General features: G+C 39.1%; 1 protein-coding gene across 1 annotated transcript; it reads left to right on the top strand.

Annotated features, from left to right (window-relative positions):
* Positions 1 to 41,744: 41,744 nt before the first annotated feature.
* LOC150082450 (adhesion G protein-coupled receptor L2-like) lies at positions 41,745 to 70,920 on the top strand. The gene is made up of 25 exons (XM_090377758.1): positions 41,745 to 42,180; positions 42,324 to 42,493; positions 42,626 to 42,858; positions 43,045 to 43,115; positions 43,404 to 43,468; positions 50,873 to 50,996; positions 51,260 to 51,618; positions 51,735 to 51,803; positions 54,350 to 54,461; positions 56,151 to 56,312; positions 56,501 to 56,573; positions 56,679 to 56,787; positions 56,877 to 56,927; positions 57,048 to 57,097; positions 57,273 to 57,399; positions 60,764 to 60,873; positions 60,982 to 61,084; positions 61,170 to 61,317; positions 62,037 to 62,100; positions 62,349 to 62,415; positions 62,704 to 62,786; positions 63,381 to 63,519; positions 70,062 to 70,136; positions 70,223 to 70,292; positions 70,380 to 70,920. Exons 1-25 carry the CDS (start codon positions 42,039 to 42,041, stop codon positions 70,391 to 70,393), a joined length of 2,790 nt encoding a protein of 929 aa, XP_090233884.1. The 5' UTR covers positions 41,745 to 42,038; the 3' UTR covers positions 70,394 to 70,920.
* Positions 70,921 to 72,089: the final 1,169 nt, after the last annotated feature.

Below are 72,089 nucleotides of genomic sequence, written 5' to 3'. Positions count from 1 at the left end.
TCAGGCGTAGATAGCAAGGTTTTTCCCCTCAGAAACAGGTTTTTTCGTACAGCAAAACAGGCAAATCGATCAGAGAACACACGCAATTTACAGACACGAATACGGGTTAATGTAATCATTTACGGGTAACCCTAATATAGTAATTTTTTTTTTTTTTTTTTTTGCAAAAAGGATCGGTGAACAAGACCAGGGTATGTGTGGCAGGGGCAAAGGTTGACGTTGTAGAGCGGATATCATCTTTTAAGGGCACAAAAGGTGATATAGTTGTATCACCTTTTGTGCCCAAGAGTAGGAGACCGGCGGAATTACTTAACAAGTACAAGTCACTGTTGAAAAAAGCCGTGAATTACGGTTGAATTTGAAAGTATCTGCAATTCTGCCCAGACACGATAGGAGGGAGTATATGATGAGAGCCTTGTCGATCAATTCGGCCCTGGAAAGATTGTGCAAGGCTCAAGGGGTAGAATTTTTTTCAGCCTGGTCTGTACTTGTTAACAGGAGAGACTGCTTCTACAGGGATGGGATACGCTTAAATAGAAAGGGTTCGAAAATATTTGCTGATGCTATCGAGGCAGTGTTAGGTGGGTCGGAAAACTGCTAGCTTGGGGGGATACAAGGACTAACAGATTAACAGTAGCCACTGGCAGAGGTGAAAGTGATTCTTGCACTGCTTCTATTGGAATGAGCAGCAGCCTGGAAAACAAGATGCAGGATATTTCAGAGACTGCGGGGAGTCACTGCGGTATAAGTAAAACACATGAGTTGTATTAAGAGCTAAGAATAGGAACAGGTGCATGTATACTTACGTGTACACCATTGCTAGGAGTTTGGTAAATAAATTTGATGAATTCGAGGTATTGCTCAAAACATCAAAGGCAGAAATTGTTGGGATATCAGAGACGTGGTGTCACACAGATATAAGCAATGCACAACTGGAATTTGAGGAGTATAATGTGTACAGAAATAGATAGGACAGGAAGGGAGGAGGGGTTATGCTGTTAGTTAAGAAACACATAAAATACAAGGAAGTGAAGCCAATCGACATCGCTGGACAGCAGTGTCGAGTCAGTTTGGTGTGACATAAGCATTGAGAGATCAAAATTGAGAGTAGGAGTGTGTTATAGGCCTAATGACTCTGATGAGTATAATAAGAAACTGTACAGAGAAATAGAATGGACCAGTAAATCAGAGAGTTTTATAATGGGGGATTTTAATTTCCCAGATATTGACTGGAACTTGTGGGTTGGTCACTCATACACTAGCAAGGCTTTTGGGGATTTATTGGATGATTGTTTTCTACATCAGCATGTTCGGGAGGCAACTAGAGGGAGTAATACTCTTGATCTGATTATCAGTAGTGATTCTTCATGCCTTAAAAATCTGCAGATAAAAGAACCACTAGGTGGCAGTGACACAGTGTGCTGAAGTGGGATTTACTCAAAGAGTTAACTACCATCAGGGGTAAAGGGAAGGGTTTTTGCTTTCGTAAAGGCGACTACGATGGTCTCAGAAAGTATTTAAATTCTATACAGTGGGACCAACTGATGATGCTACCAACAGCAAATTCAAAATGGGAAGCATTCAAACAACTTATCTTGAAACCTACTAGGCTTTACATACCAACTAAGAAATATTGTTCAAGGTTTAGGCCTAAATGGATGTCAGATGAACTAGTGAGACATATGGCAGAGAAGAGAAATGCATGGGATACATATAAATCAATGGGTGACATGGAAGTCTATGATAGATATAAGCTGGTCTGTAACCAAGTTACAAAGGAGATTAGGCAGGCAAAGGCAGATTATGAGAAATCCTTGGCAAAGGATGCAAAGAAAAACAGAAAAGAGTTCTTTACCTATGTAAACTCTAGAAGGAAAGGAATGAATCAGATTGGTCCACTGGATATTGATGGTTCAACAGTTGAGGATCCTGCTCAGGTGACAAACTAAACAAGTATTTTGCACCTACATTCACACATGAGGAGTTATTCAAGAAGGGGAATGTCAGAGATGAAGTAAACTCTGTGTACTTCACCTCTGGCAGTGAGCTAGATGATTTTGTAATAACTGAGAGGAAAGTGGAGGAGAAATTGTTGAGAATCAACATAAAAAAGGAACCCGGGGTGGATGTGATCTATCCAGTTATATTAAAGGAGGCAGCAATGGAAGTAAGCAAACTCTTAGCCATAATTACGAGAGCTTCTTTGGACTCAGGGGATGTACCCATAGACTGGAGTTGTGCAAATGTGACCCCAATTCACAAAGGAGGATCAAAGGCTGACACAGGTAATTATAGACCTGTGAGTTTAACTTCTGTTCCAGGAAAATTAATGAAGGCACTGGTTAAAGAAGCACTGCAAGATCATCTGGACAATATTTCAGTTATAGCTCGGACACAGCAAAGGTTTGTTAAGAGAAAGTCTTGCCTGACCAATTTGATTGGATACTATGATGCAGTCACAAAAGAACTGGATGCAGGGAATAACTTTGATATTATATATTTGGATCTTAGAACGGCTTTTGATTCTGATGCACATGGAAGACTGCTGCACAAATTGGAGCAGTGTGGCATTGGAGGAAAATTGCTGCTATGGATAAAGGGATGGCTGAGGGGGAGAAGACAGAGAGTGGTAATCAATGTACACTGCTCATCGTGAACTAATGTTATTATTGGAGTCCCTCAGGGTTCTGTGTTGGGTACATTTTTGTTTTCTGTATTTATAAATGATATTGATGATGGTATATCAAGCTTGATGTCCAAGTTTGCAGATGATACAAAGGTTGGCAGGGTTGTTAAGGAGACTAAATAATTTTTTTTCTGTTTATACTCCGACAACCAAGTCAGTAGAGTTTACAATAAATCGTCAATACAAATATTTATCTATTTAGTAGTCAGTGGCTTGAACCCCGGTCCACTCAAGGAACGCGTGCTATGTACCCTCGCTCCTGACCACAGGGCTACGTCAGGCCAACTGACGCTATGCTGCTGCAACAGGATCTGGAAAGGTTGAGCAGATGGGCTGAGAGGTGGCAAATGAAGTTTAACATTGACAAATGTAAAGTACTACATATGGGAAACAGTAACCCCAGAGCAACGTATAAACTCTGTGGTACTACACTGACAGTGGTAGAGAATGAAAAGGATCGGGGGGGGGGGGGGTAATTGTGAAAGCAGATATGAAGTTCTCTGAGCAGTGCAGATGGGCTGCAAGAATAGCTCATGGTGTCTTGTCAATGATATACAGGAATTTTTCTAGCAGGGAAAAGGAGGTGATTATTCCTTTGTAAAAAGCAATGGTCAGGCCACACCTTGAGTACTGCATACAAGTCTGGAGGCCTCATTTCAAGAAGGATGTAGAGCTGCTGGAACGAGTACAGAGAAGGGCAACAAGATTAGTGAATGGAACAAAGGGGTGCTCTTACGAAGAAAGGCTTAAGTTTTGGAAATTACAGTGTCTGAAAACTAGGCACCAGTGAGGTGATCTGATAGAGGTGTATAAAGTCTTGAATGGTTTGAACATGCTCAATGCGGATGGGATTCTTCGTTTTGCTCAGAATAATCGCCTGAGAGGGCATAAATGCAAATTCAGAAAAGACAGATGTAGGATAGACGTGCGGAAATTTGCCTTTAGCCAGCGGGTAGTTGGTTTGTGGAACAGACTTCCATCCCTTGTTGTGGAAGTTGATAGCCTAAATCAATTTAAGGCTCAGCTGGACAGTTATTTCGAACGAACGGAGGGGTGAAATGGGAGTTGTTTTTTTTTTTTTTGGCTGATGCTGCATAAGCTTGCTTTCTTGCATCACATGCCTCTACTAATGCTAATACTAATAATTGCCCATGTCACTATTTGATTCCCCAGTTATGAATTGGGGATACATTCGCATGTGTTCAGTGCTTTGAGACCTCCCCTGAATCCAAGGATGCCCTCATAATTATAGCGAAATGCCTGCTTTCTTTCTTGGCTGCATCTCTTAATATGATTGGACATCCCATCTCTTTCACTTTCCTTTCAGTTATTGCAAAGTCGTTTAGCTACCTACCCATTGGAGTTTTATAAACACCTGGCATTCCCTTCTACAAAGAATTCTTCCTGTGAATGTATATGCAAAATACCTATGCAATTTGTCAGCAACCTGACCATTGACGTCAAGTGACCCAGTGTGATTTAACCCCTTCCTTATAAATATAGGGTCATCGAAAAGTTGTCAGTGGTTTCCCTTTTAATTATCTTCGGAAATATTTGATCGATTGCTGTGATCGTAGCAGCAAACAGTGTGGTAACTCTGTTTTATTTGACACCTCAACAATAACTTTGACTGTGCCGTGAGTGTGCGCAGAATGACTCCTAGGTGAACCGCCTCAGTCAGTGTCAGTTAGAGGGCTGTGCAACAGAAAGCACAGTGTGTGCTGAGGTACGCTGAATTTAAATCTGTCATAACAGCGCAACGTCAATATCGATGTACATTGGCACTGAAATTCAGCGTACAACAACACACACTGAGCTTTCTGTTGCACGGCCATCTCATTGACACTGACTGAACCGGTGCGCGTAGGAGTCATTCTGCGCAGCCAAGGTCAAATAAAAGTTGATCTTGGCTGCGGTGTCAAATAAAACTTAGTGAGTTAACACTGTTTGCTAATACGATCACAGCAATGGTTCAAATATTTCCAATGATAATGAAAAGGGAAATCACGGACACCTTTTTCGATGACTCTGTATAAGCATAGAAGTCTTATACTCCTTTGTGACTAGATTACCAACTAATTTATATCTACCATAGGCTTCTGCGTCACTTGATATGCATCTCATGCACTTTTCTTCTCTGTCATATGTCTCAATAGTTCATGTGACATTCATTTAGGTCTAAACCTTTTAAACAGTATTTCTTCGTTCGTGTGAAAAGCCCATGATTATTTGGATTAATAGCTTCTTTGATTACTTTAGTGAATACCTCTCCTTTTGAATTTGCTGTTGGTAGCATCATCAGTTGGCCCCACTGAATTTAAAAACTGTCTGAGACAAATGCAGTCATCTTTACCCTCGACAGTAGTTATGTAGGATTAAAAATTTGAAAAAACAAATACACTGATTGCTGCCACCCAGCGGGTATTTTACCTGAAGATTCTTAATACATGTAGAATCATTGCTGATAATAAGATCAAGAGTATTGCTTCCTCTTGTTGCCTCTCTAATGTGCTGCTATATAAAACAGTTTTTTTTTTTTTTTGTTTTTTTTTGCCCTCGCCTTTTCCCAATATATGTGGGGTCAGCGTTTTTTTATTGTTTTGGCATGCAATTTTTACGGCCGGATGCCCTTCCTGACGCCAACCCTCACCCTTTATCCGAGCTGGGGATATGCGGTGGTCATTCTCTGAGCTTCCGCATCCTCAGTATTTGGTGGTGACGGGCTCGAACCCCGGTCTAATCAAGAAACGTGTGCTACGCACTACTGCTCCTGCCCACCTGGCTATGGAGACGCCGCTGCTGCATAAAACAGTAATCCAATAAATCCAAAAAGGTCTTGCTAGTATGAGGATGACCAAACCACAAATTCCAGTCAACATCTAAAAAGTTAAAATCTCCAATTACCAGACATTCTGATTTGCTGGCCCACTCTATTTCAGTGTATAGTTCTTTGCTAATACTCATCACAGTCAGGCCTATAGCACGCTCCTACTCTCAATTTTGTTTTATGACAAAACTGACTCAACATTGCACTGGTCACCCGCGTCGACTGGCTGCACTGCCTTAGGTTTAACATACTTCTTAACTTAGAGCATAACCCGTAAACAGCCCCTCCCTCCTGTCTTGCCTCTCTTTCCTGTGTATATTATATTCCCTATATTCAATGAACTTGAGTTTATGCCAGCTCATGTGTGTAATCTGAGCAGGAGGATGAATTCCATCAGCACTGAGCTTGCTGAAACCGTTCAAGGCCTTATAAACCCCAATCAGATCACCTAGTGATTTAGAGACTAGGTGCCTAGTCTCTAGATGCTGCAATTTGCAAAACTTAAACCTTTCTTGGTAAGAGCATCCCTTTGCTCCCCTCACCAAACTCGTGAATATTCCTGATATCGCAAAATTCCTGTATATCATTGAAAAAGTCCCATATGCTGACCTGGCAGCCTGTCTGCAGAGAACTTCATATCAAACTGCACAATTACCCCCCAGGGCTTTCTTATTATCCACTGCCCTGAGTGTAGTACCACAGAGTCGGTACAGTACTCTGGGGTTACTGCTTCCCATGCCGTCGTTATTGGATTTTAGGAGCATCGGCAACTAAGGGCACGTTACTCGTATATTGTTTGTAAATTGCGTGTGTTCTGAGATCGATTTTCTGTTTTGCTGCACGAAAAACCCAGTTTCCGCTAGACAAAATCATGCTGCCCTCGCCTGAGACCGACTAACTCAGCCACTTTGTGAAAAAGACCAATTGAAATTCCTCCCGTCATCGACGGGATTTGAACTCAGGTCTTTTCCACCCGATATGAGGAGGACGGCAATCCTACCAACTGTGCTACGAGGGCACTGCTTCCCATATACAGTATTTTGCCTTTGTCAATGTTAAACTTCAATTGACATTTCTCAGTCCATCTGCCTAATTTTTATAGTGACAGTAATAAAAGTAGTGCACCTTTTATTATTGTCATTAACCACCCTACCAATTAAACCTGATGTTCCTTCATCAATATAATTAATACATACAGAAAACAACTATGGGCCCAGCACCAAACTCTAGGGAACGCCTCTAATAACATTAGTCCATAAAGAGCAATGTTCATTCGATGGTTGAGTTGGTCTTTATCCCGACGCAACCATCCCTTTAACCATAGCAGCAACTAACCCTTAATGTCATACTGCTCCAATTTGTACAGCAATCTTTTATGTGCAACAGTATCAAAAGCTTTGAGAAATCCAATAATATCAAAATTATTTTTTGTACGCGGTTCGTTTATGACTGCATCATAATAACCAATGAAAATAGTCAAACAAGAATTCCTCTTTACAAACCCATGCTGTGTCGGAAATACACTGAGTGATCACTGAATTATGACCACCCCCTATGAAAACTGAATGCAACCAGTTGACCACGTGAGGTGCGAGAGTGCAGAGTTAGTCGACCTACGTAGCATAGATAAGGTATCAGTGGTTCAGTAGGTAGTAAAATTCCGAGTTTACTACCTATTGATGGGTAAAAGGAAGGATTTATCGGACTTTGATAAAGGATAGATTGTGGATGCTCTACGAGCTGCTGCCTCGATTTGCTAAACGGCTGAAGTGGTGGGGTATTCGAGAGCCGCCGTAGTTAAAGTGTACCAGGACTGGCGTCGAAATGTTCAAACAACGACCCTACGACAAAACTGCAAAGGTCAGCAAAAGGTTGATGTTAGAGGTGAGCTCCGGATCCGACGACTCGTACAGGCGAACAGGCGCAGCTCTGTTGAAGAGTTCACTACCCAATACAACATGGGCCGACCCAGAACAATATCTGGCATGACCATGGGTCGCACCTATGGGCTATACCGGCAGACGGCCCCTATGGCATCCTCTCCTAACCAAGGTCCATCGGCGTAAAAGAATCGCCTGGTGCAAAGAGCAAGCAAGTTGGACGTTTGAAGACTAGAATAAGGTCGGATAAGTCACGTTATTTACTCCACACCGTGGATGGTCGTGTACGGATTTGGCGTCAACAATATGAGGCTCTTGATCCATCATGCATGGTATCAAAAATGCAGGCCGGTGGAGGCGGTTGTATGGTGTGGGTCATGTTTCACTGGCAGGAACTTTGATCCCTGATGCATGTGGAACAACGTATCAGTGGACTCCGCTATCGTCAACAGCTTGCTGATTGTGTGCACCCCGCTATGTTACATTTTTTCCCGAATGGCGATGGTGTTTTCCAAGATGATAATGCGCTGAGTCATCGGACAATTGTTGTGCAGGAATGGTTTGAGGAACATTGAGGAACACAGTTCTTACTTCCAGCATATCGATTGGCCTCGGAACTCCACCGATATCAATCCCATAGAGCGCTTGTGGGACACTATGGAAAGGCATATCAAGCATCTGGATACACCAATCACCTACATACTTGTATTGCTGGCCGCATTACACACAGCTTGGTTGGCTATACCTCGCGAATGCTTTCGATATCTTGTTGAATCAATGCCACATCGAATGTGGCAATGATTCAACAAGAATCAATGATTCTTGTTGAATCATTGAGGGCAACAGGAGGACTTAAGAAGTATTAGGTAGGTGGTCATAATTCAATGATCGCTCAGTATAGAACTGCAGTTCTGTCCAGATAATCCTGAATTACTTCTTTAATTTTTCGTGGAACGAAAGTTAAGCTGACTGATCTGTAATTATTAGTGCCTTTGAGAATTAGGCATACATTCTCACATCTCCAGTCCGTGGGGAATTCTTCGTAATCCAAAGATGATTGCATAATTATGGCTAAGAGTTTTGCTACTTCCTTTGCTGCCTCTCTTAATATAATTGGACAAATCCCATCCACCACAGGTTTCTTTCTTACGTTTCTCTTCAACAATTTCTCTTCCACTTACTTCTCAGTTATTGCAAAATCATTTAGCTTCATGTTAGAGATTGATAAACTTCTGCCATCCACTTCCCTGAAGAATTTCTCATGTGCATGTGTCAATGTAGATGAAAAATACTCATTCAGTTTGTCAGTAACCTGAGCAGGACCACCATCCGTTGAGCCATCGATATGAAGTGGACAAACGTGATTCATCCGCTTCCTTCTAGACTGTACATAATGTGTTTGCTGGTTTTTTTTTTTTTTGCATAGATTTCCAGAGATTTCTCATAATCTGCTATGGCTGACTAACCTTCTTTGTGACTTGATTACAGAATTGGTTATATCTACCATTGGCTTCTGTATCTCCTGGTAATTTTTATGCATCCCATGCATTTTTCTTCTTTGCAAACATGTCTCATTAGTTCATCTGACATCCACTCGTCTTAGCCTTTAAAAGTATTTCTCAGTTGGTATGAAAAGCCTGGTAGCTTCTTTAATTCTGTTTGTGGGAACTCATCAGAAATATCCTATCCATTGTGGAGAGGTATCTATAGACCTTGTAGGAGAGACTTTTAACCCAGTGGACTATGACGGATGACCTTTACTTAGTCGTGAATCTAAACATGGTCTCTCTCTCTCTCTCTCTCTCTCTCTCTCTCTCTCTCTCTCTCTCTTTCTCTCTCTCTCTCTTTCTTGACTTCATCTAGTGAGAAACGAAGCTAGCAAAAATTTTTATTATAAAGTTCCTCTGAAATATCCTAATTCCTTCAGCAGGTCATAAATAAAAATCAATGAATTACCTTTTTTCGGAATCCTATTGGATATCAGATGTGGTGATAGTTATTTGGGCTTACTTTGAAGTCATCTTCCAGAAAACTAAGGACAGGACGTGAACTTTTGTGACCCGCCTCTTTGTGGCGTGGACGGGCACTGCAGAGCAGCTTTCCTGGGGATCACTGCTTCCTTTCTTTTTATGAAAGCTACAAATATGAAGGGTATTAGAACATATAGTACTTAGTAGGGATGGAAGGTTCAGAACACAGAAGAAGATACTTAATGACATTGCTTCCTGTGAGCAATATCAATAAGCATTGACATTGCTAAAAGGAAGCATACTCATTTTTAGCCACATTTCAGTGTCATTTATCACCACAATGTACCACGCGGAGTTTAACTTACGTTAGTTCAGGAACTGCAGTGCACAAGGCATAGTACAGTACATGCTCACACATGATCTACATTTTAAATTTTGCCTGCATGCGATTGTAATCTGTACAGTATTGTCAAAAAAATCGTTTCCTTTAAAAGTTTCGAATTACATTAGGAAGAATTTTCATATTTTTTCTCGTTATTTTTTTCTTTAAGAATTTTAGTAACCCTTTGCTGTGAAGCTGTGGCAATTTTTCCAAAGATTCTGTTTCCAAACTGAATTTTAAGATCAACCACGTCACAAGACAGGTTAATAGATCTGTCAATAATGACAATCGAACGTGATATTTAAACTGAAAGAGAAAAAAATTCTGTTTATGCTATGGATGGCCTAGGCCAGATGAGGGTAGAGTTTTCTGTCTGCTGAACGAAAAACACGAGTTTCCGGGAAAAAAGCCATGCTACCCTCGTCTCAAACCGACTAACTCAGCCACTTTGGGAAAAAAACCAATAAAAATTCCTCAGGCAATCGTTGAAACTCGAACTCAGGTCTTTTCCACCGGGTATGGGGAGAACTGCAATTCTACCAACTGTGCTACCCCACGAGGACAATATTTGCAGTATGTGATCCCTGTGCATCCAAGATATCTATTTTGCAGATATCGATTGAAGAAATGGAATCATCAAGACCATTCAATCCTATATCCAGGACATCGATTACAGATGACTGTTATCATTAAGATGTTCCATCTGAGAGGGGGCATTATTATGTAACAAATTATTACGTTGCTCATTAATATATGCCTGTTCCCTAACCACCCCAGCAAAATCCCACTCTGTTATCGTTTTGTTTGTTAGCAACCATTCATTTTACACTCCAGAGAAACTGCGTGCCTTGTTTTCGTGCACCAAGTTTTTTTTTACCTTTTGCAATCATTTGTTCCTACCAAACACGGTTTTAATTATGAATGTAAACATTTCGAACTACTTATTGCGGCACACCTGCAGTTTCCACTGCGCAATAAACTAACCACAGAAAACTTTGTGCAGATATGCACTGCGATCAAAATGTACGTCATGTATGACCGAACCCGAGACATTAATGCCTGTTTTAATAACACGTTTCTGAAGTAAATAGACCTTCGAAAATGGAAAATTAAGTGAGCGAACATAATTAGCAAATAGTTATTGAGGTGAAAAAAGAACACACGATCCAAGTCAAACTATAGCCGTTAGATATTTCGTGAAGTGAACAGTGATTAGTTCACTTTGGCAGCTGTAACTCTGTCAGCTATAATTAGAAGGGTTTATTTTAATCCAGCAGATAGCCGACAGAATTCCAATTACTTCCAGCATTTGCTGATTGCTTGATAGATTTATTTCATTAGATAACGCATTGTCACCTAATTAATATTACTTCAGATCTAAAAGAAGTAAAACACAGAATTACTGAGTAATTCTCAATATACCTTGTACCATGAGCCCCTTGGGAAGCACAGTTGGTAGAATCGCCATCCTCCCCACACCCGGTGTAAAAGACCTGAGTCCGAGTCCCGTCGATGACATGTGAGAAATTTTTATGGGCCTTTTTCACAACGTGGCCGAGTTAGTCGGTCTCAGGCGAGGGTAGCATGGTTTTTCTCCCGAGAACTCGGGTTTTTCGTCCAGCAACAGAAAATCGATCACAGAACACGCAATTGAGAGACAATATATATGAAGCATATGGCCTTAGGGGATGATGCTTCTAAAACACTAATACAACAACAGCAACTCTGTACTATGGGTAAAGGGGAATATTACAGGTAAGAATGTGTTAGGGCACCTTATATGCACTTGGTGGTCATTTAAATATATCTCCATAATGGAGCAGAACGAACAGTACCATCAACCTCTCTCTCTACCTAAAATAAGTTCATCAATTCACTAGCCAACAAATTAGAAACCTTTATTCAACATTTAGTACGTCTGAATTAGCCCCTTCTCGTAGTGACACGGATTTCATTATATGTCTAATGAGGTCCAGCTTCATATTGGACCATTCTTCTCTCAAGATATTTGTTAGCTGTTCTACTATGATCAGTAGAGACCTAAGAAGCCAAACTGCCCTTTCCAACCTATCCCAGATATTATCAATTGGATTGAGATCTGGATTCAGAATTAGGCAGCCAGGGTAGTTGTTGGAAATCTTGGGAAAGTTCGCCTCGAACTGTTCAGATACAATTTTTGCATGGTGGCTAGTTGTGTTCGTCTTTAAATTCAGACAGTTTTTAAATTCTATACAGTGGGACCATCTGATGACGTTACCAACAGAAAATTCTAAATGGGAAGTATTCAAGGAATTAATCATGGAGGCTACTGGGGTTTTCATGTCAACTAAGAAATACTGTTCAAGGCCTAAATGGATGTCAGGTGACCTAACGAGACATGTGGCAGAGAATAAAAATGCATGGGATGCATATAAGTTATCAGGTGACACAGAGTCTATGGTAGATATAAGATAGTCTGTAATCAAGTCATAAAGGAGATTAGGCAAGCGAAGGCAGATTACAAGAAATCTTTGGCAAAGGATGCAAAGAAAAACAGCAAAGACTTCTTTACCTATGTATATAAACTCTAGAAGGAAGGGGATGAATCAGATTGGTCCACTTGATAGCGATGGTTCGACTGTCAATGATTCTGCTGTTCATCCGGCCTCTTAGTGGGAGGGGATTAAAGTGATAAAGGGAGAGAGAGAAAAAGGGCAATGGTAAAGACGCCCAAACTAAATGAGCATTTTGCATCTACGTTCGCACATGAGGAATTCTTTAGGGAAGTGGAGGCCAGAAGTGTGTCAAACTCTAACAGGGAACTAAATGATTTTGTAATAACTGGGGGAGAAATTGTCGAAATTAAATATAAGAAAGGCACCAGGGGTGGAGAGGATCTATTTAGTCATATTAAAGGAGGAGGCAAAGGAAATAAGCAAACCCTTAGCCATAATTATGAGAACATTCTTGGATTCATATTGATCAATTTAAGTATTTCTAACCCTTAGTCTCTAGCCACTAAATTTTATTTATTAGATAGTACACTACATACCATTACATTCTCTCCTCTGGCTGGTGTGAGAATGAAGATGGATATGTAAAAAAAATAATAATAATAAGTGAAAAAAAATTGTATAACTTAACATAAAATGTAAGAAAACACTATAAAACAAGAATGAGAGCAGAGAGTGAATGAGGATTATGAGTTGATGAAACTGCCTGCCTTCCCTCATCCCCCTCGGATGGATGATGGGCATAGGGTCATAGTGGGATGCTGACACTGGCTTACTTCTTGGCCAGTGTGCGTTAGAGTCCCTATGGAGCACCTGTGTTGGAGCACCAACACAGGTGATCCAACATAGGGACTCTTTCTCTATGATCCTTCTTTCCTACCACCTGGGTTGGTAGGAATGAAGGATGAATTCCCACTGGTGTGGGAATTGCTTAAATTCCCACTCTCTCTACCACTTTAATCCCCTCCCACTAAGAGGCCAGATAAACAACACAACCGCACACTAATACTACATGAACAAATCTGGCCTTTGCAGTGTTTTCTATTCATCACATTGCCTGACGCGGAGTTGGGGGGAACCCCCAGAGCCTCATTACAATTAACACTATACACTCAGGGTAGTGGAGAGTTAGCCGGCTCAAACAGATTTCTGTTTCTTGCATCCAGTAAAATAGGCACATCATCAAATACAAGCAATTTACAGACACGACAAATTACATTCGCCTCATAGCCTTAGTTGCTTTAGCTCAAAGAGTAAACAATCAAACAACAATTTTTTAAGTGTTCTTATAAAGAAATATCTTTAAGACGATCTTATACTTGTAATTTCAAAAGCAACTGCTGGCATCCGATTTCGAAATAACACAGTCTGATATTTAATTATTATTATTATTTATAATAATTTATAATTATTTATTTATATTTAATTATTATTATTTATAATAATGTGCTTTTTTTGGTCGACAGAGGGCTCGTGAATATGGGAAGTGAAGACATTTGTACCTTTTCTACAACCGAACGAAGGTGCCACTGTTTTGAGACCTGGTTTCCATCTTGTGTCACCGATCCTTTTTTGTGTTCCTCCCATTACGTTGCTAGGAAACAAACAATATGTTGACCGCAAAAGTCCCACCTCTCACAGAGCGAATTTTGGAATTAATTTATCTTTTGCATGCGAGCCGCACCTTAAAACGAGATTGTCGAAATGAAACGAAGCAGTCGGAGGCGATCGCGGGGCTTGATTAAAATTCGAGTTATCGGGACAACATTCGGAAATGGCGGTGAAACGCGTCAAATATTTATACTCCGAACCTGGGAAAGGGGGAGGGGGACAGTTTTTAGAAGCGCATGAATTATTAAGCGGCTCGCTAAATGATTTCGGTGAATAAAAGATTACTACCTGTGACCAAACGAAGCACGCGTTCTGTCGTTTGGTTGCATTACAACAATCCACGTGACTCAACTCGCGAACGTGTCGATGAAACAACATTCGTTTTCGTGACGTTCTTTTGGTACCGGATAAATCTTCTCAACACATTATTTTAGAACATGCGCAGTTCACAGACGCGACCTTGCCATCTCTCATGGTCTGAGTTAACTGGGTGATAATTCGAGTCAGCTCCAACTTCGCCTCATCACATAAACAAATCTTTTGCGCTCAAAACGAAAATAACCATTTCCTACTCAATTGATCTCCTGCAACAATGATTCCTCCTAAAATTTCAAACATCAATTAGTTTTTTGCCAGCAAGAGATGTTTATCTGTTTGTTCGCACACCAATAGAGTTGTTAGACTGTGGTATGGTAGATTGGATGTAGTTCAAATAGAAGATTGAACTGCTTCTATTGGAACGTGCATCATCCTGGAAAGAAAGGTGTCGAAGATTTTAAAGCCTTCTGGGGGTTCTCATAGAACAAGCAAATACATTGGTTGTGGTAACTCGGCTCCTAAATGATGGATTTTCATGAAATTTTATATTTGGATCTTTTAAAAATATTTGTTGAGCCATTCCAAATTTAATTAAAATTTGACAAATATAAATTTGGAAATTTTAATGCAGAATTGTTCACTTTGGGCCATTTTCACAAAACAGAAGGAACTGGAAAGTTGCTGGAGATCCTGCAGTAGATTGAAAATGGCTGATGATGATTGTTCGCTTTAGATGATCCGTGCACCCTCCGCGTGTATTTTATTTAAGTCTCGTGAACATGGTGTCACTTGACAGATACATACATATGTAGAAAGAACAGATATTTAATAAAGTATATGGGAGCACAGTAATAAATATTATACCATATTACACCGTTCTTAAACTTTTCTGAAAAGATTAAGCGAAGGGGTCCAAAGGGAAGATGTTCGGTTCGGCGGTTACGCTTTTCTTTGTGTCTTCAACATTCTGAAGTTTCTTTCTTTTGACAGCAGTTTTCACTTTGGGAAAGAGGAAGAAGGCAGCTGGTGCTAGATGAGGAGAGTAGGGTGGATGGTTGATCTGTACAGTCCCATGTCTTCAGAAGTGAAGGATAGACGACTGCATTGTCAAGCAACAAGAACTAGTTGCCTTGACGATGCATGGTCAGCATCGTCTTGAACCTGAACTTCTGTAAACGAAACTTTTGGGCCTTGATGATGATTTTGAAGTCCTCTGCAAGTGCTGGAAGCCATCTGTGGGTCGTACTGAAACACCCAACGCTCATCTCCAGTGACAATACAGTCCAGGAAATTAGAATTGTCTCGACAAGTCTGGATGAAGCCTTCGTATGATGACACTCTTCATTACTTCTGCTCATCCCTGAGACTGTGCAGCATAGATTTTGCACAGACCTTTCTTTTCTCTAAATCATGCAGAATTTAACAAATCGTTTCCTTATTCATATCTAACTCATCAACTATCATTTTCTGAGGGGAAAACGATGATCTTTTGAAACTCTGTCCTCATTTCAAGATGTTGACATCACACGGCTGTCTTTGAACCGCTTATACCATTCAAACACAATGGTACGACTGAACGGTTCATCACCGGAAACAGTTTTTAACATTTCGTACGATTCTGTTGCAGATTTTCCCAGTTTAAAGCAAAATTTGCTAATCGTTCGTTGCCTCATTGCAAAATCCTGACAGGGAATGTTAATGCTGCTAACGGAACAGCTTGCAACATGTCAGATCACTGAACAATGTCTGTACCACCATCTGTTGCTGGAAGTTCGAAGTACACCATATAATTTCGATTTATTTTCAAACTGATGGAACATGATCACAACAGCACCAGTCCTGGAACTTTATTGCCACACCCCGTGTAGTTTTTAGTGGGCGCTCAGGAAATTAAGACCATGAGGCATTAGTATATTGTCCCTGAAAATTGCATCTGTTCCAATATCAGTTCTGAATTTTATTTCAGCAAAAATGTCCGGTCCTTACCTGTCCCTTGGGATTGTTGAATTTCGTTTGCGAAAGAAAGTAACTATTTAGGCATTTGCTATGTGTTATTTTGTAGATGAACCTCATTCCTTGAATGTATCTCCTTGTAAATAAAGATTTCATTTTATATTTAGCGAGGTCAGAATGATATTTATGGCTTGATTAGTTGAAATCCCATCTTGTCTTAGGAGGTATTTTAAAATACGAATTGCAGTTTTTTCAATTTTATGCGAGATTTGATAATCGAAATTTGATAATTTTCTTTGGACAAGACTATCATTAGCATTAGCATTAGCATTAACATTAGTAGAGGCACATGATGCAAAAAAGCAAGCTTATGCAGCATCAGCCAAAAAAAAAAAAAAAAAAAAACCACTTCCACTTCATCCCTCCGTTCGTTCGAAATACCTGTCCCGCTGAGCCTTAACTTTATTTATTTGACTACAAGGGATGGAAGTCTGTTCCACCAAACAACTACCCGCTGGCTAAAGGCAAATTTCCACACATCTATCCTACATCAGTCTTTCCTCAATTTGAATTTATGCCCTCTCAGGTGATTTTTCTGAGCTAGAGGAAGAATCTCATCAGCATTGAGCATGCTCAAACCATTCAAGCCTTTATACACTTCTATCAGATCACCTCGCTGGTGCCTACTCTCAAGGTTCTGCAATTTTCAAAACTTAAGCCTTTCTTCGAAAGAGCAACCCTTTGTTCCATTCACTAATCTTGTTGCCCTTCTCTGTACTCGTTCCAGCAGCTCTACATCCATCTTGAAAGGTGTGGCCTGACTATTATTATTGCCTTATACAAGAGAATAATCACCTCCTTATCCCTGCTAGAAAAATACCTGCAAGACGGCCTGCACTGCTCAGAAAACTTCATATCTGGCTGCACAATTACCCCCAGGTCCTTTTCGTTCTCTATCACTGTCAGTGTAGTACCACAGAGTTGATACGTTGCTCTGAGTTTGCTGTTTCCCATATGTAGTACTTTGTATTTGTCAATGTTAAACTTCATTTGCTACCTCTCAGCCCATCTGCTCAACCTTTCCAGATCCTGTTGCAGCAGCATAGTGTCAGTAGTGTTCTTGACAACGCTGCCACCCTTTGCATCGTCTGCAAACTTGGACATTAAGCTTGATATACCATCATCAATATTATTTATAAATACAGAAAACAATAATGGACCCAACACTGAATCCTGAGGGACTCCACTACTAACATTAGTCCACGATGAGCAGTGTCCATTGATTACCACTCTCTGTCTTCTCCCTCTCAACCACCCCTTTATCCATAGCAGCAATTTGCCTCCTCCACACTGCTCCAATTTGTGCAGCAGTCTTTAATGTGCAACAGTATTAAAAGCCTTTCTAAGATTCACGTATATAATATCAAAGTTATCCTGAAACAGACGTTAAACTAACAGGTCTATAATTACTTGTGTCGCCTTTTGATCCTCCTCTGTGAATTGGGGTCACATTTGCACATCTCCAGTCTATGGGTATATCCCCCGAGTCCAAGGAAGCTCTCATAATTATGGCTAAGGATTTGCTTACTTTCTTTGCTGCCTCCTTTAATATAACTGGATAGATCCCATCCACCCCAGGTGCCTTTCTTGTGTTTATCTTCAACAATTTCTTCTCCACTTTACTCTCAGTTATTACAAGATTCTCTAGCTTACTGCCAGAGTTGAACACACCTCTTGCATTCCCCTCGCTGAATAACTCCTCATGTGTGAATGTCGATGCAAAATATTCATTTAGTTTGTTAGCTGCCTGAGCAGGATCATCAACAGTTGACCCATCGATATCAAGTGGACCAATCTGATTCATGCCCTTCCTTCTAGAGTTTACTGCCACCTAGTGGTTCCGTTATCTGCAGATTCTTAATGCATGAAGAATCACTGCTGATAATCAAATCAAGAGTATTCCTCCCTCTAGTTGCCTCCCGAACATGCTGATGTAGAAAACAATCATCCAATAAATCCACAAAAGCCTTGCTAGTGTGTGATGACCAACCCACAAATACCAGTCAATATCTGGGAAATTAAAATCTCCCATTATAAGACTCTCTGATTTACTGGCCCACTCTATTTCCCTGTACAGTTCCTTATTATACTCATCAGAGTCATTAGGCCTATAGCACACTCCTACTCTCAATTTTGATCTCCCAATGCTTATGTCACACCAAATTGACTCAACACTGCACTGTTCAGCGATATCGACTGGCTTCACTTCTTTGTATTTTATGTGTTTCTTAACTAATAGCATAAACTCTCCTCCCTTCCTATCCTGTCTATCCTTTCTGTAGACGTTGTACTGTCCAAATTCCAGTTCTGCATTCCTTATATCTGTGTGACACCACGTCTCTGAAATCCCCACAATATCTGCCTTTGATGTTATGAGTAATACTTCAAATTCATCAAATTTATTTACTAAACTCCTAGCATTGGTGTACACGCAAGTATACATGCACCTGTTCCTATTCTTAGCTAGCCTAATGCAACCGAACATGTGTTTACTTCTGCCGCAATGACTCTCCCAGCAGTCTCTGAAATATCATGCATCTTGTTTTTCAGGCTTCTGCTCATTCTAATAGAAGCAGTGCAAGAATCACTTTCACCTCTGCCAGTGGCTACTGTTAATCTATTCGTCTTTGTCTCCCCCCAAGCTAGCAGTTTTCCGACCCACCTAACACTGCCTCGATAGCATCAGCAAATATTCTTGCACCCTTTCTATTTAAGTGTATCCCATCCCTGTAGAAGCAATCTCTCCTGTTAACAAGTACAAACCAGGCTGAAAAAAATTCTACCCCTTGAGCTTTGCACAATCTTTCCAGGGCCGAATTGATCGACAAGGCTCTTATCATATACTCCCTCCTATCGTCTCTGGGCAGAATTGCAGACACTTTCAAATTCAACCCTAATTCACGGCTTTTTTTCATCAGTGACCTGTACTTGTTAAGTAATTCTGCCGGTCTCCTACTCTTAATATCATTAGTGCCAACGTGTACAACTATATCACCTTTTGTGCCCTTAAAAGATGATATCCACTCTACAACCAACGTCATCAACTTTTGCCCCTGGCAGACATACCCTGGTCCTGTTCCACCTATCCTTTTTACAAAGCATGTTTCCCGTTTCCCTGACAATAGGGTCACCAACAACTGCTAGTTCCTGTGGGACCAGCGCATTCTGCCTAGGGGGCTGCCTCTGTGTTGCGTGATGAACAAGTGCACGGTCTGGCGCTGATGTGGGCAGCTGAGAGCTTGATGGGCCCCTTAATTTAGTTCCTTCGAGGGCATCCACCCTGTCCTTCAAGCTCTCATATAGGCCCATAACAACGCTGAGTTGTCGCCTGATTTCGTTACACTCCTTGCATCGCGCATACACAAAGACATCCCCCATGGCAATATCATGTCCCGTACCTGATTGATCCACAAACATGATGCAAACAGTGCATTTTAAAAGGCTGTGATTCAGAGGGTAACTCCCCCCCCTCAGTTCTCCTCTGAGCCACAGCACTCCCATTACCATGAGCCTTTTGCTTTGCTGCTCTGGTCTGAGTCATGATTTCGATTTAATTTCAATAAAATTTCAATTTCAGTACAAAATTATATCCCTAAACTTGTATCCCAACACAGTTATAACGGTATATATATTTTTCAGTGTCAAGTATTAATTATCTACGAGTTCCTTTATATAACTTCCGTATCAAGTTATGTATTAATTAATTATGTTACGTTTGTAATCTAATCGTTATATATATATTTAGTTAAAAGTACAATTTAATTGACAACGAAGTTTAACAAGTTTAATAGATTTTACTGATTAATTGACAATATTATACTATACTAACGCTATCTAGTTCGGGATATAACGTTGTGCCCTCAGGGAAGGTTATGTGGGTTAAATCGTTGACGTGAACATTATAAAGAAGTAGGCTCGAAGCAGAGCCTTGGGGAATACCGATTGGAAAAGAGTAATGCTTGGAAAGATAACCATTAAGTGATAGTTGATGAAGACGGTCTGAGACATGGGCCCACAGCCAATGAAGAATTGGATTAAAATATGTGTTATTAATAAGACATTAAAACACAGCTTTTCAAAGTTCTGGGACTAATTACCATTGAGTCCTTTGGCTTGTGTGCTGCAACGTTGCCATACAATCCATTGCCATGCAGATCCTTCCGTATCGTCTTAATATTAATATCAATTTCTGTTTTTACTGTTGAACTCCTGGTTGACAGCATTCAATGAGAACTATCGGACTCTTCTAAACGACCTGTGGTGTCTTTTATTCAATTTCTGTCATCTACCTTGTGATTGCATCAGTCCTCCGTTAATCGAGGGGGTTGCAATTTAATTACAATGACACTTTCAAGACTGATTGCTTATATGGCGACCTATGCCCATTGTCCAAATATTTAAAGACGTTTTGCAATTGGTGTCAACAAATAGTTAAACGTACAGTATGCAAATGTAAGTTGTCACATAGAAGGCGAATTATGCTTCAGGATTGAAGGTTTAGTGTATAGAAAGTGACTGAAATATTCAATTTAGGCAAAGAAAAACCTCTAATCGAATTGTGCAGTTGAAGAATGTGGAATTTTGTGGAGTTTTGCCTATGAGAATGACGCTTCTTGTTGTAAAAAATCGAAGGATGGAGTGGCGCCGCCAACAGCCAGATCGGACTATGGAACAGTGGAAAAAGATCGTGTGGTCTAACTAGCTGATTAGACCACACTGGGTCTAACTAGTGTGGTCTAACCAGCGATACCTCACACACACACACTAGTAATTAGTGTGTGTGTGAGGTATCGCTGGTGACTCCTAGGCATTTGCCCATCTCCACCTTGTTCATCTGTGGTGGTGCAAAACCTCTGCAGAACAGCTCCGAAAAAGTGTTGGTCCACTATTACCTGTAGTGCTGAAACACACAAAATTCGGCACCCACTGGAGATAGTGGGCGCCAGCAATCCCGCTCCCAGGTTGCCCAAACCAGGAGCCAGCAAAAAGAAAAAAAAATTTTTTTAAATTAACCAATAATTATTTTACTCGGAAATTTTGATATTTTACCTTACTTGAATTTAACTTTTAGATAATACAACGCAAGGGAACGAGTTTTGATTTACACTTTTTTGCATCAATGGTAGTGTGTGGCGTGAACCGTTGGAGCCATGCATCCAGACTATCTTTTTTTTTTCCCCATTGAACGGCTTGATGTGGAGATGGTGTCATGATATGGAGTTTCTTCTGCTGGTACGGACTGGATTCGCTCATATCGTTAGAAAACCGTGTTAACCCCCAATGAACACCTTTCTGTTGTATCGGATCAACTTCCCCTGCAATGATTCGTTTTTATCCGGATTTATGATGGATTCTTCCAAGACGACAACGCCACTATTGACAGTGCAAAAACTGTGTCTGGAATGGTTCGGTAAACTTTCTCAAGATTTCCGACATTTGCCTTGGCCGCCTAATTCTTCAGATCTGAATCCAATTGAGGATTGTTTGGGATAGGTTGGAAAGAGCAGTTCAGCTTTGCGATTTTCTATGGCGACAACAGAGTAGTTAAGAAATATTCTAATGGAAGAATTGTCAAATCTGTAGTTGGATTCCATTGAGGGAATCCAACTACAGATTTAAATTACAACTATGGCGTTCCCACACCTAATGGAGTGCATGCGATGGCGTTTATGAATTGTAATTCGGGAAAAAGGTGGCCGTACTAGTTTTTGAATAAACGTTCCTAAAGGATGTTTTGATGACCTCCTATTGGAAGTTGCTAAGCTCAATTTTCCTTGTTTTCTGTTTTGTTCAAGTGCAAATATAATTGTTCCTGACATGTGGATCATGGATGGGGTTCATTTTTCATAAATGAACCCCATCCATGGTCCACATCTATCACCTATCCGTCTACCACCTTTTGCAAAGCTGTATTGAAATGAGCGTAACTCTTTGTACGCTTTAAAGTTTTCTTGATTTCATACACGCATCAGATGCACACTCAGCTGAAAAGCGAGTAACATCTCGTACCAAAGACACGAAAGGATGTTCGGAATTCACTCGAACATAAACCTGTAAAATCCTCCGCGTTTGTTCGCAACCTTTCTGTCCTCTCGGCGACAGGGACCGGAAGAAAGACAACAGGTAACTCGTGTCCAGATGTTCGAGGTGCTCATTCAGCAGCTCCCACGTGACTGATGTAATTGTCCGGAGTGTTTCTGTGACTTCGTTACTCAACGCTGACTCGTGACGTGATCTCTTTCGTTACGCTGTTTGACTGGGGCATGTCGGAGCAGCGGTGGTGGCGAACATCGATCTGTTACGTCAAGGCACTGGTGCGAGAGAAGTGGAAAGGGTTGGTGTAGTTGAGCCAGAGTGGAGAAAATGAAGGCATAGCATCTACGGACGAACAGATGAGGTAAGCAATAGTTTAGGGCCCCTATTCGCAGAAGCCAACGCTGGTTTGTACAAACAATCCTGGGTGGGTAAGAAAGGGTCCATGCACTTGAAGTTGATCCACGAACAACTCGGGGCATGGTTTGACATGTAGCTTTATGGCAAATCACTGTAATTAGAAAAAATATAAAATGCGAGTTATCAGTACGTTAGAAAACAACCAGGAATGATTTAGTATTGTTTGATGCACGAGATCTCAGCGATGGCCTCTGTCCTTAATGCAACTTTTTAAATTTTCGATCATCAATTCAATTTTAAATTTGTGATTTGCATTTCCTTTTTAAGTTGGTGAACTGCGCTTCAGATTTATTACATATTTAAGGAAAAAAGAAGCCGACTGTCATGTTCATGTAGCTACATTAACTTCTAGAAATGTTATGCTTTCAGTTGGGTTGTTTAGAATGAGCGCTGAGGAAATTATTCTGTTACTTGTTTTGTGGGATGAAAGATGTACCATTCTGGAGAAATGAATCACGAAACCCTTTTCTAAAACCAACTAACTTGGTAGCGGTTCCGCTTGCCTAAACGTAAAGAGGAATGCTTCGGAATAACTTCGAATTTGTTTGATTCGCTTTTCTCAAGAAAATTTCAAATTTAAACTTAATCCGGGATGGGTAACTAAGCCTGAAAAATAAGAATGAAGCTTAATAACTAGGAAATGAAAGCGTATTATTCTGATGAATCCAATAGATCAGTATGCTTAAATGATAACTTGAAAGATATGCTTATCAAACTTTCCATCGCTATTATGGATGTTACACAGAAATATAATAATGAGGTTACACTAATAAACGTTGAGTGCCACTGAAGAAGATTTAGAACACTACGAAAACTTGATTCATTTTCAATAACTTTCTGAAACGTTGAGCATCATTCTAGTGTCCAGAATTGATATGAACTAGATTTGTGCTTAGTTTTCAATGCTTATCGTCAAAATACAGTAAAAGTCCACTATAACGAGAATTTATGCAATCAGAATAAATCTTATTGCAGATTCTAAACGTAATTGAACTCACAACATACTGGAAAAGAGAATGCACTACTGAAATTATGGCACAAAATATTATTTTGTATTTAATTTCATTATGGGAAAAATTTTCAAAAAATAAAACTTATTTAAAAACAACAGGTGGTTTGCGATATCATTCATCCCATTAAATTCATCCTTAATCTTTGTTGAGAAAGATTGAAGGATGCAAATGAACAAGGAATACAACTTCTGATTCAGAAATAAGCCAAAAATTATCTATTTGGAATATGAATGCTGGAACTGGAAAAGAATCAGACACGGGGGGAATGAATTGCAGACAGAACAGTGGATTGCCAAGTAAAGTGAATCCATCGCACAAATGCCTGCAATAGACCATTCGATACTGGAAGGTTAGTACTGGAATGCTGAAAGAGGCTTTGAAAATGTTGAAAAGAGAGCTTTGAAATGTTGAAAGAGAACTGGGATTCAACAAATCCCAGTTCCAGTTTTATCACGCAATTACACCGTTCTTGGTTCTATTTTCTTGGTGAAGATATTGCTGTTCAACGGGGTGGTAGTATTATTGGATAGAGGATGGTTTGTAAAAAGACACTGGAGTTCTTAATCTGTTTAACAATACTTGGACAGTCTAGTTTACCATCTTGTAATTCGGGTACACCCCATCGTAGTCACTGTCTATCCATTTTCCCATCCTAACTTATTCATGATCCTCTCAAAATTATTTGGACTCCTCCCTCCAGAGACAATTAAAAAAACAAGCTACGTGTATACAGGTAATTCATACGCCAGTCGCATATGTATGTAAATTGCGTGTGGTCTTTGATTAGTTTGTATATTTTCTGGAAATGAGTAAGTAGCCACATACCTATTTGTTATAATACCATCTTACCATGATTTTATTATTCTAGTTTGCTATTATAGCTTGTTTGTTTGTTTGTTGTAAATAATAATATTATAGTAATCAAGCAGCCATCCTAAACCATCCTAAATGTTAAAAGTATACACGGACTAATTATAAAATTCTCAATTATTTTTAACGATGTAACATATACTTACTCTCCAAAAAATTAACAGCCTTTGTTCAATTTCTATATTACCACCTTTTGCCCAAATTACAGCTAGCACACATCGTCAGATGGAATTCGATAGTTCTTAAAGGGAGTTTAATAATTTTACAGATTTTACCATTATTCCATCAAAACATTTGTGAGCTACTATATTGTGGTCCGCAGAGAACTTCGAAGCCGAATTACCGTTTCGAACGAATTCCAGATATTCTCAACTGGATTCAGAACTGGAGAATTAGGGGAGCCAGGATAGATACTGAAAGGATTCACCTTGAATTAATCTTGAATTTTTCTTGAAAGAATTCATCACAGTCCGTGTAAAAATGAAGTGCTGGATGAAGTTAGTGAAGTTTCATGACAAGTGTTCTATAATTTTCATGCCATGACACCACCTCCAGTTGCTTTGGTGAAGAACATAAAACAATCTGGATGTATGGCTTCTTGAGATTCAGTTATATTATCCGAGAGCAAGAAACTTCTGATGACACGATGCCACAAGTTACATCTGCACGCCCTACGTTGAATTATATGATCAGTTGCAAATGGCTTCTAATTATTTGAAGAGTGGGTGTAGAAATTAAAAATATTTATAGAAATATGAACTGAGATAAATGAAATGAATTTAAACAGTGAACATCAAAATGCAAGTCATGATTTAGCATAAAAATAATAGATAAGAAAATGAACTCTTGGTTTTAATAAATATTTGTAATGTTTAATACATGTTGTACATGAATAGAGTTTGTATTATCCAGTAGTGCAGCGTTTCCCAAATTTTTTTTTCATCTCACAATATATTTACTGAACACACGTTTAGCGGGAGCCAAAGAACTGTTTGTTAATATTTTATTACATACGACGCACTGTGCATCAGGAGCATCTTCATCCCATGTTTGATGATGATGTTCCCAGAGATGCACTTGCAACCATCTTAATCACAAGACAAGATCTTATATCTGCAATTAATCAATTGCCTGCAACTGGTACTTCAGGGACTGACAAAGTTCCACAATTTATCATTAAATGTTTGCCCATATCTAATTGATCCTCTCATAATGATTTTTAACACCATATTAAAAGGAGAATTTTTCCCTCCAACATGGAATATGTATTCTGTTAGGCCACTCTCAAAAGTTTGTCAGCCAACTGAAGCCAAGCACTTCAGACCCATCTCACCCTCCTCGTGCTTACCATGCACATCCTTCCTCACTGGCCTCAACAAATTCATTATGCTCTGCAGGATAGCTCAACGGTTAATAATCTAATTATGACTACCAATGCCATCCTTGAATCATTTGAGGAGAAAGAAGAAATTGCAATCACTTATCTAGATCTACAAGCTGCTTTCGATGGTGTTAACATCCCAGCCTTGCTTAAGCTCCTTCAAAATTATTATCACATCACAGGCAAAGGATGTGATCTTTGACCAAAAACTAAAATTCCATCTTCATATAGAAGAGCTCCATGCCAAATTCAACATTTTATTATATTTTATCAGAACAGAATTCTGATAAAAATTTATACCAGGACGATGATTTTAGAAGGCATACTGTATGGAGTAGAGTTGTGGGACTCGACTGCAAACACAACAATTAAACCATTAAAGGCCGCAGAATACTGGCTCCTGAAGTGGGCGACCTGGAAGTGTTGTCTCCCACTACAGCAGCACACAACACAACACCGATGGCCAAAGCACTGGATTTAACTAGATTTTCAGCCTTAATCCATGAAAGAAGACTAATCTGCACCATCAAAATGATCACTGGGAGACTCTCAGCGCCCAACATTTGGGACACCACGTATTGGCGGATCCCCCAACCAGCTCTCCGGTCCACTCCTAAGCTTATTGCTCTCTCTTCAAGACTACATCTTAAAGATCGTTTCCTCCCTTATCAGAACTCCATCTAGTTCAACTCCTGGCAGCCAGGAGTTGAACTAGATGGAGCTTCTGATAAGGGAGGAGACGATCTTTAAGATGTAATCACAAATTTGTGATTGCCTTCATGTGTAGATACAAGGAGGCTGCGAACCCCTGGCTTTATGGCCGTGACGGTCAATAAAGATTATCTCTCTCTCTCTCTCTCTCTCTCTCTCTCTCTCTCTCTCTCTCTCTCTCTCTCTCTCTCTCTCTCTCTCTCTCTCTCTCATACTTGTTTTTGTAATTAGATAAGTATATTTCCCTAATTGTCCTAGATCAAAGCACTAATCTGAATCCCAGAGACCACTTTCAGATGAGTTGGAATTCTGGATCAGAGTGAGGTGAATATAATCCACTTGCGTTGCTACAATAGCATTCCCACTGCTAGGGGGAGGCGGGCGTGTGCTTAGTACCATTAAAGCAATGCGACATCAACATTCCATGTATTTTGTAGTTGATTTTCCTGTTTGTTCGATGAAAAACCCAGTTTTCAGGGAGGGAAAACCATGCAATCATCGCATGAATGTGGTAATTTTTATGTGTTTTTTCACAAAATCCCATAAAAATTGCTCGTGTCACTGAGGGAATTACAATGTCACTGATGGAACCTTACAATTGCCTAATCCCACTGTATAAGGCAATTGTAAGACCAAATTTGTAATAGCGTGTTCAAGTATAGAGACCTCATCTGAAAGAAGACATTGAGCTTCTTGAAAGGGTTCAAAGACGGGCTACTCGAATGTTGAGATCGACAGAAGGACGACCGTATGCGGAAAGACTCTGATTATGTGGGCTGCAGAACTTGCTAACTAATTAGTATTAGTATTAGTATTAGTAACGGCCGTATGGTGCAAGAAAGCCTATGGCTTATGCTGCACCAGCCAAAAAAAAAAAAAAAAAAATCCGAACAAAACAATGATAAAAACAAAAATTAAATAAATAAATAAATAAATATTAATAATTAATAAATAAATAAAAATAATAAAATGAAATTAAAAATTAAATAAAAAGGAAATTAATCCTATCATCCTATGCGCTTCCCTTACCCGAAAGTACTATCCAGATGACCTTTGAATTTCCCCAAACTGTCGGCCTCTACCACCCATGAAGGCAACTTATTCCAGTAATTTATAACACGCTGGCTAAAATAAAACTTCCTGCAGCCCAATCTAAACATTTCCCCCCGTAACTTGAATTTATGTCCCCTAGTTCTAGCATAATTTATATATAAAATCTTGAAAATTTTGTCCTCATTCATTTTACTGATGCCTCTCTCTCAGAGCCTTAAACACCTCAATCAAATCTCCTCTAAGGTGTCTAGTTTCCAAACTCTGCAGCCCACATATTCGAAGTCTTTCTTCATAAGGACGCCCTTTTGCCGATCTCACCAGGCGAGTTACCCTTCTTTGCACCCTTTCAAGAAGCTCGATGTCTTTCTTTAGGTGCGGTCTCCATACTTGAACACAGTATTCCAAGTGTGGTCTAACATAGGCCTTATATAATGGGATTACAGGTGAAATTGGTAACAGGTGAACTGATTGAGGTTTACAAGGGTTTTAATAAAATGAATGAAGACAGAATTCTCGCTGTTCTGCAGAATTCCAGAACTAGGGGTCATAAATTCAAATTGCAGGGCTTGAGGTTTAGATTAGACTGCATATACTCTAAACCTCATGTCGTTGATTGCCAGAACAAGTTGTTCTCAGAGGTAGAGTCTGACAGTTTTAATAAATTTAAAAGTCAACTGGATAGCTTGTATTTTCTTATCTACTTTTTATTTTTATTTTTTTTTTTTATTTTTTTTTTTTTTTGCCAGTGCAGCAAAAGCCTGTAGCTTCCTCGCACTATAAGGCGAATACTATTACTACGCATTACTATTACTATTACTAATTCGAACACTGAGTAAGGAATGGCATCAAATTCTAGCTGATTGCTATCATGAATTGATTGCAAATCTTCTGCGAATAATCAACACTATCGGCGAAGCCAAAGCGTACTTTCTTCTTTATCGTGTCCAGGATTGAGAGACGGTAATCTAGAGTTGGAAATACTGGAGGAACATTACTGCCACCTTATGGAATCAGGCCATTACTGTCTGATTAGGCAGTGATTATTAATTTTTATGAGACTTTTACGCAGTGTGGCTGAGTTAGTCTGTCTACCCGAGAGTAGTGGTTATTTCTCCCGGAAACTCGGATTTTTTTGTCCACTGCCAGCAAATAGACAACAGAACAAACACAAATTCCAAACATAATATACCATAGGCTTCTGTGTCAGGCGACGCAGAAACCTATGGTAGATATAAGCTAGTCTGTAATGAAGTCACAAAGGAGGTTAGGCAAGAGAAGGGAGATTACGAGAAATCTTTGGCAAAGGATGCTAACCAAAACAGCAAGGACTTCTTTACTTATATAAACTCTAGAAGGAAGGGAATGAATCAGACTTATCTTGACTTATGAGAACATCCCTGGACTCAGGGGAAGTCCCCACGGACTGGAGGTATGCAAATGTATCCCCAATTCACAAAGTGGGATCAATGGGTGCCACGAGTATTTACATACCTGTTAGTTCATCTTCTGTTCCGGGGGAAATAATGGAATCACTGATTAAAGAAGCATTTCATGATCATCTAGACAAGACTGCAGTAATAGTTAAGACACAGCATCGGTTTGTTAAGGGAACGTCTTGTTTGACCAATTTGATTGGTTACTATGATGTGGTCACAAAGGAACTGGATGCAAAAAATAATTTTGATATCATATACTTGGATTTCAGGAAAGCTTTTGATATTATTGGGCATGGAAGACCATTCTACAATTTGGAGCAGTATGGTATTAAGGGCAAGTTGCTGCAATGGATAAAAGAGTGGTTGAGTGGGAAAGACAGAGAGTGGTAATCAACAGACGCTGCTCTTTGTGGACTAACGTTACTCAAGCAACTAGAGAGTTGCTTGAGTCCCCTAGGGTTCAATGTTCCGTCTGGTTGATCACCCTGCATCCCGTGGTGATGTGCTGAATTGTTTCTAGGAAGAGGTGGCATCGTCGATATGTGTAATCTATCATTCTGGATATGTGTGTAATCTATCATCCAAGACCAGGTAATTGTGTTAATTACTGGTCTTGGATGGCGAGCATGAATCCTTCAGTCTCGAAGAAGAGCTTCCCTCTCGTGAACAATGCGTTTCGAAGCCATCTCATATTTGTAATTTTGAAGAAGAACATTGTAGTGTCTGCCATGGAGTGCCTTCTTTGCCCGTCTTTCTGTCTTTGATTCTTCTGCCTGTGTTAATGTGAGAACTCCTTGTTGAGGTTGACTGTGTGTGTGTGTGCTGTTTGTCTCTCTTCCTTATGGTTTGGTAGATTGGCGTTGTGTTTTTCTAGAAGTAATCTCCGAGGTTCTTAATTGCCTTCTTCTCCTGTTCAATGAGGTCAAACCCCTATCGTCACTCTCTCAATGGCTGACTTCGGGTGGTTTTTGAGGCTCTTCTTCATGATTATCCTAATCGATCTCATAATATTCTCCAGCTCAGTTTTGGTCCAATTTATGATCCCGAAGGAGTATGTTAGTACTAGGGATGCGTAGGTGTTTATGGATGTGACCATGTTCCTGTCATTCAGCTTTGATTTTAGAAGGCTTCTCAGCCTCGGATGGTATTTCTTAGTCAGGGCGGGCCTTGATTTCCTTGTATTGTAACCGGTGGGCCTGCATCATCTCCAGATATTTGTATATCTCTCCCTCATGGCTTCAATCTCTCCTTCACAGATCTTCACCTGGTAGTTTCGTCCTACTGGACGTCCTTGATGCAATCAATGAGTCTTGCATATTTCTAGGCCAAATTGCATTCTGATGTCAGTGCCTAACTCTTCGGTGTTCCGGAGTAGCCGTTGGAGTTGATTCTTGGTTGCCGCATAGAGTTTTAGGTCGTCCATGTACACCAGGTGAGAGAAGGTGTACAGGTCCTTCCTCGCCTCTTTTAGGATATATCCGCCTTCGCTGTTATTGAGCACGGTGGACAGTGGGTTCAGTGCTACACAGAACCATAATGGGCTCAGTACATCTCCCTAGAAGATTCCTCTTTTGATAGGAAGTGTCTGGTTGTGATCTTTTCTCGACCTTAATATTTATCGATTTTTTTTAAAATCAACCTCCTCTATAGTTTCAGACTAGAGGGTGATGCACGCAGAATAGTTACGTGCTAATTAAACAGATTTCATTGACGTACACGAATAGTTTTCTTATTGAGATTGCGTGCACATCTTAATGTTTCGATGGAACCTAAGTGCGATTCAGGAAGTCGAAACATAATTCATCTCTTTTTTTTTTTTTCGTTTAGCACATGCATACACCCACACTCTCCGATCGACCCAAAGTGTCGTTTTGGGTAGAGGTACGCTTTTCTCTCTTTCAAGGACACAAAAAGCACCAGGGCGGAAGGGACATCTACACCTTTTATGGCTTCGTCATTTCATTTGCCACGATAAACTTGACAGCCAATAAACAGAGAATTAATTGCTCGGCTACATAATCGCTTCCTCGATGAAAGGTGATTATAGCTCTTCCACAAGAAGTTACATGCAAGCAGAAAGCAAATGAAATCACCAATACCCTGTACATGCCTTAAATATAATCTTTTTGTGTTTTCATTTTTCATCCAATTTCATTCAAAGATAAAAAATATTTCACTCTTTTAAGGAGAAGGCAGAGAACTAAATATTACGTGCAACCAACAGCAGAGAATGTAAACAACAGATGGACAGAAAGATTTAGATTGTCACGAAGTACTCAGTTTAATGAGGAAAACAAAGTACCTCTGGGACGATTTACTTACATGAGCGTCATTAAACTGAATCGTAAATTAAACGCGCATTTCTGAAACAAATCTCCTCAATACTTTTTGGTTGAAGGAGACTTTAAGCTCAGAATTACGTGCAACATCTACAGAGAGATACATTTCCACCAGGTACTGTTGCTAGGATTCCGCGAACAATAAACAAGATTATTTCAGATTTATGGGCGCACAAACAACCCCTGCAGAGATAGCTTTCATCTTCACTGAATAGAAAGCCACTGATATTTCTAGTTCTCTGTTAGACAATACTCCAACTCCCAGTTGTGCTACAAGGTACAGAAAGGACCATTGACATAAATAATTAAATATTTACCAAATGCATGTACAGTTCCTATAATGGCATTATGTTTTAATTCTTTCACTTAATCATGAGCAAAGCATACAATTCCCTCTAAAAAGTATTCGAACACCAGTTTTCTCATTTGGCTTTATACAGACAAATTAAGTCAGAGCCTTTCAAAGTGGGTATCGCTACACCGACTTAATTGGTGTAGTCGATGTTGAATAACTCGGTTAAGTATTTCACAGTTTACGTCTATCTCTTACTCTTGTTTAAAGAAAAGAAGAGATACACTGGTGTGCAAAATTTAAGGACCAGTCAGGTTTTCACCTGTAGCTTCTCATAGGAGTGGCCTGGATATGGGAAAAGCATACCAAAGGAACTTCGTGAGGTACAGAAATGATGAAGGAAACAGCACCGACACAACAACAGAAACAAAACGGTACAGAGGGACTTTATTTAAAAATGGCAACATAGAACTGGCTGCCATGATACAGAAGCATCACTGCCAAACAAAGGGAAGAGGTGGTCCTCAGTAGGAGATATGGCCACCCCTAATGTCGATGCGGGCTTTGTACTGCCTGTCCATACTTAAAATAATGTTGTTGATAAGTTCTTGCGGTAACATCGTCCATTCCTCTGTCAGCGCCATCTTCAGCTGGTGGGTGTGGACGTGCCGCTAGGCGTCTCCCCAGAGCGTCCCATATGTGTTTCATGGGATTTAGATCGCTGGAACGGGCAGGCCAATCCATACGAACAATGTCCTCACTTTCCAAAAGCATATTAACAGCTGCAGTGCAATGGGGTGTGGTGTTATCATCCATAAACACGAACTCGGGGCCAATGGCACCTCGGAACAGACACACATGGGGAAGGATTACCTCAGTACAGTAGCGTGTACTTATAACAGTATCGCCTTCCAGTACCTGGAGTTGTGTACGTCCATCCAGGATAACGCCTCCCCAGAGGAGAACACCTCAATCGCCATATCGATTCCTTTCAGTGATGTTTACGAGGTGATACCGTGTGTCAACCTCACGTCAGATTAGCTGACGTCCAGAATCGCTGCTGAGACTGAATCTACTCTCATCAGTAAAGAGTACTTTAAAGATTTTGTGGTTGTAACCTTTAGTATTAGTGTTGGTCCTTAAGTTTTGCACACCAGTGTAGAAGTCTTTTAACTTAAAAATAAGAAACATAAAGAGTGGACTATGGAATAATCACGAAATTCTGGGTAGGATGTTGAATTATTTTTGGGACAGCTTTTTTGACAGCTTCAAAAAAGTTTAGAAAGCACTGAGTTAAACAATAAAAAAAAAATCATGATCAGCAGTCTCAAAGACCTTTGCAGGATCAGGACCATGATGATCATTAAGAGATTATTATCCTCAGTGTTAAGGCTTTTGCAAAAGATCTATCGAAAACGAAAATTATCTAAAATCAGATACGCCCCGAAATTCCAAAATTACTTTCCCTTTCGTTAAGCATATTTGCCTTCCCCTGGAACAACGCAAGAGTCCATTAGTAATCCTGTAATGATGCAATATCGAAAAGCACCGCCAAAGAATTGTCAGAGAACTGATCCATGACTGGATCGATCAGAACTGTTGCATAACTTGTTCTATTTTATCGAAGGGGTTTTAGGAGTAGTCGCTTCATCGGTATAATATCAACCATGGCGGTTACAAACAGTCATTCGTATTTTAATCGAATGAAGCACTGATCCGTTATGATTCGCAGAAACACTTTATTGTATTCATGAAGGACCTGCAATAAAAATAAAAAAGTACAATGCATCAGGAACTTACGCAAAAATTCGGAGAAGGAGAACAACGATCTGTCAAATTTTCCTTACAGAAAAGCTGTAAAATTTCTCTTGAAACTCGTAAGCACTGATCAAAATTAAAAAGAACAAAATATTTTAAAATACTCCATGGATACTGCAATTCGTTTAATAATTCATATAAAATGATTGGTGTTGTTGTAGTGGAGTTTTAGGGGCATCAGAGACTAAGGCCATTTTTCTCCGTCAATGCTGTCTGTAGATTATGTGTATTCTGTGGTCGTTCTGTTTGCTGGAAGAAAAACCCCAGTTTTCGGGAGAAAAGATCCTTCCTACCCTCACCTGAGACCGACTAACCCAATCATGTTGTGAAAAAAAGGCCGATAAAAAATTTGTGACTGTGCTCTTTCTTTCTTTATCTTTATTTTATTATTTCATATATATATATTTAACTATATAAATCTATAAAACTATATAAATATTTCCCCTGACACCTTCACATCATTACCATTCTCCCTCTCAATTGCTCCCCCATCCCTCTCAACATTGCTCCATCCTCCTTTTGGTTCCTTCTCTTGCGCATTATTGCTTTACTGCCCTTGTACTTTGGAACCCAAATTGGTAGTTGTTATAATTTCCCAATGGAGAACAGCTGGTACCTCACTCCTCCAAAGCCCACAAGCTATCTGACTGCTCAACTATTTTATTTTTAACCTTTTATTGTCTCAGAAGATTCCCGATTATGAGCTTTTCTTTTATTTTCCCCAACCAGGATAATTCTCAATGTATTTTTCTTAGGGAAGTGTGAACTTCTCTTGAATAAAGAGACATACTCAGTATTCTAACCATAACAGAGATCTATTTTCGATACCAAAAATTCGATTCTTCAACAACTGGCCTTTTACATATTCTTAACCTAGAAGATTATGTACATAACCTTCTGGCTGGCCAGTAAAAGAATCGTGGGGAGAATCGTTCTGCTCGAGGATGAAGACATATTTCTATCTTCATTTGATATTCCTCAAAGACTACAAGATGTTTCACAGAGATCCAACTGTATTAAAATTCCGATAACTCAATATATAATTTATTGTCATCGATCACACTCTTTCACAGTGAAAAATTTCTTTGCATCTATTTCGTAATTATAGGCCAATCATCCCTGCTGATTAGTTGATAGCAATGTATTTTTAACAAATTATTTTCAACAAGTAAATGCGGATTCATTTTTCTTTCCATGTGCACGCGATTTACTTCATTGGGGACGCGAGAAACAAATTTGTAAATGGCCAGTTTGTTGTTACCAACTTTATTTTGCTGTACGCATAGAAAACGAAGATGAATAATACATTGTCTACCTACTGCAAAAGGTTCTGTGCAGGGCGCACGCAGATCTAGGTTTCCATACACTTACCTCGAAGGCTTCATGAAATATTAATTTCTTTTTTCAGTTGATGCCGACCTAATTTTCGAGGAATTCTCGTCAATGAAACACCTGCCACGAATAACAGAGAAAAACCGTATTTGCACTTTCGTTGTTCCTCATCCTGTGTTTCTGAAATCACTTAGGGGAAAGGGGGGAGCTCGAACGCTGGGTGATTGACTTTCCCATTGTAGAGAGAAGCGGTTGTCGTGGTAACCACGCGGAAGTTGTCAGAACACTAAGCCTTTTCCTCTCCCCTTCATATGGCTTAATAGCCTTGGATGGTAAGAGTTCTAATTGAAGTACAGGAGTTTCATTTTATTAAGTCTATGAGGCTGCCCTCGTGGTAGCGCAGTGGTTGAATCGCCATCCTTCCCACACCGGGTGGAAAAGACCTAAGTTCAAATCCTGTCGATGACGGGAAGATTAGTCGGTCTCAGGAGAGCTTAGCATGGTTTTTTCTCCGGGAAACTCTGGTTTTTCTTCTAGCAAACAGAAAATCGACCTCAGAACATACGCAATTTACAGATAATACATATGAAGCAACATGAACTTAGTCGCCGATGTTCCTAAAACCCAATAACCTATGAGGCTTCAGTTTATTGTGCCGATAATTGAGTGGATTCTTCTGCCGGTCTGCTGTTTGCTGGATGAAAAACCAGTCGAACTCACCTGAGGCCGACTAACTGAACCATATAGTGAAAATACATTGATTACTGAAGCTCTTTATGTCCACCGTGCTAGCTTAGAGGGCTTCCGTTTTGTGTCTCACTTAGTATAAGTGAAAACATCGACTATTTTGAGTAGAAATTTAAAAAGCAACTCGTTAAAAGTGAAACTTTCTTTCCCATAATGTATAGTTTCTTTCTAGATGAATGTTAACTATAGAATTTAATTAATCTAAAACAGAAATTGTTGAATTCCTATTTCGGGAATTCAACGGTTTCTGTTTTAGTTTTAGATTGATGTATCAAACTCAGATCTTCTCTATATGTGGAGGAGGACAGCAATCTTACCAACTATGTTACCAATGAGGACCTTCTCAAATTGTCTCACTTAAACTTATTTGATCATCATAAGCAGATTTTTTGCCCTTTCAAAAACAACTTTCTCTACAAATATCATTTATTTTAAAGTTGTTTTTCTGCAGTAGAGTTTTGTGATGAAAGATTTTATATTTTTTATGTTTAGCTTTTTTTTATACGTATTACGTGTTGTTTTTATCCGAGTATCAGAGTATTACCGTCACGCAAGCAAACTCATCCTATCTATATTCTACAGGGAGCTGTTGCATTGCGAATTGTATTTGTAAACACTGTTTCTCTTAACTACCAAATATAGACCACAGAACGTTTTCGCGATATTTCACAGCAGGGTCCTAACTACCACCACAGGTCAATACATTTTTTTTTTGTTGCTGTTTATGTATAAAATGCTTCGTGCTCTGAGATATTTGGAAAAGTCACTTCATTACTTTTCCTTGTTTCATTAATATGCATTTTGTTGACTTTGAAGAGACTCTGCGTGCAAGTGTATAACTTTGCCTCCTGAAAATTAATGTCTCACCCGATTCTATTAACTCAAATAATTAAAAATAAACAAACGCTATATGAAGTGGTGGATGTTATCGCTGAGGTATTTTACCCTGCACGCAAACAAGACGTCACTAAATACCAGTCCTGGCCTGATGGTCACAACTCACCAAAGAGGTATCAAGGAAGGAGCTAAAAGGACAGTCTGGAGTTACAGGTATTATAAATCGTCTTTATTTCCTTATAAACGCCAGAGAAAGATCCTAAATATATTTATACCTCTGTAATCTTAAAATTAAACTCCAAACTACATTTGTATTCCATGGAAGTTGCCTATTACTTTTGACCGTTAGTGTTCAGGGTAGTTTAGAAGATAGCCAAATCACGTTTGACGCCTGCCAACGTTTTTGAAGCGTGCACTTCGAATTTCAAATGGCTATCATACTTTATGCAGGGCTGGATCCATCCAAGGTCGGTGTCAATGCCAAATAGTTTGTTAAAGTTCGCTGCAGCTAATTAAAGTTGAATAGTTTCTCTCTAAGCTTTGTTGCTGGATATCTGTATTTTTAGGCCCCACACAGTTGAATCACATGACTGTGTGTGAGGGCCAAGTTACGGTTGAAGGGAGGGGAATATTTAATGGCAAGTCTTTGGATTAGTACTCAGTATACGAAAGGGATGAAAATGTTTGGACCTATAGTGTGAATTCGAAGAAACGCCCATTACATTGGTAAAGTTTGCGCGGGTTACTGTTAAAAAATCAATGAAAGGTTAAGGTATACCATCCATTACTTCTTGGTGATGACTCACAGTTTAGGAAACTCCTTGCGGGTATTAGAACAAATGACATTGCTGATCTTTTAAAGTGTATAAGTGGCTTGGGTTTGATCTCTGTTGCTGACTCAACTTGGGAAATATTTTTTATCTGGGAAAGAGTGATTTTTATGGCCGAGTTAATCGGTCTCTGGAGATGTTACGTAGTTTTTCATCCTAATGTATGATTACTTCCACAAAATGTACACCTAATCAGTTACTAAAATTATACTATTTGCATTGCTGCAAATTCTGAACATTCGGACACAAATAATTCTCATAACATTGGAGCATGCGTCACAATCAAAATCAGAATCGATGGTGATTGGACTGAAAGCAATTCAAAGGAGATTGTTCGACTGGAACTGTAAGCATTAAGGTCAGCTGAGACAAACTGTAGGAAGTCACGCTAGCGTTAAGAATACCATGGAATGTGAACACAGTATATTTTATTAATTAAGAAAATTAAAATTTATAAATTAATGTCTTTATTTCATGAAATTTCTTAAGCACTGATTCTTTCATTTTTCTTTCTTTTGCAGGAGAAACATACGTCACAGCGAAACCAACTGGAAAGATTGGAAAACTACTGAACACATGAAAATCAAAGAGAGTGTTTGATAAAAGCTGTAGTATGAATGGTTGAAGTGTGTTTGGTCACAAATCCTTGTGTACATGGAGTACATGTGTGTACATGGACCATGTTTGTATGAAAGATATGGCAAGTGTACCAGCGCGTGAAATTTTCTGTACGAACATGTTTTTTTGTTTTATGAATGAGAAATAACGAAAACAATGTGTGGTAGAAGTGAAATGAGTAGTTCTTAACCTTGCTTTTTCCATTCTCTCTATTTCCTCACTTCTTTATTATCCCCTTTCTTTCCTGTCACCTTCTTTGTCTCCTATAGGAAACGAAGAATCCTGGATTGTTCTGAAGATGTGTGCCTTTCTTCACCAGAAGTTCAAAAAGAAAGAGATTCGAACGATATCTCGTCCGTAAATTTCTTTTTATCTGGAATTTGATATCCATGTATGTAATTAGTATGAGGTAAGTTCAACAGAAACCCCTTTTAGAATATTTCTTTTTCATAGTCTTCCTCTCCAATGACCAGGAATCCCTGCTTCTGATCTTAAGGAAAAGGGGAGTTTCTGCAGTAACGAAACTACAAATTCTGCTACACCCCAGAGGTTCTCGAACTGGCGAGCCACATAAAACCAACTTCCTGTATGGTGGCTTCTTCACAAAATTTCTATCGATGTTCACCGATTAATAGTAAGCGTTGAGGAGGATGTCAGAAGGTGTCAGCCCTCCTTAGAATACTTATCCGCATATAGCGACATTATACTCTTTCCCCCTTGCAGTCCGGGATCATTTCCTACGACTTCCATATCTTCAGGATCTAAAAAAGTACCACAGATCATTCTCTGAAGTGGTCTGTAGATTGTGTGTAGTTGTTTTCCTCAACAGCAGAAGATCCTACAAGGAAAAACGCTGACGAGTTTATGTGAATCGGTCCTAACAGATGACAGGTAAGTGTCCTTAAATGGGTCTCTGTTGAACTACTTCGTGTTAATCTGGGAACTATTAATCCTATTTTAAATGTAGGCCTAGCTAACTGTAATCGAGGGGGTATAGCTTCTCCTAATGTAACTGGTTTCCGATTAATTTCGCTCGTGGCTGCTCTGATGAAGTTTAGTCTTAATTAGTTTTAATTAGTGTTAATTAATATTCGCCATTGTGTAAAAGTGTTTTCACTGTTTGCGCGGCTTCAGTGGAAACAACGACGGAAGACGTGAAGTTCACCACTGCCGCTCCGACAACTACAACTACGCTGGAACCCACAACCACGACTACAGTGGAGACAACCACAACGTCTACGACAACCACAACAATGGCGACCACAACAACAACTCAGACGACCACCAGGGAAGCGACCACGACTTCGACGACCACAACGACAACCGAAGCGCCCCCTACCACGACCTCAACAACTACCACCACCACGACCCAGACGACCACCACCGACAATTCCACGGAGACCACCTGGACGGACTCTACCATCTCCGGCTGGGACGACCAAACCGACATGCTCTCCACCCCTCCGGATGACCAGTTCTCATCGGAAGCCTACACCCTCTCCCCTGACACCACCCCAAAGTTATTCCCCGATTTTCTTCCAACCACCTCGATCAGGCGCTGGCGGGGTGGTCTGACCACCACGCCCATCCCTGGTTCCCACACCGAAACCGTGTTCATTTTTCCCCAAACCAGCCCCAGAACCTCATCCTTAACCAGCCCCAGTACGTCCTTAACCACCCCCCGCCCCCAAACGACCATCCCCATTCCGATTCCAAATTCGTCGTCAGGGACCACCAGACGAGCTACTTCTGCAACTAAACTTACTACGGCGACTGCAAGAACACCTGGTGGCAGATCAACAGCATCCTTGGGGAAAAATCAAACTCATAAAGGTACTGTTTTTTTTCTTGTACCATGTCTTCCATCTTTCCTTCCTCAAACAGCTTTATGAACCTACCTCTAATGGTTCATTTGATGACCCATCAACGACCTCCCTCCCACTTTTAAGTTTTAATTAATATTTCCAACTGTCACTCCTTTTATAAAACACTTAATCCATTAAAAATTATTATTTTTTTTTTGTCTTAATCCCCTGCATGTATTTTTCCATTCTCCTTCCCCTAATCAGCTGTAAACTTTATATTGCTTATATTAAAATTTGAATATATTAAGCTGATTAAAGTATGGAGATAAAACTACTAATTAATAAAGTTCTAATCAGATCTCTATTTATTTTATTACGTTCTCAATGACGTAGCCATGTTTTTAATTTGAGAATAGTATTTGTGATGCGAATTTTTTCTCATAATCATCAACGCTACATCTGTAATCGTGATCTTTTCTATAAATTACAACAATGCCACTCAACTCCAGCCCAGGATAGTTGGTATAATCACTGTCCTCCACACACTGGGTGGAAAAGACCTGAGTTAGAATCCCATCAATGAGGCCAAGAATTTTTATGGATCTTTTTCACAATGTGACTGAGTTAGTCGATTTCAGGTGAGGGTTGCATGGTTCACAGACATATACATACGGCACAATAATATGGCCTAAGTTGCTGATGCACCTAAAACACTACGACAACCAATCAAGAGACAGGAGAAATTTCGTCGACGTTTTTCGCATGGTTAGTCTATTTTTGTGCGCGTGTGTATTAAGCGCCAATGCAACTAAGACAATGAGGCATCAATATTTTTGTTGGTAAATTGGGAGTATTCCGTGGTAGATTTTCCTCACCCGAGACCGACTAATTCAGCCAGTTTGTGAAAAAACCATAAAAAATTCCTGGCATCGTTATTGAAACTCCAGCATTTTTCCATCGCGTGTGGCTAGGACGATGATTATGTACACGTGCTACCTGCGAGGGTATTACCTTGGGTATTAGTTTCATTCTTCACTTCCCCTAGAAACTTGAATTTTCGTCGAGCAGAAAAAGGAAAACCGTCAATAGAATAAATAAGTTACAAAAAAGTGATGCTCCATGTCCTTAGTTGTTGTTATAGGGGTTGTTATTGTTGTTATTAGGAGCATTAGCAACTAAGGCCATATTGCTCCGGGAATATGCGGTGGTCATTCCCTGACCTTTCCGCATCCTCCATATTTGGTGGTGACGGGCTCGATCCCCGGTCTAATCAAGAAGCGTATGCTACGCACTGCTGCTCCTTCCCACCTGGCTACGGAGGCGCCCATGTCCTTAGTAGTGCTGACATAAAAATAAAGTAATAATAACCAATTCTGAGTGACAATTGTCGAGACGATACCTGACTTCGGGTTTTGATCGATTTGCTATCTCCTTTTCAGAGTATATGGCTTCAGAAGGCTGGCAAAGCAATATCTGTTGCACTTGACTAGTTGCTACACCCAACTGTCTTCAAGAGACAGAAAAATTAGGGACCTTCCAATGACTATTCACAGATGGCAAAACTGTAGTGATGGAATTTCTCGAGTGATGCCATCTATGAGAGGAGTACAACCTATCGGAACCCGTGCTCGTATTTTGGAAAAGTTCATCTTGCAAATAGCTGAGAATCCTGATGAGAATCAGAAAGTCAATTTAGGATGAAATTAGTTTCTTATATCCATCTTGTCTATTGACATGTAACAGTAAAGATCAACAGAAATACAAAAACAATAAGACAATCTAGCAATAGTACTGAATGGTCTAATAATAGCAAGATCAAACTAACCAATGGCTGACCATTAAATATATTCTCATTTCCTTCGTCACTGTAATTCTCTCATTAATTGAGAAATTGCTCTATCTCAGGTAATGCGCTATTTGGTAAGTTTTTGAGATTTCCCATGACCATAGTGGCTCTTAAAGGGGGGGGGGCAGGATTTTATTAGTCCTGTTTAAGAGATTATAATTTCAAGTATAATATCATATTAAACATATCCCAATTCAGTCAAAACCTTATCATCACCTCATTTGCAGTAACTCGTAAATTAACACACCCTTAAAATTAAGGCTAACTTTATACATTTTCATTCTGGGCATAACAAGTTTTTTGATCTGTAGATAGCAAGTACTCCACCACGGCCAACTACCACTTCCCTGATCTAAGACAGGAAGGTTTTCCAGTGAATTCCAATAGCTCCGTCAATCGAACAGATGGACCTGAAGGATTTGGCTCCGGTATAGATCTAAATCCTGGAGATACAATAACGGTAGGCCAATGCATTAAGATGGTCAATTTTGCAGTGACTGACGACCATCAGAGATGCTGGCTGAATCCTGGGAGTTGCGAAGACGGCATATCGTTGAGCATATGGGCAAGGATAAAATTCTCTAGGAAGAACACAGAAGTTCAGTACATCATTAGTACAGGTAAGTGAGCAACGGTTCCTACCTGACCTCAGCCCGTTTCTTCTCCTCTTTCCTACAATCATTTTGATTTCCGGAGTGTAAAATAGTAATGATTATTCCACTTTTTAGGATTATCTTTATATGATGTAAATATTTTCGCGCAGGCGCTGATGAACTTGGAACCCCAGGGATTTCAATTTACTATCGAGGTATTTATGTATACAGTATAGTATCTACTGGAAGTGATATCTGGTCGGTGTACTCCGTGGGACTTCTACACAACGACACCTGGAGTAACCTTGCAATAAGGTGGCATCAAGACCAGGGACTGGAGGTAGGAAGTGCTCTATTATAAAATAAGCAATTAATTGATCAAACAGCATGAACCAAAAATAACTACAATCTTATTACAACTCTAATATGAATTCTTTAAACTTTTTCGAGTTTATACGCCTCTTTCCTGCAGATGTATATCGATGCCAAGAGAGTGGCCTACGTCAGATATCCGGATTCTGTTAATTATACGTATCAACCACCCCTTTTGCCATTGGAGGTGACTATTGGGTGTCGGAGAAATAGAAACTTCACTTACGAAGGATTTGCCCATGGCAAATTTGATGAGTTTGCAGCCTGGATGTTCTCCATCCCAGATGAAAATAAAGACTTCTTCCTTGGAGGATTCGGTAGCTATTTTCATTTGTTATAAGTTCTAATGAAATATATTAACGATTTTTAATTTTAAAATTGTAATGAATAATAATATTCATTGTAAATTATAAACAAATATTGTATTTTTATAATAATGTAATATATAAATTTATAAAAATATATATTATAGTAATTATAATAATTTTATTATTTATAATTATTTTGATCTATCAATAGGGGTAGAGTGGGTATAGGTTTTTCTTATTTCTTTTCATGCTTCCCGTTAACGGCTGTAGAACTAAACACAAGTAAGTATTTTTTTTTTATTATAATAATAATTATTATTTTTTATTATAATTATTTTTTTCAGTGTCTTTTAATATTTGTCCACAGATGTCGCTCTAATTTGCCAACTAGTCATAATATGTTGAAACAGATTATTGCTGTGAATTAAGTTATTTTTCGTAATTACTTTTTGAATACATTTTGAAAACAAACAAAATTTATGCTTTTTAAATGAATTTGAAAAGAAATTAAACTATTAAGGAATAGTTGAAATGGTGAAGAATACAATATCCAATTGTGTTTATTTAAAGCTTGTGTTCCTGATCGCCACCCTTTCAAGTGTGAAACCGATGTCAAATCATTGATAGACAGAATAGTAAGTCAGCTTAACTATATTTATTCTTATGAATAAATTATTACATTGAAAAATCTATAATTAATTTAAACCGTATTTTATTTAAAAATAAATATTTTGTTATTATTCGCCAGTGATTAGTATTAGTATTAGTATTAGTAACGGCCGCATGGTGCAAGAAAGCCTATGGCTTATGCTGCACCAGCCAAAAAAAAAAAAAAAAAAAAAAAAATTAAAAAAAATAAATCCGAACAAAACAATGATAAAAACAAAAATAAAAATAAATAACTAAATAATAATAATTAATAAAATAAAAAATAAATAAAAAGGAAATTAAACCTATCATCCTATGTGCTTCCCTTACCCGAAAGTACTATCCAGATGACCTTTGAATTTCCCCAAACTGTCGGCCTCTACCACCCATGAAGGCAACTTATTCCAGTAATTTATAACTCGCTGGCTAAAATAGAACTTCCTGCAATCCAATCTAAACATTTCCCCCCGTAACTTGAATTTATGTCCCCTAGTTCTAGCATCATTTATAATCTTGAAAATTTTGTCCTCATTCATTTTACTGATGCCTCTCAGAGCCTTAAACACCTCAATCAAATCTCCTCTAAGGTGTCTAGTTTCCAAACTCTGCAACCCACATATTCGAAGTCTTTCTTCATAAGGACGCCCTTTTGCCGATCTCACCAGGCGAGTTACCCTTCTTTGCACCCTTTCAAGAAGCTCGATGTCTTTCTTCAGGTGCGGTCTCCATACTTGAACACAGTATTCCAAGTGTGGTCTAACATAAGCCTTATATAATGGGATTATCACGTCCCTATCTCTACTTGCAAAAGTTCGATAGATCATTGATAGGACACCATGGGCCTTCCTTGCAACCTGTTTACAATGCTCAGAGAATTTCATGTCTGACCGTATCGTAACACCCAAGTCCCTTTCCTCCAGTACTGGCTTTAGTTGAACTCCACCAAGTGAATAAGTTTTTTTGGGATTACTGTTTCCCAGGTGTAATACCTTACACTTTGTTGGATTAAAGCACAGCTGCCATTTTTCTGACCATTCCTGAAGTCTATCTAGGTCTCTCTGAAGAAGCTCAGCTTGACAGTGATCATTAACTACTCTCCCAATTTTAACATCATCTGCAAATTTAGACATCACGCCCTCTATCCCTTCATCAATGTCGTTTATGAAAATTAAAAACAACAGTGGTCCTAATACTGATCCTTGGGGAACCCCACTTCTTACATCAACCCAATCTGAGGAATAGCCATTTATCACAACCCTCTGCCTCCTGCCCTGAAGCCATCCTTCTATCCATCTAAGGATTTTCCCAGTGATTCCAACCTGTTCCAGCTTATAAAGCAACCGCTCATGTGGGACTGAGTCAAAAGCTTTGCTGAAATCTAAATAAACAATGTCGAAATTATTCCCTAAATCCAGCTCGTGAGTGACCCTTTCGAAATAGCGAACCAGATTTGTTAAACATGATTTTCCCTTTACGAAACCATGCTGAGTATCCTTGAGAATTTCAATTCGATCCAAATGATCCTGAATTCCACCCTTGATCATTGCCTCCATGATTTTCCCTACTACTGAAGTCAGACTGACAGGTCGATAATTTCCAACTTCACTTTTAGAGCCACCCTTATGTATGGGAGATACATTTGCACTTTTCCAATCCAAGGGAATCTCCCCAGAGTCTAATGATGCTCGCATAATTAGCCTCAATGGTTCAATGCACTCGCTTGCCGCCTCTCTTAAGATTATAGGGTATATTCCATCAACTCCAGGAGCCTTACTGGTCTGTAGGCTCGAAAATTTTTTCATTAAATAATCTTGCGAAATTTCAATATCATTAATTACATATTTTTTAACTTCGCTCCCACAATTTCCCTTTGCCACAAAAGGCTTTTCATTTGTAAATATCGATGCAAAATAACTGTTGAGTTCATCTGCAACGGCAGCTGGTGTATTTATTACTATCCCCTTTCCCTTGCATAAAGGTCCGATCTGGTTTGTCCTGCTCTTCTTGGCATTTATATATGTGAAGAATTCTTTATCCCCCCTCTTTGCTCTGTTTGCTAGTGATTTCTCATAAACTGCCTTTGCCTGTCGAACCTTTTCTGTGGCTCTATTACTCATCACCTTGTAGCTGTTATAGGCTTCAGTACTTTTTGTTGTTCTGTAACCTTTCCATGCCACCTTTTTCTGCTCAAGTAATGCGGCAACTTCACTAGTCATCCAACTTGGAACCCTCCTCGTGGAGTATTTTTTTAATGGTATATACGCATTCAAGGCATCTGTGATTAATGTTTTAAAAGCGTACCACAGTTCAATTGTATTCATTCTCTGCGCGATATCTACCCAGTTAATAGAGGCCATGTAGTACCTTAAGGCATCGTAATTTCCTTTTCTGAAATTAAAACCCATTCCTTTGCCTTTTACTTCTGCTACCTCTCTGACGTCTAAGGATGGTCCACGTTAATGTTACAATTAATATTAGAATTATTATTTATTCACTTGAGGAAAGGAAGCCAGAGGCTTTTTCTGCACCAGTCAAAAATATATATAAATAAATAAAATAAACTGATTATTTGACTCCCAACTGGTATAGGTACCTATCCAGCTCGACTTTGAATCTCTCCAAACTGTCAGCCTCAACCATCCACACCGTAAACTTCCTACAATCCAGTATAAACCTCCTCCCCTTAATTTGAATTTATGGTCCCTCGTTTTCGAATCGTTTATAACAGTGAAATCATCCTCATTCATTTTAATTTCTTTCCTCAGAGCCTTATACACCTCAATCAAATCTCCTCTAAGATATCTGCTTTCCAAGCTCTGCAGCCACATATTTGAAGTCTTTTCTCATATGGGAAGAACTTTGAAGCTTCCTTTTGTCTGTCTCACTAGAAGTGATGCTAATCTCTGGACCATTTTAAGAAGCGCGATGTCTTTTTTTTTTTAGTTGCGGTCTTCATACTTGAATCCAGTATTACAAGAGCTGTCTTACAATTGCCTTGAACAGCGGTATAATGATCTCCTTAACGCCACAAGCAAAATGTTCGATAAATCAATAATAGGACACCATAGAACCTCCTTACCGCGTATCTACACAGGTCGAATAATTTCGTGTCCAACAATATTGTAACTTCCAAACCCTTTCTTCCTCTTTGTCCTTAGTTCAACCCCAACAAGTGTATTTTATTTTGAAATTGCTATTCCGCAAAGTGTAATACCTTGCATTTTTCTGCATTAAAACATATCTGCCACTTTTAGGACCATCTGCGAAGTCTACCTAAGTTCTAATGGAAAGAGCTGCTTGGCTCTGACCATTAACTATTCTACCAATCTTGGTATCTGTAGAGTGATATCAAAATATACCACTCCTTCTATCTCTTCTCCATTTCATTGAAGAAAATCGAAAACAACAGTGATGGCTCCGATTCTTACGTTAACCCAATCTAAAGAATAACCATTAACCACAACCCTCTGCCTCCTATCCCGAAATCACTTCGCTTTGTGATCCATTTAAGGATTTTTCCCTTTGATTATAACATGTTCCACCTTATATGTTCCTTGAGGTTGTCATAGACATTCTCTCAGATATGGCAGACAAGCTGTACTTGTTACCTGGGAGTCTAAAATGCTGATGGAACTGATATTCGAGTGAAATTCAGTTCATATGGACCCAATTTCGGCGAAGTCCGGACGGTCTTTGACAGCCAAATCCTCTGCTTACACCTTAACGATGGCGGGACTGTTAGTAATCCTGGGTATAACCTCCATGCTCAAGCACATGGTGGGTGAACCAACGTAAGCAGAGGTCGAGGTGTGGCGCCCACACAACATGGAAGAATGCAGCCCCTCTGTGTTACCAGGCAGTACTACGTGGTAGATGACTCTCATCAACCGGTGCAATACCACCACTTTGCTTATTGGAGGCTTGAATTGCTGGAACCCATGTTTAGTCGCCAGAGCTAAGTTCCTGTCAACCATTCCCCATCTCTTCCATCATACATGTTGATTGATGACTTTTGAGGTTATGATGAACATCGTGGCGAGATCCAATATTCCTTACATTTCGAGGGTACAGCTCTAAAACGGTGTTCGCAGGCCGGCCGCTAGTTAATACACCGGACCGAACCTATTGGTAACTCTCTAGGAGGCTTCCGGATCAGCTAGTGTATAATCTTGCTACCTCTACTCTGCCAGATAGTGACTGAGGGAGTCCGAGTAGTGTGTATGCGGGGAGCATTGTCGAGGCCACGTTGTGTCAAGGATCTGGGTATATTCTTACCAGGTGTACGCCATATTCAAAAATTTCATTACTTCATGCAGCATGTCCCATTCGCTTTTTCTTATTGAATACACCATGAATTGTCAAACTAATAGACTAAGCTTATCTGCGAAGAGATTTAAACCTCCCAAACACTTTCTAATTCATTTCACAAATATACAAATTTGTACGTGATCTCAATTCTAATCTCAACGTCCATTTCCACTTGCAGTCTGACAAACCCCATGTACTTTTTCTGACAGAATCTCAGTTATCAGTTGATTCAACTACTGCTCATCTCAGTTACCCAAATTATTCGTTGTATGATTCCTTTCGCCTCAAAGGTGGTACTTGTGCATATGGCCGTTCAGATATTCCGTGTCAGAGATTTGGTAATTCGGAATCTCCTCTTTTCGATCTTCTCTATCTTAAAATCTGTCTACCTCATTGTGGCAAATTCATCTGTTGTCTCTACCGTTCTCCCAACTCCACTAATCACTTGGAGCTCTTTGACTTCATCTCTTTGCAACTTGGCTTTCTCCAGTCCAACTTTTCTAACAGTGAGGTAATTTTGCTTGATGAGTTTAATGTTCACAACTCCAGCTGGCTTCCGTTTTCTAATCACACTGAACCAGCTGGTCGAGATGCTGAGGCTTTTGCAATTACTAATGACTTTGCACAGATTGTTTATTTACCTACAAGAATACCGGACAAGCCTAACCATACAGCCAACACGCTTGATCTTTTTCTCCCAAACAACCCTTCTAAGTACACGGTAGAAATGAGAGGTCCTTTAGGCACCTCAGATCACAACTTGGTGATTGTCTCTTCTCCAATGGCGCCTTTATCTTATGGCTATTCCCAACCTCGTATTGTTTGGCATTAAAAGAATGCAAAATGTGATGACCTGCGTGATTTCTTTTCTTCTTTTCCTTGGTCGGATTACTGTTTCAAAACTTCTGATGTCAACGTTTGCTCAGATCGTGTCAGTGAAATTATTCTTGCAAAAATGGAATCCTTTATCCCACACTCCACTTTAAAATCTCGTCCTTTATCTAAACCTTGGTTTTCCAATAAATGTGCTAAGGCTGTCCAAGAGAAGAATGTTGCATATCGTAATTGGCTTGTTTCTAATTCTTCAGTTTCATTTTCTGCCTACACCAAAGCTCGCAACAGTTGTAAAGCAGTTATTAATGAGTGCAAACTAGAGTTTGAACAGGCTAAGTAGAAAACTTGCTTCTTGCCTTAATGGTAGCCGAGCATTCTGGTCTCTTGCCAAAGTTATTGGCCGCAACTTTTGCCCATGTCTGTTCCCACCTCTGTCCAAACCAAATGGTTCTATTTTCACTTCAGCCAAGGATAAAGCTGACCTGCTACCATCCGATTTTTTCTCCAACTCGTTTATTAATGATCTTGGTAAATCACCTCCCACCATTCCCAACATGCTCCATTCAATGCCTCCAGTGGTCTTTCGTCAAAAGCATGTCAGAAGGATTTTGACGAATCTTGATAGATGCTATGAAAGCTCCAGGTCCCGATGGTATTTCTCCACTTGTTCTCAAAACCTGTGCTCCTGAATTTACTCCTGTTCTTTGCCGCCTTTTTTCACTTTCTTAATCCAAAGGTGTTTTTACTTCTGCTTGGAAATTTGCTCATATCCAGCCAGATCCAAAAAAGGGTGACAAATCCCTCCCATCCAATTATCGTCCAATTGCAATTACTTCTACTCTTTCTAAAATAATGGAGAAATCAATTAACTGCCAACTCTTAAACTACCTAGAAACCTTGCGTCTGATCAACGATCGCCAGTATGGATTCCGTCAGTGTCGATCCACTGGTGATATTCTGGCTTATGTTACCCATTTATGGACTAATTCAATGGAAAGGTTCGGTGAAACACAAGTAGTTGCTCTTGACATCTCAAAGGCTTTCGATCGTGTTTGGCATAAAAGTCTTCTAAACAAGCTTCCATCTTATGATTTGCAAACTGTTTTTTGTAATTGGTTATCCAGTTTTCTCTCTGACAGCTCACTGAAGGTGATGTTAGATGGTTCTCTATCTTTTAACTTCTTCACTAATGCTTGTGTCCCCCAAGGTTCAGTTCTTCCCCAACTCTTTTCCTCTTGTATATTAATGACCTTATCCCATTGACTGGAAATGCTATCCATAAACTCACAGGACCAACTTTTCATCTTCCTCATTTATTCATTCAACTGCCATTTTTTGGAACGACCTTCATTCGTACGTATTTCCTGAAAATTACAGGCTACATAAGTTCAAGTCCAATGTCAACAAATATCTTCTTTCGTCTTCTCAACCTCCAACCCAAGCACGGTACTAAGTACTATAGGTTCTAATAGCTCTCGTGTTTGGGGTTCACATAAAAAAAAAAAAAAAAAAATACGCTACTCAGCCAAATGCTTTGCAGAAATTCAAGTAAACTACATCGAAATTATTTCCTACATGTAGCTCATGAGTGATTTTACCCGAATAGCTATTCTGGTTAGTTAAACCTTGATTTTCCTTTTAAAACCATGCTGTTTTTTCCTTCATAATTCCATTTTTATTTAAATGAAAAAAGACAAAATATCAAATAAAAGTGGATGGATTGGTCTATAATGCATTGTATCAAAGCATTGTATTATATCTAAGCATTGTATCAAAGCCCCTATCCCCTTTTTTTAATGTTTTCTAGGGACCCTCAGAATTAAAATGAAGTTCACAACAGGCAATTTAAAAATTTCGCATACCACTATATCAAGACGATCTTATAGACACTGGATTCTTGAAGCTTTTGCTGTTACTGCAGACTCCTACCTAAGAATGTTAAATCATTTTATCTATTTACAAATTCAAAGAAGATATGTTTTTTACTAAGCTGATGTTTCCTTCCCCACCCCCAGTATTCTCTTGCTGAACAATGACATCTAGATGGATAATTTCTTAAGAAATAAAGTATGATGTCAGTCTTAAGACTATAGAGTTGTTAAAATCAATAATTATCGAGAAGATTTCAAAACTTAATCCTGTCTCATTCATTAAAATTTGCGAATATGTGGTAAAACCTGTGTAGAAGACAGTTAATTGCTCGCACATTAAAAAAAGTTATTGCTTACTTTGTTCTTCTTTCATTTCAGGACGACTTGGATTTCAATGATATTGAAGTTGTCATGGCAACCATATTGCACGTGAAGGACGTCACGCACTCTATAATGAGAACTATTTCGAATCTTCCAGCTGGCGAATGTGCTTATTTAACGAGTAAGTATCTCCTTCCATTTATATTTCTTTGATACGCTACTATTGCTTCCATAATATATTTTCAAGGGCCCATGAAAACTATCAAGAAAGGTAAAGGCATCGGTAGTTACTTAGCTTCTGTTCATGGACTCCTGGATCCATGAACAGAAGCTATCATCAGAATTGTTGAACGATATTATATTAAAGTTTCTTAAACGGCTGTTATGGCTGCAGTAGTTCAAATATTGCATTCAGAAATATTAAGCTGTAACGTTTCTATTTAGATTCATCCACAAACATTTTCGGCTCAGAGGGGGACCACTGCGCCCCTCCGGGAAAGAAGGGAGAGGATAGAAAGAATGGCAAAGGAGGAGAAAAAGGTGACAAAGGTGGAGAAAAAGGTGACAAAGGTGGCACCAAAAGCTCCAATAACAACGATGGTAAAGGTGGTAAAGGTACCACCGACTCAAGCGGAAGTGATGTATCTCCTGGCAGCGGCAGTTTAATTGGTGGGAGCCAAAGTGCTGAAGATGTACAAAGGGAAAACCTCAGGAATATGGTAACTATCATGAAACGAATCACCTCAAAAACCTCAGGATCATTTCCTGGCAAACTGAGCAAGGAGGACCTCACTACCTTGTATGTAAGTACCATTTACACTATGTTCGTGTAGCGGGAGGTACAAGAATTTGATATATCATAATTAATGATTTCAGTTACCAATTAGTAAAGTCATCTGTGTGTTTATGTTTAATACAGAAACTTCAGGAGGCGCTGAGTAACATATTTTCCGAAAGCGAGGTTTCTAGATGGCGTGAAATGGGAAAGGTAAGTATCCTTAATGATAAAGTTCTTGGAAGACTGTTTATGTTTCGAGCATTTGAAAAGTTAAAGAATAATGGCTATGAGAGGCTTATGCAACCTCAATTATATGAATTCCGCTGTCAATGATTCCATCAACCTATTAAGTATCCTATCGGGTGACTATTATTAAATGGCGTGAGGGGGTGTTGTGCAAGTGGACATTGTTAATGTCCACGGACCTGATCACAGAATATACTCGATATTTGTTTCTCAGAAAATCAAAACCTTACACTTACTGTTTTATTCAGAATGCCATGTTTCTCATCATCTTCATCCACTGATACCCCAAACCCAAAATATTGCTTAGATAACTGCAGAATATTGTTTACTGTTTCTTCTCATCGATATCTTTCTGAACTCAGACTGCCTCCCCCTGCACATAATCTTTCTATTGTGCAAATATATTCATGCCTCCTGGCCTCAGTTGCTTTGGCGCTTAACACACGCCTGTATTGTGTCTATAAATTGAGTATAGGAGATTCGCTATTTGCATCTGGGCCAGATAAAATCTACTAGAAATGGTGAGTTTTGATAGATTCGCCATTCAAACCATTCTTCCTAATTTTGATAAAATCTGACCTCCTCTTCCAATATGGTGGGTGTTATAGCTTCAGTTGTTAGCTCCTGTAAGGTATATGTTGGTGTGGTTGCTTGGTTCTTGATTTCATCTTAACTTTGAGTAGCGCTCGTGGGTACCACAGTTTGTAGGATCACTGTCCTTCCCACACAGGGTGGGAAAGACCTGAGTTCGAGACCGGTCGATGACGTAAGGAATGTTTATGGGCCATTTTCACAACGTCGCTGAGTCAGTAGATCTCAGGCGTGGGTAGCATGGTTATTTTCTCACTGAAACTCCGGTTTTTCGTCCAGCAAACAGAAAATCGACCACAGAACACACCCAATTTACAGACAATATATATGGGGCAACATGGCCTTAATCGCTGATGCTCTAAAATAAATCCCACTACTACTTTATCTTTGCATTTTCTTTCGTCCATTATAAACTCGTTTTCAATCCCAGTTCCTCCTGAATTTAATCATCCAATTGATAGCGTCTACAAAATTAAAATGAGTACCAATTTCATCCCAGAACAGTTCACAAAGGTAGGATTTTAGTTCTATATCGTGGAGCCAAAGATCCGCCCTTGGAAATATGTAAATCTATAAAGCATTTTTTTAATCCAGTCTTATTCCTGAAAAACCTTCTTCATTTAATCTATTCATTAATATGTCAGCAAACAGACTATCCATTAAAATATGCCAATACAGAAGCATCAATTATTTTTCCATAATAACGCAATTACGTCAGAGTGGACACGCTAAAATGCGATTATCAAGAAACTTATTAAGTAAACATAAACACAACCACGAGAGCTATATGCACATCTTGATAATGGTCACGCTCATTTCCCACCGGCTCTACCGGTTCACCTTGAAACCACCACGGTCGCCCACATAATCGAATTCAACTCCTTCTGACTTTTTCTTAATGGGAAAGGGAGCCACTGAAGGGGAAAAGGCTTGTAAATTCGCTTGTAAGCCTTATAAAATCCTTGATATGATAATGCAGGGTTTCACAATTTCAAGTCTCGTAAAGTTCCTTCCCCCCTTGAAGACTTGGTTTTTCCATCCAGAAAAACAAACAAATCGACCGAAGAACACACGCAATTTATGAACATACATATGGGAAGATGAGTTAGCCGGGGTAGCACTAATATGACACTTAATTTACTGTTCCGACTTATACTTTATATCTTTTAGTTTATCTCAACTTATGGATAAATCCAGTGGCGTATGGAGAGGGTGGTGGTGGTACTCTGATACTGGCACAGCAGCGAGCCCAGAGGGGATTCTCGAAACGAAATGAAAACAAAATGGGAAAGTTGCATTGACAACAGCCTTGCGCCAGTACCCAAGCTCTTAATCATACGCCAGTACCCAAGCTCTTAATCATACGCCAGTACCCAAGCTCTTAATCATACGCCAGTGGATACGCCTTTGCAGAAATCCGAATAATCCGCCCTTGAGTTTTTGGAGAAACCGTGCTGTTCCATTCCTGAGACCGACTAACTCAGCCACCAAGTAAAAAAAAAAAAAAAAGCCCATAAAAGTTGAGAAAACAATTAGTGAGACATAGAAGAAGTGAGGTAGAACACAGATGGAAAGTACTTCTATATGGATTGAGAACGAGGCCCACTTCATAAACCAAATAGCTGTGAGAATGGCAGAACGGAACTTTGTGCAATGGACCTAGAAATTAAGTAAACGTACAAGACTAGAAATTCAATGGTTTGAGGGGAATTACTTTGATTGGAAAGTTGTTGAAAAGAGGAGCTTATAGAAAAAGCAAGCATTAAATATTGATTGGGTCTTCAAGGAGTTCCCAAGTTCATCATCCCTTCCCGTAGAATAAAATTCGCTTTTTAATTTAAATGATATTAATTGTGCACAGTCTTGTTTCCTCTTCTATGAAGTGTACTATGTTTGTTTTGTTCTTGTCTCCTTCACAGAAAGATCTACCCAGCAACTTGACTAACATTATCCAACAATGGGCGATGGATAAACTGATGGAAGCCCCTCCAGGCAAACCCATTCACCTTGTGATGATCTCTGAAAATGTAGGTGAGTTGCGATTGGTATCTGTATTTATTTATAAAATATGTTGATATAATGCTGTATATGTGTTTGATGAATGTTGGTACCTGGAACGTCAATTCAACTCGCCATGTTTCTCTGTAGTGGTACAGACTCTGTATACTTAGGCCAATGGGTGGGTGTAGTGTTGTCTGCGTGATTATGTAGTGTTATGTTGGTTGGACTGCCAGCCACCAGGAAGCAGCGGTCAAACGGAAAGCCACTTCCCATGAGGACCAGGGTCACTACAATTACTGTCTACTCAGGAAAGGCAATATATCTCGCATGCACTGGATATAGCGATATTCCAGCGGGTGCCAGAAAATACCAGCATGCCAATGATCATCAATAATTTGTAAAATTCGTTGTTTAGTACTGAAGAACAAGTCAGTTTGAATTTCATTGAATTCTGCAGGGAGGCCTTTACGAAGGAAGTAAGAAAATCCATGGTAAATTAAATATTTACCATATAGGTAGTGAACCAGATAGAATTTGTAGGACAGAGGTAGAGATAGTCCTACATGCACTAACTAGTACTAGTACTAGGAAGAGGAAATTGCGCTGGATCGAACCAAGCTTAGAGTGAACTGTAAGCAATTTAGTGCATCTAAACCAGGCCGCAGCAGCATAAGTGGTAATTTGTAAAACAACAGCTTTGTATAGTGTGTGCAAAATCTTATGGTTCAGACCTCTGTCCTGATGGGAAATGTGAACAATCTGAAAGACAAATTTTCTAACTTCGTCAGACAAATGAGTCAGATGGGGAAGAAAAGTAAGGCGATTATCAAGCAGTAATCGAAGAAATTTTGTGGTAGTTACAAAAGAGAGAGAGAGAGAAAGAAAGAAAGAGATTTAGCATTAATTTTTATAAGTGGAGGACGAGTTGGAGAAAGGGTGCCTTTGACTACCATCATAAAAGTTTTACTGAGAAATAGTAAGTTTGTTAAGCGTTGACCAATCAGGAAGTTGTTTAAGAATAGAATTCTCGTTTTCCCTAATGAATGGTATTGAATGAAATAAAAGTCAGTTGATGAACAATTTGAGAAAACCTTTAGCAACCATTGGTTGAGAACAAGTTTCCAAAACAAGGATGCAAGAATAGACCCTTGCGGACATCCACGTAAGACTTCTGTGTTAAAATCCGATGCTACCTTAAGAGATCTATCTGAAAAATAATTCCTAATAACACTGTATTGGTTAGCAGGGCAGTTCAGAGTTCTAAGATGGTCGAGGACGCTCTTCCACCAAAGAGTGTCAAAGGCGCCGTAAGTCAATAAAAAGTACCAAGACGTATTTAGAAGAAGATTCATTAATGAAATTCAGAAGAGTAACAAAGGCATCTTCAGTACCAACTCTAGAACGAAAACCATATTGATTACTAGAATAGCTGTCTGTGTCCTGAAGCGATAGGACTGTAAGACCTGGGAAGATTAGGAGACTTTCCAAAGTTCAATTGAATTCTTAAGATGGCAGATTTCCAGTAATTTGGGAAAATAGACCATCGTAGATATTACATAAATTTAAAAGAATATTTGGACAACAGGAATGTAGTTTTATCAAAATACTTATTAAAAAGTATTGTCAAAATACGTATTAAATTTTTCAATACTGTTGGGTAACACATTGACTCACAAAGTATGTCTTTCTACAATTTGCTAAGCGATAAATTCTTTCCAGCTACTCAGTCGGAGAAGATCACTGCAGAAAAGCTTGCTAACCTCACAAAGTACATGTACTTCCCTGATTACAAGAATGACCCTCGCTGGAGAGAGTTGGAACACTGGTGGAACAATCCAAAGGATTACATCAGGATAGCAACCTCCATGTTTAGTCAAAAAGGTACGTATGAATTCCTTACATTATCGTAAATTTTACAGGTAATGATTGGAATTGGAATTTAATATTGGAAATTCGAAATGAATCAATTTTCTTTGAAACTAATACATGTATATATTTTTACAGATCTTTGAAATGTTTAATATTTTACCTGTGGCTCATTCGTTCTCTTATCTATGTTTGTCTTCCAGGAACTGATGTAAACATCATGTCCGTCCTGTACGCCACATTCCATAAGTTTGCACCATTGTACAATTCTGTAACGTAAGTACAGTGTGTCATGAAAGATTCTTTCTATTCTGACATATGAAGAAAGAACTTAAATGTTTCATTTTCGATAGAACTAATGGCATTGGTTTCTTCCTACAGGCAGAACGACACTTCTCGTATAATGTTGGACAGCAGAGTGATCGGTCTGGACGTGAGTCCCACTTATAACAAGCAGCCAGTTCTCATTTTCTTAGAGCACATGAGTGAGGTAAGATTTTGTGTACTGTGGCTAGTATCCTGGATTTCAAAGAGCACCATTTTAGTTATGTAAAATCAATGGCGATTTTTTTCTTCTAGAAAGAAGAAAACAGTGATCCAAGAGACAAATTAACCAATGCCAAAGCTAAAGTAAGTCTAATCCAAGAGATTTAATAATTTATATTACATTTGTACCCGAGTTAAAAAATAAAAGAAAATTGCACTGCCAGGTGTTATTAAAATCGAGACCAATTTTTTGTTTCTCTGTAGATTCTAAAGCGATATTGTGTGACCTGGTCAAGTGATTTGGTAATCGAAGGGTACGTTGCAAGCAATTTATATGATATTGCCGATTATTGTGACACTTGCACCAAAAAAGTTGTAAATTCAGTTTGATTTTCATAACGATACTATAAATTAATTTGAACTCTCGTGTTCTTCATATAGAAGTTGCTATTGAATCCGTCGTTAATGTCCAACTATGAATTTTTGCAGGCGCACCCAGCCTGGAGGATGGACAACAAAAGGTTGCAAAGTTGCAAGCTCGAACAAGACTTCCACAACCTGCAGGTGCTCCCAACTTGGAATGTTCGCTCTGTTGGCACTCATGGACAGGCCCTTGGTAAATAGTCCAAAACTCAAATCGTACTGTTAGTGTACCGTTAATATAGCTGCTTTTATCTTCAAGGTACGAAGGCTGGAAAGTAAGGTGATAGATATTTTAAAAAAAATACAACAAATAAAAACGAATTAGAGAAAGGCCAAGAAGAAGGTGGAAGGATGCTTTGTCTTAAGCCAACGAGCAGCACTTAATGGGAAAAGAAGAAGAAAATAAAAACAATAGAACTTTCGTTCTATAAACCTTTTTCTGAAAGTAGTCGGACTAGTGAGAAAACGGCAGAAGAGAGTTTTTCTATGCTGTTGGCTTCAAATTGAAGGCGTTAAGTTGTGCAAAAGAACAGGTAAACAGGGCAGCTGAAAGACGTTTTAATCCTCTTCTAACTCAGAAATATACCGCAACTTGTTGAAGTTTTCGAATTCCCAAGTTACAATATATTTTCTGAATAGGAGGAGGTCAGTATTTTCACAAGTTATATATGCAACAGAATACTTTGTACAAAATTCTCTTTCTAAATTATGGGTGCCCTTATGGTCCGGTGAATCTCATTGTCAGGCAAAATTGTAAACCCCTGGCACCACCATGCCGTGACGGGACTAATTGTATGTCTATCATTGCTGCAATTAAAGATTCTATTCTATAAAACACAAAAAAGATTCTATTCTATTCTAAATACGGTAAATCCTCTCACTTAGTGCCTCGATATTTCGCTGCTTTCAAATAAATCGAATTTCTTAGTTACCGAGTGAAAAAAGCTTTTGTCATCTTTTGCTCAATCTGGTAGAGAGGTTGTTCTGGCTTGCCCTTCATCAGGACAAAATGAGCTCACAAAAGATCCATCCCCAAAGAGACCACAGAGAACAGGAAAACTGGTCAATCATCCTCATCTTTGTGATGGCAGTTATTGAGGCAACTTATATTCTTCGAGTTAGCCAATTAGCTGCATTGCTGAATGTTTAAAAATACAAATTCACAGAGTTGGAGTATATTTGTCCTGGTTTGTATTTCAAATTCGCATTTCAAATATGTAATTCATATTTGTTCAGAATTCAATGTTATTCCTCTACCATCCCATTATGGGATGGTAGAGGAATATACATTGGTCATACAGAGGAATATACAATGGGAATCCCATTCATGTAGAGAGCTTCGTCTGTTGTCCTTCGGTGTGTCCCAATCGTGGTGACTCTCACCGCAAGAAACAGTTTAACGACAAAATGTCCATGGCAATAGAAATCTCGTGTTAGAATTGGATTCGCGAGGATGTTTCCTCTAGCTTTCCATTCCTGTATTGTGTATTCCTGCAGCAATGACGGATCTAACGTCCACCTTAAACATGGGCCTGCCGGTTAGGAGTTACAAACCAATTCACATAAGGAAGTAAATAATATTTTCCGACTTCTTATTACCATACAAACCTAAAGATATGTCACCATAGTATCCAGGACAATGGAAAAATACCTGTTTTTCTCATAATTGGACTGCTATTTTGCCAAAGAATGGGATGGTCTGCAACAGATCATCTTATTCTTTGGCAATCCTTACCAAAGATTATGATTGCCTAACATATGTACGAGAATGGGCAAGATCAAATTCTGACATATGTACGAGAATGGACAAGATCCGAGATTTAAGTGACTTTGAACGTGGCATGGTAGTCGGCGCCAATCGCTTCGGTATGAGTATTTCGGAAACTAGAACCTTGTTGGGGATTTTTGTACAACTGTATCGCGGATGTATTAGATTGGTTCAATAAGCAACTAACATCCAGCCAATGACAATCCTGTAGTGTGAAACCGTTCATTCATGCCAGAGGTCAATGGAAGCTGATAAAACTTATGGGGGATAACAGAAAGGCAGTCAGTCCAGTAACAACCCAGTACAACAATAGTAACCAAAGAGATATTTCAGAAGGCACAACCAAATCCTTCTCACGGATTCTGTGTTACAGCGGAAGACAAAACCTGGTTCCACTCCCGTCAGCAAAAAACCAAAACGTACGGCTACAGTGGGCTCACGAACACCAATAATGAACAGTGGAGGAATGGAAAAACATTGCTTGGTTTGACGAATGCCCGTTCCTACTGTTTCGCGCTGATGAGAAAACCATAATATGACGTAAACAGCATGAGTCTCTGGATCCATCCTGACAGAGGTAGTAACTAATGGTGTGAGAAATGTGTTTGTGGTGCACATTGAACTCCAAACTACCAGTGGAGTAATATTTGAATGTCATAGGTTATCTCGAAATTGTTTCCGACTAGGTGCTTCCCTTCATGGCTTATTGGAGCATATGAATGAGGTGTGTTGTGCATTTAGTGTCAAACGGCACCAGGGGTTTCCCCATCTCCACTGTGTGATTTTGTATATGGCGGCTATTATTTTGGATTTCACGGCTGTAATGTAGCCATCTGTAATTGGGTCTCTAACAGGATAATGCGCCATATGACAATATCAAAATGTACAGAACTGGTTCTAAGAATACGAGAGTAAACTCAGGCTAACTGCATTGGCCTTCCCAATTACAGAATCTTAATTGGATTGAGATTGGCGAGATTTCAATTGGATTTAGAAATGAATCCAATAAGACAAGTTTGGTTGAATGCATCTCAAATACTTTCAACACAGAAACATCAAGACAGTTAGTCTGAAGTATCTGGAAGGCTTTGGGTTCTTTGTGTCTTCGGTAATAGGTCTGAGATATTAATTGCTCCATATAATGGAGTGCTTCCACTGGAAAAAAAAATCTGAAGGATGATAGGGTAGAATCGGTCGAAAAAATTAACTGCATATTTAGGTTATAAACAAGAACCCATCTGGGACATTTTGGCTTTATACAACGCCTGTTTATTATCTCCCTCGTGATGTTATTGGAATGATAAAGATGCGGATCCATGCACGAAGAACTTTATCTTCCATGGAGGTAATATTAGTGGCTGATCCTTTTGGATCCTACTCGAAAACTACAATTTTGAGACGACTATGCAGCTGTAGGCTTTCTTTTTTAACTTCGGAAAAATGCCTCTTTTCCCCTTTTGAAGGTAAAAACCCCTTCCTTGTAGGACTCTTCTACAGACACTGCAACTCACCATGTTTTGTTAATGGAATATATGTTCTGGAACAAGAAAGGAACAACACATGTTTATCTATTCCAGTGACTTTTCGCTATCAGAAAAGGTATGATTTTTTCTCCACAACAACGCCTGCCACCTTACTTTTCAAACAGCTCCCGTATCAACTGGTACTTGAGTTATGTTAAATATTCTGTAGGAGAGTATAAATCCGAGTGTGACTTTAAGTATCTTAGTTATTAATTTATTAAAGAAATAGCAATCATCATTCGTTTATGTGTCTGTTTATCTTTTAGAATACAAGGAATTACGTTGAGGATCTGTGGGTGTCGGCATTCAAGTGGTTCGGATACCTCGCCTCTGTGATCCTGCTCATTTTTTACATCTGTGCCATAATCATCAAAAGGTACGTATCTTGTGACTGAGTACAGCTAGTATAAAAATATTGCATTGACATAAGGGCTTCTGGATTTGAAATTTAGAACATTGAATTTGTTTTCTTATTTAATCACAGGTATCTTCATGATCAGTTCCATTTGATCCGTCTCAATACTTCGTTGGCAGCCCTTGGAGCTTTACTCTCGTTTTTCTGCATTCATTTCAAAATGGACGACTGGGTAAGAAACTGGAACAGTTTATTCAACTGAAAAAGAAATTCTTAAAACTTATACGCGGAAATTAAAACAGATTTTTTGTTTTTAGGAATCGTGTCGGAGTTTATCCGGTTGTGTTCATTACTTCTGCACTGCAGTAGGGTGCTGGTTGTGTGCTGAGGCGCATGCGTTGTTTACTGCGGTAGTCAATGGTGTGGTTGATGGAAGACTTAAAGTGTATCTTCCTCTTGGCTGGGGTAAGTGTATTTCAAAAGGTGTACTCTCTTTTATGAGTGCCTGAAATTACTTGTTCTCTCCATTGTGATTTTAAGCTAGAGTTACCAACTGATACTTCAATATTACTAGCCATTTCTGAGCAAAAATGTGGTATCAGATGACTACTACGTATTTGGAATCTACTTGAACAGGGCAGGAGCTTTTAGTTCCAGGAAACATTACCAACTTTTATTATTTTAACGAAAAAATTTTAAATACAAACAGTTACTGTCCAGTCTTGCAAACTGAGTCTTCCTTATAGGTCTTAAGGTTCAATTTAGGAAGGGGGTCTGTTGGAACGGGTGCAGAGAAGTGCAATGAGATTAGTGAAGGGAACAAAAGGTGTTCTTACCAGAAAAGGCATCAGCTACAAGGCTGCAACGTCCGGAGATCTGACTGAGATATTTATGGCTTTGAATTAAGTTACTCAATACTGGTTGAATCCTTCTTCTTGCTCATACTACACATGGGGAGCATAAATGCTTCAACCATTGGGTGGTTGATTGTTGGAACAAAATTCCATCTGGTGTTGTAGAAGTGGGGAGCTTGAATAAATTTAAGATTTAGGCATATATTGGAGGGAATGGACAGAAATTTTATCTTATGAATTCTTCTGACTGTATAAAGAGAAAAAATATTTATTTTATTATTAATAATACTAATATTAATTTACTTTCTACTAACACTAATATATTTACAGGTTTTCCTGCAGTCATTGTGGGTATCATTATTGGTGTGTTGCCGAATTATGGGTACGATACAAGGTAAGGGTCTATTTGAAACAACCATCTTTTAAAACATGCTTTGTGCATTATTTTTGATGATTTTGGCTGATGCTGTGCATGCTTTACCTCCATTAAAAAATAAGAACTACTTAGATATTCCATAATTTATTTTCTTGTTTCTGTTTTAATTGTATCTCTAATCTTCTCCGGTCCATCATTGAGGGGAGGGGGAGATAAGCTCTAGCACGAAAGAATGTTCTTTTTATTTATGTTTACATTTTTGTTAGGTGTCTAGTTGGCCCTACGAAAGAGATGAAACTCACCTTGGTAGTTCCTCTCTTGACCCTTGGTGGTGTAAGTAGAAAATATTTCTTTGATTCTTTACCATTAATATGAACAAGAAATTGAATTTAATATATTTTTTAACTCTGTTGAACTTTCTACAACTTAATGGTGCCATATTTCTTTATTTTAAATTTATTTACATATTTCTAAAACTCCCAGTAACTTTATATAGTCATTGTGATTTAAATTATCCTGAAGAATCCCAGTTTCTTGAAATTATTTTACTTGGAGTTTTTAAATAAATACTTAGAAATATTAAATTCGTATATTCTGTTCATTAGAACTGTTTTTTCACAGCTGTGTGTCCTGTGGAGTCTCATAATCTGTTGTAATCTAGACAGTCCAGTCATAAAGAAGTATGAAATCCGAGAAGAACTTAGGTAAGCGGATATTTTGGTTTAAATCAGATAAAAAATAAAAATCTTTGGAGAGAGAGAGAGAGAGAGAGAGAGAGAGAGAGAGAGAGAGAGAGAGAGAGAGGTCATTTCATACACAGTATCTACCAAAAATAGTTGGGTACCATAACATTTTGAAAAACAAGGGTTTTAAAGGAAAAATGCATGAGGGTAAGCCTACTTTTGGTCATAATGACATCATTGATCTGGTTTGACCAGTTCCTTGGTCATGGAACTGGTCAAAAAGTATAATCATGGTGTATAACACAACATTTCAGATGCTGTGCGTTACACCATATTTGTTTCCTCACAAGTAGCAAACAACTCTGCAGAAAAGGGCAGGTCAATGAGGGGTAGAATTTAATGAATTTTCCCCAATCATGGCCAAGTTAGTCGGTCTCGGGAAGGGTTGCATGTTGTTTCATCCAGAAAACAACAAACTAACCATAGCATATACGCTATTTACAGACACAATAGACTGAAAACTTTGAAAATTATTCTTTTATCTGTCTCCTGAAGAATAATTTCCAAACAAAACAAAATATTTGTTTGTGTAACATATTTATTTCACCCGTCTAGTTCTGCGACCCGTGCTCTGCTCACTGTAGCGATGGTGTTCGAGGCTATCTGGACAATTGGAACTTTGGCTCTGATCGACTTCGGACTGGAAACTGCAAGAGGATGGAGAAAACTCTTCCAGATTGTTACCCCGTGCCTTGTAAGTATGACTGTACAATGTTCTTGTAATGTTATTAATATCTTCTTGAAGTTTATATATTGGGAGTGGCCAAGATTACTACATTCTGAAGGAAAACAAAGCGATCTTCAAAGATCTGGGAGTCAAACAAGATCAGTTTTGAGATTCTCATTTACATGACTTATTTTTATACTAAATGAAATTGATGTGTGCCATAAAAATACTTGTAAAGTCCAATTTCAAAATCCAATTAATGGATTCGCGCAGTGTGTTAAACAAACACACTTGAAATTTCTTGAAAGACATTAGCTAGACATTAAAATCATTGAGCATTTAGTTGCCATTTCCGAGCAATATGGCTTTAGTTGATAATGCTCCTAAAAACCAAATAACCAACAAACAAACAGTTGCCATTCCAGAGGATTTTACTCCATATTTTCATTTCCTGTTAATACTATACTATACCGTACACCTTGTGGTATAATATCCACTAGGTGTAGAGGGATTCGAGCTCTAAATTTGACCATCAGGATTTGTCAGTTACTGTATTGTGGTCGGTAGAGAACTGCGAAGCCGAACTGCCTTTTCAACATATCCCGGACATTCTCTATTGGATTCAGATCTGGAGAATTGGGTAGCCAAGGTAGATGTTGGACATCTTGGAAATCTTCCTTGAACCATTCAGATACAATTTTTGCACGGTGGACAGTTGCCTTGTTGTCTTGAATTTGTCGCAATCCAGATAAAAATGAAGCATTGCAGGGTGAAGTTAGTCCGATATGACAGAAAGATATTCATCCAGGTACCACGACTTTCTAACAGTATGTATGAATGGACCCAGTCCGTACCAACAGAATGTTCCTCCTACCACGATACAAACTCCTAGAAGAATGCACAAGCGGTCGAAATTTTAGGATTTTGACCCGTATCCAAACCTGATGGTTACTGTATCGACCAAGCCGGGTCGAAGCATGAAGACCAGGCCCGCCAAGCCTTTTCAGCCTTCTTAACCTGGCTTCTTAACGAGGTTGTGTGCCTTTCCATACAAACTCCCAATTTCATTATAATCCTTAAGAAAAATAAAGAGAACTTAACATTGATTTATGAAATGCGGGCTATTCGTATTTGCAGAGTAAATAAACAAATATTCAACCAATACAGACTGAAGTAAAAGCGTTCCAACTGGGGAACCACGCAAACACAAATTAATCCAAGGCTACAGAAAATATGTTGACTTAGTAAATTACTTTTGTGTAGTCTCAGGCAGCTTAAGACGTCACATGACACATGCATCCTGTATTGCACAACAGAACAGATGGGTGAAATACAATATTGATTGGGTCGACAGAATTCTGCTCGTAAGAACACAGGACTTCCTCTTTCTCTAGCACCAATTGGGCATTCCTAGTCCACGCATTGTCCTCGATTACAACACAAACAGCGCCAGATAATTTCTTTCCTCCATCGTGAGCTACGTGCAAATAAAAATAAATTGGAATAAAGACTGAAATACTTTTGATAACATTTCATAAAGTTTGAAACCCGAGCGTACCCGAACCCGAATATTATCTCTGCTACTCAGTCCGACCTGAGTTCAATTATGATTTGTGCTACTAGGCCCAACAGAGGCCCAGGCCCGTGCAGATCTCTACCACCGCCACCTTCTGCTGCCTGAGTGGTGGACACAGCACACTCTGGATTTTTTTTTTTTTTTGAAAACCCGAAACACGAGAGGTATTAAAGCCTATAATACTTAGTACCGTGCATGGGTTGAAGGTTGAGATAAAAGAAGATATTTGTTGGCATTAAACTTGAACTTTTGCAGATTGTTATTTTCAGGAAATACGTACGAAGGAAAGTTGTTCCAGATAACGGAAGTTGAATGAATAAATAAGAAAGAAGGAAGGTTGTTTCTGTGAGTTTGAAGTTGGACAGTAAATGGATGTTGGCTTCGGACTGTTTTGAAAGAGAGAGAGCAGGAATTACAGAAGCCAATTCAGAAGAACAGCCCATGGAAGCATCTATAGAAAAGGCTTGCAGCAGAAACAGAACGTCTATGAGAGTGTAGAGAGACTCTGTTAGAGATGAGTCATTAATTAAATTAACTGCCCTCTTTTGAATAGAATCTAGAAGCCTGAGAGAGAGGTTTTGGGGCACCGCCCCTGATGTGGGAACAATATTCCATGGTAGGGCGGATTTGCGATTTGTACAGAGTGAGAGCAGCTGTTTGAGAGAAAACTTAGCCGAAAGCGAAAGAGAAAACCAAGTTTTTTAGATGCAGAGGAAGCAATATTTGCAATGTGCTTGTGCCAAGAGAGATTAGAAGTCAGGGTATTAGTATTAGTATTAGTATTAGTAACGGCCGTATGGTGCAAGAAAGCCTATGGCTTATGCTGCACCAGCCAAAAAAAAAAAAAAATCCGAACAAAACAATGATAAAAACAAAAATTAAATAAATAAATAATAATAATTAATAAAGAAATAAAAATAATAAAATGAAATTAAAAATTAAATAAAAAGGAAATTAATCCTATCATCCTATGCGCTTCCCTTACCCGAAAGTACTATCCAGATGACCTTTGAATTTCCCCAAACTGTCGGCCTCTACCACCCATGAAGGCAACTTATTCCAGTAATTTATAACTCGCTGGCTAAAATAAAACTTCCTGCAGTCCAATCTAAACATTTCCCCCCCGTAACTTGAATTTATGTCCCCTAGTTCTAGCATCATTTATAATCTTGAAAATTTTGTCCTCATTCATTTTACTGATGCCTCTCAGAGCCTTAAACACCTCATTCAAATCTCCTCTAAGATGTCTAGTTTCCAAACTCTGCAACCCACATATTCGAAGTCTTTCTTCATAAGGACGTCCTTTTGCCGATCTCACCAGGCGAGTTACCCATCTTTGCACCCTTTCAAGAAGCTCGATGTCTTTCTTTAGGTGCGGTCTCCATACTTGAACACAGTATTCCAAGTGTGGTCTAACATAAGCCTTATATAATAGGATTATCACGTCCCTATCTCTACTTGCAAAAGTTCGATACATCATCGATAGGACACCATGGGCCTTCCTTGCAACCTGTTTACAATGCTGAGAGAATTTCATGTCTGACCGTATCGTAACACCCAAGTCCCTTTCCTCCTGTACTGGGTTTAGTTGAACTCCACCAAGTGAATAAGTTATTTTGGGATTACTGTTTCCCAGGTGTAATACCTTACACTTTGTTGGATTAAAGCACAGCTGCCATTTTTCTGACCATTCTTGAAATCTATCTAGGTCTCTCTCTGAAGAAGCTCAGCTTGACAGTGATCATTAACTACTCTACCAATTTTAACATCATCTGCAAATTTAGACATCACGCCCTCTATCCCTTCATCAATGTCGTTTATGAAAATTAAAAACAACAGTGGTCCTAATACTGATCCTTGGGGAACACCACTTCTTACATCAACCCAATCTGAGGAATAGCCATTTATCACAACCCTTTGCCTCCTTTCCTGAAGCCATCCTTCTATCCATCTAAGGATTTTCCCAGTGATTCAAAATTCCAGCTTATAAAGCAACCGTTCATGTGGGACTGAGTCAAAAGCTTTGCTGAAATCTAAAAAAACAATGTCGAAATTATTCCCTAAATACAGCTCGTGAGTGACCCTTTCAAAATAGCGCACCAGATTTGTTAAACATGATTTTTCCCTTTACAAAATCATGCTGAGTATCCTTGAGAATTTCAATTCAATCCAAATGATCCTGAATTCCACCCTTGATCATTGCCTCCATGATTTTCCCTTCTACTGACGTCAGACTGACAGGTCGATAATTTCCAACTTCACTTTTAGAGCCACCCTTATGTATGGGAGATACATTTGCACTTTTCCAATCCAAGGGAATCTCCCCAGAGTCTAGTGATCTCGCATAATTAGCCTCAATGGTTCAATGCACTCGCTTGCCGCCTCTCTTAAGATTATAGGGATTATATTCCATCAACTCCAGGAGCCTTACTGGTCTGTAGGCTCGAAAGTTTTTTCATTAAATAATCTTGCGAAATTTCAATATCATTAATTACATATTTTTTAACTTCGCTCCCACAATTTCCCATTGCCACAAAAGGCTTTTCATTTGTAAATATCGATGCAAAATAACTGTTGAGTTCATCTGCAACGGCAGCTGGTGTATTTATTACTATCCCCTTTCCCTTACGTAAAGGTCCGATCTGGTTTGTCCTGCTCTTCTTGGCATTTATATATGTCCTGCTCTTCTTGGCATTTATATATGCCAAGAAGAGCAGGACAAACCAGATCGGAATTCTTTATCCCCCCCTCTTTGCTCTGTTTGCTAGTGATTTCTCATAAACTGCCTTTGCCTATCGAACCTTTTCTGTGGCTCTATTACACATCACCTTGTAGCTGTTATAGGCTTCAGTACTTTTTATTGCTCTGTAACTTTTCCATGCCACCTTTTTCTGCTCAAGTAATGCGGCAACTTCACTATTCATCCAACGTGGAACCCTTCTCTTGGAGTATTTTTTTAATGGTATATACGCATTCAAGGCTTCTGTGATTAATGTTTTAAAGGTATACCATAATTAAATTTCATTCGCTCTATGTGAGATCTCTACCCAGTTAATAGAGGCCATGTAGTACCTTAAGGCATCGTAATTTCCTTTTCTGAAATTAAAACCCATTCCTTTGCCTTTTACTTCTGCTACTTCTCTCGTCATCATCCACCGTAGAACTCCATGATCACTTCCTGCTACTGGTTCCTCTACTGTCAGCCCTGTTATGTCATCTGATTCATGTTTGATGATGAGGTCTAGGATATTCTTTTCTCTAGTGCGTTCCCTGACATGTTGATACAAATAACAGTCATCTAGTTGATTTAAAAATTTTGTTTCCCATGTCGAGTTTCCTTCGCATTAACTCCAATCAATTAGAGGCAAATTGAAATCACCCATAATAAGGCATTGACGCTTACTCGCCCATTCCATTTGCATGTAGAGGCTTTCGTCATAATCTTCACAATCACCTGGTCTGTAGATTACTCCTACTCGCATTATACCTTTGTTTCCAACTATCTCACACCATACAGACTCTATACTAGCATGTGAAATGTCTGAATCCGGGAAAGCTATCGTCGCACTCAGGCTGCTTCTGATAAGAAGCATTACCCCACCACCACCCCTTCTATCTACTCTATCTTTCCTAAATACATTATACAAGCCGTACTGAAACTCATCATCCCCAATTTCCGGGTGGCACCACGTGTCTGCAAGCCCTATTATGTCCGTGTTACTTGTTTTAACCAGCAGTTCGAATTCGCTCATTTTATTGACGACACTTCTAACGTTACTGTATAAACAATGAAGATTTACTGTTCTTGTATATTTAACAACCCTAACACAACCCTTGAAGTTTTTTAGGCTCTCTTCCCTGATATTAGCTACCCGCTCACGTGAAACGTCTTTGCCCCCAGAACATCTAGATAATACGTCCAGTTGGGGTAACAGATAAGAACTCTTAAGGTATGTGCAAGAGTTACATTGACCAATATTATCAGAATAATATTTGGGGTAATCCCCAAAAGAGATATATCATTTTGCGTAGAAATCGGAGTGTCAATAAAGATAAGCATATGAGCAGAAGAATCATTTTTGCAAGAATACAGAGGACAGAGTACCGGAAAGATTGAAATCAACTAAGTTGGCCCATTGGAGAATTACCTGGAGATCAGCATTTAAGGAATTGATAGTAGATATTCGAGAAGTTGAAGCTGATTGAGCAGGACGAGGTTTCTCAAACTGGAATGTGGAATGCAATGTGTTATCATCAGCTAAACTATAGATAAGATTTCAGGTAATATAATGGGAGAAAGAACTGAACCTTGGGGAAAACCAGCATTAGTGGAAAAATTAGAAGACAGAGAGCCATCTACCATTACCGGCAGTGAGCGGTCAGAGAGAAAACTGGATACTCAATTACAAAAAGTTATTGGCAAACCATAAAGGAAGCTTATTTAGAAGACCTTCATGCCAAAAACGACCAAAAGCGTTTTAAATGTCAAGACCAATTGCATGAGTTTCACCAAACTTCACGGATGCGTGACTGCATGAGGTTCGATTTTTGAAGCTCATGGTTGTGGCACTTCGTACAATGTTGCTAAGTGCACCAATTGATTAATGGTCATATTGACCTCATAATTGTTAATAGTACGGTCAGTGTCCTAACTAGAAAAAGTGAACCCCAATGCAAAGTTTAGTGTGGTCTCCCCTGGAAATATTTGCCTTGATAAAAATAAAAAATCCTTATAAATTTCCCTGGAAGCAGCAGCTATGAAAAAACTGTTGTTCGCAGACAACATAAATTTTATCATAATCATAACTAAAACCTTTTTACTCAATTAAGTTTCGGGCAGTGGGCCCCCTGTTGGCCATGAGCCCCAATGCACCATTGGGGATTTTTATAAGCTATTACATTTCTTCTGTTCTGGAACCATTTCTTTCATATATTGCACAGGTCCATTTGAATTATACTGTTATGTACAAAATATTATTATTAATTTTTTTAGGGTGCGGTAATTGTGTGCTTCATGGGTTTCGGATCCCGTCATTTCCGAAGCGCCCTCTGTGAGAAAGCAGTTGATGTAAGAAAATTATTAATTATAAACTTTATTCGAATTATCTGCTTTTATATACGCACGTGTGCATAATTATGATTTTTATTTTCTAGCTGAATCAAGTAGATCCTTTTCCATTTCGTCTTTATGCTGATAACATTCACGAGGAAACCAGCAAACACTGTAAGATTCTAAGATTCTAATCTCTAAGATTCGCAGTTCATCTCAACCATTGTTCATTCGTTGATTCATTTATTCTTTCCATTTTAGATGTCACTCCATGAGGATTGGACAATGAAGGTGATAATAGACGAAGAATTCCAAATTAAACGGGTAATTCACTCCAAATTTTCTTTCTTGGTCCTCCAAGAAGAAAGATATGAGTCCAATGCTTCAAGACAACCCCAAAATATCTTATTCCGTTTTAAACAAAGGATTTCACTGTGATATCTGGTTACTATGTTCTCAATCATACTCTTTTAAGTGGATACAGCTCAGCAGTGACTTGCAACAGAAGGTTAAATAGTAGAACATCAAACATGAAAACTCCCTCTTGTCCAGGATTGATGATTCCCAACCGTACTGTTAAAACTTTTCGATAAAAAAAGGACCTATAGCTAATACGCGAATCAGGTGAATGGACTGGAATTTTTTGACCTCGAGAGTAACCACATAAACGAAAGCACAAAAAAACCGACTTAGAGGTCACATGCCTGCCATTTGTACGATCAGATTTAAGAGAATTCTATTTTCGGGAGCTCTCTACCAAGCTCAAAACCCTCTTTCTACTAATTCATACCTCGGAGCCAAAATGCTCAACTTCCATATCTCACTTTTAAAATACTTTCCTTACAATATCGTCAGCTGACTTTTCTCTGGTTTTAAAATGTAAATTTTTTTATAAAACATTCGTTTATTAAACTTTTGAATTAAAACGAACGTTGTTAATTGTCATGAGATGAGTAAAAACCAAGTTTTGAAACCGTTCTGTAAATATACTTGGATCTACTCTTTCTCGATCTTGTAAATAAAAGCTTTATGGTTTTTTGAAAAAATGTTTGCTTTATTTCATTTATTATTTAAACTATTAAACAATGTTGTTTACTTCAAGCATTCATTGACAAGAAACTACCATTTTACGAGTGACGTTGAAGAAATTATCAACCTACCTAAGGAAATGAGAAAGAGGGAAAAATCTGTTTTATTTTTCAATGTAACCCCCTGAACTTCAATGCACTTGTTCCATTTTGTTAGCAATGAGGAAATACCAGACAATAAAATTTTTGTCCAGTCCATCAAAGAACGCAGAAACATCAGCAAAGCGACGTCCAGTATGTTTTTCTTGAGGTGTCGAAACAGGAAATAGTCACGTGGGTCCTCATCCAATCTGTAAGGTGGATGGATAAATTCTGTAAAGTCACAGTCTCTCAAAGCAGCGGCAACAGGAAGTGACCTGGTGCGTTGTCGTAAAGAAGCAGCACACCTCTGGACAGTTTTCCTTTATGGCATTCCTTAGGTTGTACAGTAGGGATGCATATGACTCCCGACTGTCTGCTTGTGTCCCAGGCAGTGAATATATAAAATTCCCTCAGCATCCCAAAAAATGGTGGCCATAATCTTGCCAGCTGAAGGTTGGGCTTCCTTCAGCTGGCAAGAACCCTTGTGCTTCCATTGCATTGGTTCTTGCTTGGTCTCAGGAACCCATGTTTCATCGCCCGTTGCAATTCTGGAGATGAAAGTTTCAGGATCTCTTCCATAAAGCTCTAAAATCTCCTCACAACATCGTACTCTGGATTGCTTCTGCACAGGGGTCGGAAATCTGGGGAACCACCTTGTACTGACTTTAGTCATCTCCAAATGATCATGGAGGATGGTTATAACTGTTCCCTCAGATACACTATGCTGCCACTTTATTAGATACACCTAACTGGTAGCGTGTTGAGCCTCCTTTAGCCTTCAAAACAGCCTGAATACGTCTAG

The sequence above is a fragment of the Mastigoproctus giganteus genome, chromosome 7 (genome assembly GCF_048544385.1).
Source record: "Mastigoproctus giganteus isolate SK-2022 chromosome 7, ASM4854438v1, whole genome shotgun sequence".
Classification (NCBI taxonomy): domain Eukaryota; kingdom Metazoa; phylum Arthropoda; class Arachnida; order Uropygi; family Thelyphonidae; genus Mastigoproctus; species Mastigoproctus giganteus.
The sequence above is the reverse complement of the archived record's forward strand: the minus strand, read 5'-3'. Positions and strand labels throughout refer to the sequence as shown.

Coding starts and splice junctions, on each gene's coding strand:
- LOC150082450 (XM_090377758.1), top strand. CDS start 42,039: ATGGTCAATTTTGCAGTGACTGACGACCATCAGAGATGCTGGCTGAAT. Junction 50,997..51,259: donor CGAATGTGCTTATTTAACGA/GTAAGTATCTCC, acceptor GTTTCTATTTAG/ATTCATCCACAAACATTTTC. Junction 56,313..56,500: donor CTCCATGTTTAGTCAAAAAG/GTACGTATGAAT, acceptor TTTGTCTTCCAG/GAACTGATGTAAACATCATG.